The 72,089-nt window shown below is 47.6% G+C and overlaps 3 protein-coding genes and 1 long non-coding RNA gene across 4 annotated transcripts; 1 reads left to right on the forward strand and 3 right to left on the reverse strand.

Annotated features, from left to right (window-relative positions):
• Positions 1-11,854: 11,854 nt before the first annotated feature.
• Positions 11,855-13,299, forward strand: LOC123125921 (uncharacterized). The gene is made up of 3 exons (XM_044546359.1): positions 11,855-12,231; positions 12,335-12,827; positions 12,907-13,299. Exons 1-3 carry the CDS (start codon positions 11,981-11,983, stop codon positions 13,075-13,077), a joined length of 915 nt encoding a protein of 304 aa, XP_044402294.1. The 5' UTR covers positions 11,855-11,980; the 3' UTR covers positions 13,078-13,299.
• A 1,859-nt stretch (positions 13,300-15,158) lies between these two features.
• On the reverse strand, positions 15,159-15,953 carry LOC123125922 (dirigent protein 4). Its single transcript, XM_044546360.1, has one exon. It carries the CDS (start codon positions 15,908-15,910, stop codon positions 15,359-15,361), a length of 552 nt encoding a protein of 183 aa, XP_044402295.1. The 5' UTR covers positions 15,911-15,953; the 3' UTR covers positions 15,159-15,358.
• A 2,710-nt stretch (positions 15,954-18,663) lies between these two features.
• On the reverse strand, positions 18,664-20,294 carry LOC123125923 (alpha-amylase AMY3-like). The gene is made up of 3 exons (XM_044546362.1): positions 20,143-20,294; positions 19,167-20,057; positions 18,664-19,064 (listed from the first exon to the last, which is right to left on the reverse strand). Exons 1-3 carry the CDS (start codon positions 20,230-20,232, stop codon positions 18,804-18,806), a joined length of 1,242 nt encoding a protein of 413 aa, XP_044402297.1. The 5' UTR covers positions 20,233-20,294; the 3' UTR covers positions 18,664-18,803.
• A 7,647-nt stretch (positions 20,295-27,941) lies between these two features.
• LOC123125924 (uncharacterized) lies at positions 27,942-29,746 on the reverse strand. Its single transcript, XR_006461516.1, has 3 exons — positions 29,628-29,746; positions 28,965-29,015; positions 27,942-28,322 (listed from the first exon to the last, which is right to left on the reverse strand). It is a non-coding gene; the product is annotated as an uncharacterized lncRNA (long non-coding RNA).
• Positions 29,747-72,089: the final 42,343 nt, after the last annotated feature.

Genomic DNA, 72,089 nt, shown 5'->3' on the forward strand with positions numbered 1-72,089 from the left:
TCTAAAGATATACCTTCAAGCACTCACCTCCCCGGCAACGGCGCCAGAAAAGAGCTTGATGTCTACTACGCAACCTTCTTCTTGTAGACGTTGTTGGGCCTCCAAGTGCAGAGATTTGTAGGACAGTAGCCAATTTCCCTCAAGTGGATGACCTAAGGTTTATCAATCCGTGGGAGGCGTAGGATGAAGATGGTCTCTCTCAAGCAACCCTGCAACCAAATAACAAAGAGTCTCTTGTGTCCCCAACACACCCAATACAATGGTAAATTGAATAGGTGCCCTAGTTCGGCGAAGGGATGGTGATACAAGTGCAATATGGATGGTAGATATAGGTTTTTGTAAACTGAAAATATAAAAACAGCAAGGTAGCAAGTGATAAAAGTGAGCACAAACGGTATTGCAATGATAGGAAACAAGGCCTAGGGTTCATACTTTCACTAGTGCAAGTTCTCTCAACAATAATAACATAATTGGATCATATAACTATCCCTCAACATGCAACAAAGAGTCACTCCAAAGTCACTAATAGCGGAGAACAAACGAAGAGATTATGGTATGGTACGAAACCACCTCAAAGTTATTCTTTCCAATCAATCCGTTGGCTATTCCTATAAGTGTCACAAACAGCCCTAGAGTTCGTACTAAAATAACACCTTAAGACACAAATCAACCAAAACCCTAATGTCACCTAGATACTCCAATGTCACCTCAAATATCCGTGGGTAGGATTATACGATATGCATCACACAATCTCAGATTCATCTATTCAACCAACACATAGAACCTCAAAGAGTGCCCCAAAGTTTCTACCGGAGAATCAAGACGAAAACGTGTGCCAACCCCTATGCATAGGTTCATGGGCGGAACCCGCAAGTTGATCACCAAAACATATATACATCAAGTGAATCACGTGATATCCCATTGTCACCATAGATACACACGGCAAGACATACATCAAGTGTTCTCAAATCATTAAAGACTCAATCCGATAAGATTACTTCAAAGGGAAAACTCAATCCATTACAAGAGAGTAGATGGGGAGAAGCAACATAAGATCCAACTATAATAGCAAAGCTCGCGATACATCAAGATTGTATCACCTCAAGAACACGAGAGAGAGAGAGAGAGATCAAACACATAGCTACTGGTACATACCCTCAGCCTCGAGGGTGAACTACTCCCTCCTCGTCATGGAGAGCGCCGGATGATGAAGATGGCCACCGGTGAGGGATCCCCCCTCCGGCAGGGTGCCGGAACAGGGTCCCGATTGGTTTTTGGTGGCTACAGAGGCTTGCGGCGGCGGAACTCCTGATCTATTCTGGTCCCTGATCGTTTTAGGGTATATGGGTATATATAGGTGAAAGAAGCACATCTGGGGAGCCACGAGGGGCCCACGAGGGTGGAGGGCGCACCCAGGGGGTGGGCGCGCCCCCCTGCCTCGTGCCTTCCTCGTTGCTTTCTTGACGTGGACTCCAAGTCTCCCGGGTTGCTTTCCTTCCAAAAATAACTTCTCCAGAAGGTTTCATTCCATTTCGACTCCATTTGATATTCCTTTTCTTCGAAACACTGAAACAAGGGAAAAAACAGGAACTGGCACTGGGCTCTGGGTCAACAGGTTAGTCCCAAAAATAATATAAAAGTGCATAATAAAGCCCATAAACATCCAAAACAGATAATATAATAGCATGGAACAATCAAAAATTATAGATACGTTGGAGACGTATCACATAGCATACTTTATAGAACCTATGACTGAGGCATAGGGAATGACTTTCATTCTCTTTCTATTTTCTGCCGTGGTCGGGTTTTGAGTCTTACTCAACTTCACACCTTGCAATACAGGCAAGAACTCCTTCTTTGACTGTTCCATTTTGAACTACTTCAAAATCTTGTCAAGGTATGTACTCATTGAAAAATCTTATCAAGCGTCTTGATCTATCTTTATAGATCTTGATGCTCAATGTGTAAGCAGCTTCACCGAGGTCTTTCTTTGAAAAACTCCTTTCAAACACTCCTTTATGCTTTCCAGAAAATTCTACATTATTTCCGATCAACAATATGCCATTCACATATACTTATCAAAAAGGTTGTAGTGCTCCCACTCACTTTCTTGTAAATATAGGCTTCACCGCAAATCTGTATAAAACTATATGCTTTGATCAACTCATCAAAGCGTATATTCCAACTCCGAGATGCTTGCACCAGTCCATAGATGGATCCCTGGAGCTTGCTCACTTTGTAAGCACCTTTAGGATTGAGAAAACCTTTTGATTGCATCATATACAACTCTTCTTTTAATAAATCCATTAAGGAATGCAGTTTTGACATCCATTTGCCAGATTTCATAAAATGTGGCAGTTGCTAACATGATTCGGACAGACTTTAAGCATCGATACGAGTGAGAAAATCTCATCATAGTCAACACCTTGAACTTGTCGAAAACCTTTTGCGACAATTCGAGCTTTGTAGATAGTAACACTACTATCAGTGTCCGTCTTCCTCTTGAAGATCCATTTATTCTCAATGGCTTGCCGATCATCGAACAAGTCCACCAAAGTCCATACTTTGTTCTCATACATGGGTCCCATCTCAGATTTCATGGCTCCGAGCCATTTCGCAGAATCTGGGCTCATCATCGCTTCCTCATAGTTCGTAGGTTCGTCATGGTCTAGTAACATGACGTCCAGAACAGGATTACCGTACCACTCTGGTGCGGAACATACTCTTGTTGACCTACGAGGTTCGGTAGTAACTTGATCTGAAGTTTCATGATCATCATCATTAACTTCCTCACTAATTGGTGCAGGAATCACTGAAACTGATTTCTGTGATCAACTACTTTCCAATTCGGGAGAAGGTACAATTACCTCATCAAGTTCTACTTTCCTCCCACTCACTTCTTTCGAGAGAAACTCCTTCTCTAGAAAGGATCCATTCTTACCAACGAATATCTTGCCTTCGGAGCTGTGATAGAAGGTGTACCCAATAGTCTCCTTTTGGTATCCTATGAAGACGCATTTCTCCGATTTGCGTTCGAGCTTATCAGGTTGAAGCTTTTTCATATAAGCATCGCAGCCCCAAACTTTAAGAAACGACAGCTTAGGTTTCTTGCCAAACCACAGTTCATACGGTGTCGCCTCAAGGGATTTAGATGGTGCCCTATTTAACATGAATGCAGCTGTCTCTAATGCATAACCCCAAAAACGATAGTGGTAAATCGGTAAGAGACATCATATATCGCACCATATCTAATAAAGTACGGTTATGACGCTCGGACACACCATTACGCTGTGGTGTTCCAGGTGGCATGAGTTGTGAAACTATTTCACATTGTTTTAAATGAAGGCCAAACTCGTAACTCAAATATTCGTCTCCGCGATCAGATTGTAGAAACTTTATTTTCTTGTTACGATGATTCTCCACTTCACTCTGAAATTCTTCGAACTTTTCAAATGTTTCAAACTTGTGTTTCATTAAGTAGATATACCCATATCTGCTCAAATCATCTGTGAAGGTAAAAAAATAACGATACCCGCCACGAGCCTCAACACTCATCGGACCGCATACATCGGTATGTATTATTTCCAATATGTCAGTTGCTCGCTCCATTGTTCCGGAGAACGGAGTCTTAGTCATCTTACCCATGAGGCATGGTTCGCAAGAATCAAGTGATTCCAAAACCCCATCAGCATGGAGTTTCTTCATGCGCTTTACACCAATATGACCTAAACGGTAGTGCCACAAATAAGTTGCACTATCATTATTAACCTTGCATCTTTTGGCTTCAATATTATGAAAATGTGTATCATTACGATGGAGATTCAATAAACCATTTATATTAATTGTATGACCATAGAAGGTTTTATTCATGTAAACAGAACAACAATTATTCTTTGACTTAAATGAATAACCGTATTGCAATAAACATGATCCAATCATATTCATGCTCAACGCAAACACCAAATAACACTTATTTTAGGTTCAACACTAATCCCGAAGGTAAAAGGAGTGTGCGATGGTGAACTTATCAACCTTGGAATCATTCCCAATACACATCGTCACCTCATCCTTAACTAGTCTATGTTTATCTTGCAACTCCTGTTTTCGTGTTACTACTCTTAGCAACTGAACCAGTATCAAATACCGAGGGGTTTCTATAAACACTAGTAAAGTACACATCAATAACATGTATATCAAATATAGCTTTGTTTACTTTGCCATCCTACTTATCCACCAAGTATCTAGGGTAGTTCCACTTCCAGTGATCATTTCCTTTGCAGTAGAAGCACTCAGTTTCAAGCTTGGATCTAGCTTTGGGTTTCTTCATGGGAGTGGCAACTTGCTTGCCATTATTCTTGAAGTTCCCTTTTCTTTCCCTTGCCCTTTTACTTGAAACTAGTGATCTTGTCAACCATCAACACTTGATGCTCTTTCTTGATTTCTACCTTCGCCGATTTCAGCATCGCGAAGAGCTCGGGAATCATTTTTGTCATCCCCTTGCATATTATAGTTCATCACGAAGTTCTAGTAGCTTGGTGATAGTGACTAGAGAACACTATCAATCACTATATTATCTGGAATATTATATCCCACCTGATTCAAGCGATTGTAGTACCCAGAAAATCTGAGCACATGCTCACTGGTTGAGCTATTCTCCTCCATCTTGTAGGCAAAGTACTGTCAGAGGTCTCATACCTCTCGACACGGGCATGAGTCTGAAATGCTAATTTAAACTCTTGGAACATATCATATGCTCCATGGCGTTCGAAACATTTTTGAAGTCCCGGTTCTAAGTCGTAAAGCATGGTGCACTAAACTATCAAGTAGTCATCATACCGAGCTTGTCAAACGTTCATAACGTCTGCATCTACTCCTGCAATAGGTATGTCACCTAGCGGTGCATCAAGGACATAATTCTTCTGTGCAGAAATGAGGAAAATCCTCAGATCACGGACCAAGTCCGCATCATTGCTACTATCATCTTTCAACTTATATTTCTCTAGGAACATATAAAAATAAACGGGGAGCTACATTACGAGCTATTGATCTACAACACAGATATGCTAATACTACCAGGACTAAGTTCATAATAAATTAAAGTTCGATTAATCATATTACTTAAGAACTCCCATTTAGATACACATCCCTCTAGTCATCTAAATGATCACGTGATCCAAATTAACTAAACCATGTCCGATCATCACGTGAGATGTAGTAGTTTTCAATGGTGAACATCACTATGTTGATCATATCTACTATATGATTCACGCTCGACCTTTCGGTCTCAGTGTTCCGAGGCCATATCTGCATATGCTAGACTCGTCAAGTTTAACCCGAGTATTCTGCGTGTGCAAAACTGGCTTGCACCCGTTGTATGTGAACGTAGAGCTTATCACACCCGATCATCACGTGGTGTCTCGGCACGATGAACTGTAGCAACGGTGCATACTCAGGGAGAACACTTGTACCTTGAAATTTAGTGAGAGATCATCTTATAATGCTACCGCCGTACTAAGCAAAATAATATGCATAAAGGATAAATATCACATGCAATCAATATAAGTGATATGATATGGCCATGATCATCTTGTGCCTTTGATCTCCATCTCCAAAGCACCGTTATGATCACCATCCTCACCGGCTTGACACCTTGATCTCCATCGAAGCATCATTGTCGTCTCGCCAACTATTGCTTCTACGACTATCGCTACCGCTTAGTGATAAAGTAAAGTAATTACATGGCGATTGCATTTCATACAATAAAGCGACAACCGTAAGGCTCCTGCCAGTTGCCGATAACTTTTACAAAACATGATCATCTCATACAACAATTTATATATCATCACGTCTTGACCAAAAACAAGTTAGACGTCCTCTACTTTGTTGTTGCAAGTTATACGTGGCTGCTACGGGCTTAGAAAGAACCGTTCTTACCTACGCATCAAAAACCACAACGATTTTTTGTCAAGTGTGTTGTTTTAACCTTCAACAAGGACCGGGCGTAGTCATACTCGATTCAACTAAAGCCGGAGAAACAGACACCCACTACACCTGTGTGCGAAGCACGTCGGTAGAACCAGTCTCATGAACGCGGTCATGTAATGTCGGTCAGGGCCGCTTCATCCAACAATACCACCGAATCAAAGTATGACATGCTGGTAAGCAGTATGACTATTATCGCCACAACTCTTTGTGTTCTACTCGTGCATATAACATCTACACATAGACCTGGCTCAGATGCCACTGTTGGGGAACGTATTAATTTCAAAAAAAATCCTACGATCACGCAAGATCTATCTAGGAGAAGCATAGCAACGAGCGGGGAGAGTGTGTCCACGTACCCACGTAGACCGAAAGCGGAAGCGTTTTATCAACGCGGTTGATGTAGTCGTACGTCTTCACGATCCGACCGATCTCAGCACCGAACGTACGGCACCTCCGTGCTCAGCACACGTTCAGCTCGATGACGTCCCTCGTACTCTTGATCCAGTTGAGGCCTAGGGAGAGTTTTATCAGCACGACGGCGCAGCGACGGTGATGATGAAGTTACCGGCACAGGGCTTCGCCTAAGCACTACGACGATATGACCGAGGTGTAAAATTGTGGAGGGGGACACCGCACACGGCTAAAGATCAACTTGTTTTCTATGGGGACCCCCCCTCCCCCGTATATAAAGGAGGGGAGGAGGAGGCCGGCCACAAGGGGCGCGCCCAAGGGAGGGAATCCTACTCCAAGTAGGAATAGGTTCCCCCCTTTCCTAGTTCAACTAGGAAAAGAAGGAAGGAGAGGGAGAGGGAGAGGGAAAGAGGGGCCGCGCCCCCCTCCCCTTGTCCTATTCAGACTCCCCTTGGGGGGCACCTCTTGGCTATGGCCCTCTCTCTCCCATAAGGCCCACTAAGGCCCATAACTTCCCGGGGGTCCGGTAACCCTCCGGCACTCCGGTTTTATCCGAAACTATCCGGAACACTTCCGTGTCCGAATAGCATGGTCCAATATATCAATCTTTATGTCTCGACCATTTCAAGACTCCTCGTCATGTCCGTGATCTCATCCGGGACTCCGAACAACCTTCAGTACATCAAATCACATAAACTCATAATACCAGTCATCATCGAACGTTAAGCGTGCGGACCCTGCGGGTTCGAGAACTATGTAGACATAACCGAGGCATATCTCCGGTCAATAACCAATAGCGGAACCTGGATGCCCATATTGGCTCCTACATATTCTACGAAGATATTTATCGGTCAAACTGCATAACAACATGCGTTGTTCCCTTTGTCATCGGCATGTTACGTGCCCGAGATTCGATCGTCGGTATCACCATACCTAGTTCAATCTCGTTATCGGCAAGTCTCTTTACTCGTGCCATAATGCATCATCCCACAACTAACTTATTAGTCACATTGCTTGCAAGGCTTATAGTGATGTGCATTACCGAGAGGGCCCAGAGATACCTCTCCGAAACACGGAGTGACAAATCCTAATCTCGATATATGCCAACTCAACAATCACCGTCGGAGACAACTGTAGAGCATCTTTATAATCACCCAGTTACGTTGTGACATTTGATAGCACACTAAGTGTTCCTCCGGTATCCGGGAATTGCATAATCTCGTAGTCATAGGAACATGTATAAGTTATGAAGAAAGCAATAGCAATAAACTAAACGATCATTATGCTAAGTTAACGGATGGGTCTTGTCCATCACATCATTCTCCTAATGATGTGATCCCGTTCATCAAATGACAACACATGTCTATGGTCACGAAACTTAACCATCTTTGATTAACGAGCTAGTCTAGTAGAGGCATACTAGGGACACTTTGTTTTGTCTATGTATTCACACATGTATCAAGTTTCCGGTTAATACAATTCTAGCATGAATAATAAACATTTATCATGATATAAGGAACTAAATAATAAATTTATTATTGCCTCTAGGGCATATTTCCTTCAATAGCAAGGTTAAAACTGTGAAGGTCCCTAAACCCCATGTGACCTTTCTTCTTTCGAACACACATCTTCCACCATGCAAACCAATGCATTTTCTTTTTCTCCTCCTTATCACCCAACCAAAATCCCGCAATCTCATTAGTAACGGATTTGCAGATCCCTTTTGGAAGTTTAAAACTGACATAGCATGCAAAGGGATTGCATGTGCAACTGATTTCAAAAATATTTTCTAAAATGATTTGAAACTTTTATTGAAAAACTGTGCACAATTTGGAAATGCCGAATAATTTTTGCATTTATGAACCAAATTCGAGCAAATATTTTATGAAATTTGAAAAAAAAACGAAGCATGAACATTTTTCAAAACATGAGCAATTTATAAATTTTGGTTTTCTTTTTTGGGGGAATTTTTGTCCCGTTATTCTTTTGTTTTACCTTCTACTTTACATTTTTTAATATTCGCGAACTATTTATAAATCAGGAAACTTTTCTTAAATCCATGAAGTTTTCAAATTTGTGAATATTTTCTTAAATACATGAACTTTGTTTTCAAATCCGTGATTATTTTTTCAAATCCACAAACTTTTTCAACTATTATGAACTTTTTCTAAAGTCTGGGATTTTTTTCCCAATTAGTGAACATTTGTTTTCAAAATTGATGAACTTTTTTCAAATCTGCGAACGCTTTGGCTGGCCCAACCGGCACCGACGGGAGCGATGCCGTTGCCTAGTTGGGCCAAGGCCTAAGCGTATTTTTTTATTTTCTATGTTTTTTTGTTAGTTCATTTTTCATCTTTTTGAACTTTATTATTTTCTGAAACCTGTTAAAAAATTAAGATAGTTTTAGAATAATAAAAATGTTCTTGTTTTCAAATATTGTTTACAATTTTGAAAAATGTTTTGGAATTGCAAAAAATGCTCCTGTTTTCGAAAAAAATAATTTAAGAAATGTTTAAATTTGAAAAAAGTTGATAATTTTTAGAAAGGGTACGTGGTTTGCAATTTGTGTACAACATCAATTGTTTGGAATTTGTTCACAATTTTGGAAAAAAATTAAGTTTGTTAAATTTTCGTGCAAAATTTGAAATTCCAAATTTAAAAAAATCAAGAAAATGTTAGGATATAAGAAAATGTTGATGTCGATTGATAATGATTTAAATTGAACATAACAGAGGCATTCAAATTAGGAAAAACGTCATGCTCATGGATGCACCCGCCTGGCCTATTTTAGCTCACTTCTCTCAACCGGTGTTTTTTTCGGACTATGGATAAATGAACCCAACTTGCAGCAGCCTGACACAGACATATGAGACATCCATGTCAGGTTTGAAAGACTTCCAACATCGTTTGCACATTGCTACGTGTCCGGTCATCTGTCGACCCTTTTTCTCCGAGAAAACTTCAGAAAATGCAAAACTTGTAAAAAAATCCAAATAATTTGGCAAGATGCCTGGAATACATCATAGAATCTGGTGGAAAAAATTTGGGCTATTTGACAGATGTCAAAAAACAATGTGCTTTCTAATGGACCTTTCAAGCTTGACCCGAACACCCTTCATTGTACATGGTCTATTTTTGGACATCCTTCAAATGACCCCAATTTTAGCAGGTGGGCATGCCCATGATAAGCATCCATGTCTGGTTTGTCGTGAGAGTGTTGCACACGTGGTAACCTAAAATTGCTACATCCAAGGTATGCAAATTTTTCTAAAATGTAACAAGAATTTGCAGTCACTGTATGAAGTGAGGTTGGGATGAGATGACCGGATGTTAATCCAAGAGAAATTACCGACATATGTTGAGGTTCAGACTTCATCAGACAGTAAAGGAGCCATTGATGAAGCTGCCAACCATACAGTGTTTTAGCGAAATCACTTGAGGAGTACTCGTTGCAAAGATCATTCCAACTTCCCAGGTTGCGACAAGTGGCGCACATGCAGCACGCCACTTGTCGCAACCTGGGAATTTTCCCTTTTTTCGTAGTTTCGTTTATTCAAAACGGTTTATCTCTCAAACCGTGCGTCCAAATCTCGAACCGCTTTCACCGTTGAATTCCTCGCGTCGAGATCTTCAAAACTAGATCCCATGTTGATAGGTTTTGACGAACTTTTTTTCATGAAAAAAACCGGACGAAAAAACCGAACCAGGAGCACGGGTTTTTTCCCTTTACGAAAGAGGCATGCCCGTGCCTCTCACGAGAAATCACAACCGTGCTTCTCGCGGAAGAAAAACCGTGAGTCTCGCAGAAGAAATAAAAAAGAGAAAACGCGTTTTTTTCGTTTCCGAGGAGGCACGGTCGTGCCTCTCGCGAAAGAAAAAACAAACAGAAAACGCGTTTTTGTCGTTTTCGAGAGGCACGGCCGTGACTCTCGCGAAAGTACATCCGTGTGTCTCGCGGAAGCAAAACCATGACTCTAATCTAAATCTGCTATTGATGAACATAATTAAAAATTTGCGATTTAATGACTAACTATCCAATTGGATATTTTAAACGTATCGCTGGAAAAATTGCATACTGACCAATTACAAAATTAGTTTTTAGAAAGTGCACCTACTAGACTGCATAAATTTTACTATAAAGTAGCACAATCATAAAATGACTGGCTACCTTTCAAACAAAACAAATGAAAAGTCCCAAAAAAATTATATGTGTTTTTACAACATAGATGCATGCCACCTTTTTTTTCTCTCTAGAAACACAACACAAGGGCAAAACACTCACATACACGCGCATACACTCATTCCTATAGACGTACATTGTCAGAAAACTTAAAATAAATCCAAGAAACACCTGCGACAGATGTACAACTTAAAGGTTCCACTACAAAGAATCTAACCATCTGAACTACTTTCGGTTCGCTATGTACCACTCTTCTTTTTCACTGCATACCACTATTTTGATTGGCCACTGACCTAGGATGCGGCAGAATGTGGGATCTTAAAATTTTAGAAACTCACGGCCCACATGGCCTCAATGCAAGATCCAGTGGCATACAGATCGACAATGTTATGAATATTAAAACATTTTTGTTGATTCTCGATCGACTAAGGATTTCTTATTACACAATCGACCCTGAGAGCCATAGATCCAGAGGATACATATACACTCTTTTGTAGTAAACCAACAAATTACTACACGATAAATATCTTTTACGTGCCTATGACTAAATTTTGTAAAATCGGTTCTGACATGTTCATGTACGGCCAAAAAAACTGTAGTCAAAGTTTACAGAATTGTAGAAACTTACATGGATCATGAGTTCATGACGTCAAATCGAGGGTTCTCATGTGTCAACATTGACCGAGAAACAAGTAACCGTGAGGCGACTGAAAATTAGCAGACAAGTATAGCCGTGCAGCCTTTTGGTGGCTGAGATTCATGGAGCGTGTTTTTTGGGAAAAATAATCAAAAACAACATTTCAAAGTTTCGAAAAATTCTGAAAAAAATGCACATTGACATATGGATGCATACTACGTGTGTGAAAATTTTCATAAGAAAATACATTGACACGCGAGCTACACAACACATGACAAATTTGCGATTTTGAAAACATGAAAAGTGCATGTACTGCTGACTAAAAAAACCTAGTAGCGATTTTCACTTTTTGTGTAGCTGGCGTGTCAATCTATTTTCTCACGAAAAATTGCCCACGTGTAGTATACATTCATATGACAATATGAATTTTTTTTCACAATTTTCTGAACCTTTGAAATGCAATTGTTGAATTTTTTAAAACAAACGGGCCTCATGGAGCTCGAGCACCAGACGTGTTGTAGGTTGGAGATCAAAAAATACTTGCCTTGGCGTTGGCGCCCGAGGCCATCATCGTCGGGACCGCTTTATTCCCTCGCACCGCCGTTCCCATGGCATCGCCAGCCGAAACCCTTCCTGCGCATCCAATTCCCCTCTCTTCTTTTCTTTCCCATTAATTTTCCCTAGCTACAAACCCGTCTCATTCCCATCATGAAGCGATCCATTTGATTTGATTGAGACATATGTTCTGAGCTCGATCTGTCGGGCAAATGAGGATCATGGTGCGGACGCTGCGCGGGGACCGGGCGGCGCTGGACGTGGACGGCGCGGCCAAGACCGTGGCGCAGGCCAAGGGCGTGGTCATGGCCCGGGAGCGCGTCCCCGTGGCCATGCAGCGCCTCTTCTTCGCCGGCTGCCACCTCGACGACGACGACCGGACACTCGCCAGCTACGGCGTCCAGCACGACTCCGTCCTCTTCCTCGGCCTCCGCCTCCGCGCCGCCGACACCACCCCGTGCCAGTACGCGCGCGTTGCTCTGCTCTGTCATAAAGAACTTCCTTTCTTTTCCGGCGAGAGATGTTCATCTGACACGATCGATCGATGCGCTCGCGTCGCGCTTCAGGGACCAGATGCATAGGTTGCAGGTGCCGGCCGGATCGATGACCGCGAAGCAAGAAGTTCTGCATCAGCAGCAGGTGCATGTCCATGACCATGGCCCCGAGGGCGCGAACGGCGGCGTCGACGACGAGCCGGAGAAGGCCAAGTCCAGGAAGCTGCCGTCGCGGCGCGTGCTCCGCAAGATCCTCTCGAGGCTGCACGTGGACGCGTGGACGAGGCAGCACGACACCAAGCTGCTGGACCTGCTGCAGCGCCACACGGCGGGACGAGGCGGCGGCGTGGGCGACCTGACCGGCGAGGACTGGTCGGCCATCCGCGCCGAGCTGAACGCGGCCACCGGGTCCGGGTTCCCCGTGGAGGAGCTGCAGCGGCGGGTGGGCGAGTTCCGGCGCGAGGTCGAGGCCGTGGGCCGGATCAAGAGCCACCCGCGGTTCGCCTACGACCCGCGCCGCCGGGTCGTCGTCGCCGAGGAGGCCGACTGGAAGCGCTACACGCTGGTACGTGCCCTGGAATTCTGCATCTGTGGATCGATTGATCCACCGTGAAATGCCTCTTTCTTATCTCCATCTGTTTCAGGAGAACCCCGATGCGGCGGCGTACGAGGGGAGGAGCCCGCGTCTGGCTCTGACCCGAGCAGTTTTCGCCGGAGACGGGCATGGCGGCGCCGGCGCGAAAAGCCGGGAGTCGCGGCCGAGGAGGTACCTGAACAAGTTGCTGCGGAGTTTTGGGCTTCGATGTAAGCTGTAGACAGACCCACCGATCAGTCGATCACAGTTCACACTCTGTACAGCTGGATGAATTGGCTGCGGATTTGAACGATTTGTTTCCGTTGGACATATTTTACCGAAGATGAAAAAAAAATGAGAAAGGCCATTAGCCAGAGTGTTTTTTTTTTATATTGATGAGCGAAGATTGTAGCTCTGCCGATTTCATTAAGTTACTTTAAAAGGGAAACACGTTTAATATTCACAAACAACTTTACATAAGTGTGCAAATCAAATATCCAAGCTAGAGAAGCCAACATATGGTTGGATGGTTAATCGGGTGGATGAGCCCCCTAACCCATCATGTATTTGTAAATCTCATTAAAAGATAGGGGAGAGGCTAGATGTAAGTCGACAGAAACTAAATTTAGGGTCAGTGGATCGTTTCAACCTTCATATGCAGATCCAACGGTGGAGATGCCTTCTTCTGCCTGCGCTCCTCTCTCCACTATTCCTTTTCTACCTCCGGCCAGCCACACAACCCTGTCCATGACTAGTTCTGTGGTCCCTTCCTAAAGAAATATAAGAGCGTTTAGATCTAAACACTCTTATATTTCTTTAGGGAGGGAGTACTTCAGTCCTTCATCTCTCTCTTTACAGTCTCCTTTCATATGCACTGAAAGGAGACTGTCCATGACGTTTCTGGAGGCCTGCGCTAAATATGCCCAAGCAATCTCAGACGATGTTGGACAAGCTTTTATTCAATCGGTGCTACCCAACTCTATCCTATATATCATCATTTCAATTGTTGGGCTTTATAAGAAAGTAAAAAATTGTTTATTCCAAGCTTTGGAGAAGGAAAAAACTTCTATATATGCATGATGAAATTAATGTAACTAGTAAATATTTGGACAAGAATATTTGATCAGTGATATTTCAAAAGTTTTCGTTTCTAGACCAGTGGCGGTGAGTATTTGAAAACTTCAGCAAATGTTGTGGCAAACCATAGCTGCCTCAAATGTGATGGTTTTGTAACTTGATGATTACAACAAAACAAAAAAGCATACTCAAATATACCAAATGAATTAGAGATGATGTTGAACAGAATAACTATATTTTTTTTTGCGTGGAATAACTATAATTAACATGTTGTCAATATAAATCCTAGTAAGAGAGGGTAGACTTTTTTTAAATAATGGGTATAACATTGTTTCACAACTACTTATTTGGATACTATAAAATTAGATTGAAAGCTCTGATGGCTGAGGTCCAAAGTACCTCGTCTGAAGTTGTATATTCTTCCCTAGAGGGTATATGATTGCACATAAACGTGAGAATACCATTGCATGGTTAGAATCTTATTTAAAGTAATTGACAGTTACTATGAGAAAGGCAATTATGACAATAGGATTCCAAACATGCATGGTACTCCCTCTGTTTTTATTTACTCTGCATATTAGATTTGATCGAAATCAAACTTTGTAAATTTGACCAAGTTTATAAAAAACAATATAAATATTTACCATAACAAATCTATATGTTGTGAAAGTACCTTCGATAATGAATCTAATGTTATTGATTTGTTGTTGTATGTGTTAATATTTTTATTTAAAAACTTTGTCAAAGTATAGGAAGCATAGCTTTGACCAAAGCTAATACGCTGACTAAATAAAAACGGAGGGAGTAACTATTAAATGAGTACCACACACACACAATACAAAGAGCAAGTATAATAGGGTGACGTAAGCAGGCTATAAGGAATATGATAATATATATGTGCTTAGTTGGAGGAAAGAGAAGAGAAAAGAGAAGAGAAGCGGACTCTTGGTTAGTAGCCAGCCGGAACACAAGACCCAAGACATTTTGTGAGGATGTAAGGCGGACCAACTATTAATAAACCAGTACATATTTAAAATTTACTATTATACATGCCGGCTAAGGGGTTGGCTGTAAATCACATGGCAACTTCTTATAGCTGACCGTTGGCTGTATTGATAAATTAGTACATATTTAAAATTTACTATTGTACATGCCGGCTAATTGATTGTGAACATGACCATCGTCAAATGGCCATAGTGCCTGCAGTTGCAAGAAAAATTGGAGGAGGACAATGTTGCAGGGAAATACGCTGTATCAGGTTGTCTCGTCTTATTATGTTGCAGGAAAATTCGGACTAGGACAAGTGTGAAATTTAGAGTGCTATACGTACTGAAAGGAGAGTACGCCTGTGCAAACCAGCAGACACGGAGCAAGAAAAACCTCAATCACGCACGGCACGTTTTATGATTATAATCAACGGAGGAAACAAGCAAACAAAACTCTCATCAGTAGTGCATGAGGGTGACGTTGTACTCGATGATGGCGTCCCCGTTGCCGGTGTTGAGGTAGTGCGTGCGGAGCAGCGCGAAGCCGCGGGCCAGCCGGAAGGCGCCGCGGCCGCCGACGACGGCGAGCTCCCTGCCGTCCCCGTCCGCGACGGGGTTGCGCGAGAAGACCACGAAGGAGCTGCCGTTGTAGTCGTTGAAGGCGAAGTCGATGCCCAGGACGAGGCCCAGCCCGTGCCTGCCCGTGGACGCGTACAGCCCCTGCGCGCTGCCGACGACCCTGGACGTCCGCTCGGGCCCCTCCGTGAGCACGTCGTCGACGACGTAGACGGAGCTGAAGGGCGTGGGGTCGCCGGGCCTGGGCGTGGTGCTGGCGCCGTGCGCCACCGGGACGGCCGTCGGGTCGCTGCCGCTGAGGGTGTCGTGCAGGTAGAAGCGCAGGTTGGTGAGCTTCTCCTTGCCGAACCGGTGGCCGCCGTGGGCGTTGGCGGCGTTGCGCGGGTGGGAAGCGACGACAAGGAGGAGGACGGCGAGCAGGGACAGAGTCCTCATGGTGCTCTCTTCGTTTTCGACTACTGAATCTTGTTTTTCTTTTTTGGTGGAATGGATCCAGCAGGCCTGGTTTGCATGTTTTATAGGCGAAGATGGGCATATCTACAGGACTAAAGAAGGAAACTCTTAAGACTGAAATAATGGTGCACGTTTACACTCCGCTGGCAGCATGACAGCAGTACAAGACTACAAAGAGTCAAAGAGAAGGAAATTACACGACCATAATTTTCAGAATCAAGGCGCCTAAAATGGTGCCATATTGATGGCAATATCTATTGTCCCCAAATAATGACCGGGGATCACTGCAAACCTGTCTAGATTCACTGCTTCATCGGACAAGCCAAGACGAGCGACTCATGCGCAATAGAAATTCAGAACTGAAAACTACCGAATGGTAACAGCTACTACAAGTACAACGTATGGGACACTGAGGGCACAGCATGCAGCAGAGTGTAGAATTACACGTTTCTAAGAAGGAACCAACCATGGGTTACATCCAGAACGCTCGAACCGCAAAGAACTTGTCATATCTGGACACTTTGTAAGAGCAAGCACGTCGGTCCGTGACGCCAATGCCATTGTGCTCGACGCCGACGCGGAACGTGGTCACCACCAGCAGACACTCGTCGCCGTGGGGCAAGCACTCCGTCTGGTCAGTTCCCTCGCGTCGCAGCTGCTCCACGATGCAGTGCTCGCCGCTCTCGGCCATGTGCACGAGGCTGGCGTCAAGGTGCCTCCATCCCGGTTCGTCAAGGAGCATCTTCTCCCCGATGACCTGCGAGTCGGGAGGCCAGTCCTGTTGGCACGACGGGACGCGGCAGGCCACGAGGTGCCCCGTGACTTCGCCTTTCTCGTCCGCGTGGAACCCGATCCACGCGTCAAGCTCGGCGTCGTACACGGCGTGGCCTTTGAACGGCAACGCCGAGCTGCCCCAGTCCGTCCACCCGGCCGTCCTAGTGTCGTAGGATAATGTAGTGTTGACATCGTCGAAGATACACGGCCCCGGCACCGGCGCCATCGATGCCCCCGACAGGAAGACGGTGGTGGCTTCCCGTGGATGGACCGCGTGCGCCTTCACCAGGAGGGGGCCGATCGAGACCCTCTCGCACCACCACCGGCGGCAGGCTATGTGATAGTCGTGGTACGGGTTTTTCAGGACGTCACGGCCGTCGCCACTCGGGATGGACAGCGTCGCCGTCTTCATGTCGTAGACGAAGGTGGTGCCGTCGTGCTTGTCCATCCAGGGGAAGAAACACTTGGCGATTATGCAGCTGCCTTCCGCCGCTATCTCCACGCACTGTCCGGCGTCGATCTGCAGCCGGATGACCGCAGGTAGGGGAAGGCGCCGCGGGGCCGAGGCAGAGGGAGAGCCGACGCCGTCGTCCAGATCGGCGTCAACGTCCATCTTGTAGACGCCGTAGTTTTTCCTGGTGCGATCTTTCTTGTAGTCATCTAGCACCAAGTACAGATGCCGCCTCGTGGTCGCCGCCGCCGCCTGATGTGGATCCCCATTGGTGGCATCCGTGACAAGTCCCCGTGATGATACCAGGTCGCCGAGAACCGCTGTCTGTGTTGCGTCGTGGCGGCGGACAGGTCGGAGGCGGGAGATGAGTGGGTCGGGTCGACGGAGGAACGATCGCCATGCCCGCATCGCGTTGGAAGACCAGGGATATTCGAGTGTTGTGGTGATGCAGGCCACCTTAATAGAGACAAGTGTGTGGATTTGAGCAATGCTGCATGGGCAGAGTGGATTGCATTGTTCGGCTGCCACCACCCCCTTCTTGTTTCACGGGCCTGCTATTTGGGCCATACGTCTATTGGTCCCGTTATCTAGTCGTTATCTTTTTTGTTGGCATGATTTTGGTGGTTCACTTAGGTGGAAGTGGAAGACAGGTGGCATAGATGACACAGGTGCACACCTAGCGCACACACCCACGTCAAACTACCACTACCAGTTAGACACACGTCGCTATACGACCCACACAATCGGAAAGAAAAGCAAATAAACATAGCTGGCATGGCTGCGTGCACCCTATCATCTAATAGACTATCGATTTGTTGCAGTCCGGGACTGAATAGCATTTTATTCATTTATGCCATTGCATTTTTAGCATAAGTGATGTGAAACCATATAGCTAGTGTTGTTCACACATGCCATGGTCTCAAGCTTCATCGCGAGGTATCCATGGAGCAGCATGTCTTCAACTTGGGCTCCATCCAGAAGTACACCCGTGGTGTGAGCCCCTGCCACCATTAGCCATGGAGGAGGAATAACTTCCTGGAGGAAGGGCACTAGGGAGGTAAGCGCCATGGGAGGAGCGAGGAGACACATGAGGCACTGCGAAAGTGGAGGCGTCGAGCGGGAAGAATGTGATGCAAGAAATGGAGGAGGAGCACGCGCAAGGGAAGATCTGCACGGGCATAGGGGGGATTAGGAGAAGATGTTGGATGAGAGGTCACCGGAGAGGAGCGATAATAAGGATCAGAGGTGGAGGAACCGATCGATCTCATTCATCGGTTGATATTTTTGCCTGATAAAGGACACTTTATTTGACCCATAATGACAAATCATAATGAGTTCTAATCAAGCCTTCACATAGTTAGGATGCACACACCCGCTATCAATCTATGGTCCCACGCACACAAAGTGAAGACAAAATACATAGGATGCATGACAAATACAAAACAAACACATGAAAGTCGTCAAGGTTTGAAATATCAGTCAACCCACATTTCTTCAGGAACAACACAACGACACAACGCATAGTGCTCAATTATTTTCATAGGACCGTACATTTAAAACCAAATTCAAAAAAATAATAATTCATAAATCATGCCTAGTCCTAGATATCTAGTTTAAAAACTAGAACTAATTCCTTTCACCAGCATGAATTCAGAGGCCACTCTTCTCCCAAACACAGTAGTTGTTGCCTTTAGCTGCAATCTTGAAACCCGAGGGGATCACGTTTTTGCCAATATTGTATCTTGCCCCGATCTTGGTTATAACCTTGTCCCCAATCTTTGCAACATAGAGATCGCCTTCGGCTTTGAGGATATCCAGTTTGCTACCCGGATGGATCCCGTTCCTTGACCTGACTCTAGCCAGTGCGGTGATCTCCTGCTTCAGCTTCCAGTCGAACACATGGTCGTAGAACTGCGCACGCAAAACCAACTAGTTGTGAGTTCAGATCAAAAACATCATGGGGCACATTTGATGTGAAATGTTATGGTGAAAAAGCTGTGCAGTGGTACTTACGATGCATGGTATGCCCGGGTGTGTGAGGATGTACGCATAGCCCTGCATGACCTTATCCGAGGGGAATGGCCACAACCTCTGCGTCGACCCAGTGTCGTGGTTGTCGATGAACGTGACGGTCTTCTCCGGCATCCACCCAATCAGACCGGGCGCCTTGCCGTCGCTGCCACGCATCCTCCCCAGATCGCCCTGCACGGCCTCCTGGAGAACGCCCTTGGTGGGGAAGTCAAACGCCGTGGCCGGCCCGCCGACGCCCTGCACCCAGTTCGCGAGCAGCTGTCGGTCCCTGTCGTAGAGCTCGCCAACGACGAACGCCGGCTTGCTGTTGTCGACGTAGATCTTGGCCATGGCCGCGGAGTATCCCTTGGCGAAGTCGAGGCGCCATCCGTCGAAGCCGAGGTCGGTTTTGAGCCAGTTGAGCCAGGCGGAGAGCTCCCTCTGCACCCGCGGGTTGAGATGGTCGATGTCGGGCGCGGCGTCGAAGCCACCGCCGGTGTCCCTGTGGCCGCGGCCGTTGGAGTACTTGGTGTCGTCGCCGCAGATCTCGTCGGGGCCCCAGTCGAGGCGGTTGTCGGACGTCCCGCCCTCGAAGATGCAGTAGACGCCGCGGCCGTCCTTCTTGTCGGCGCACCGGTGGTTGATGACGATGTCGGCGACGCACGAGATGTTCTTGCTGCGGAACGCCTGGATCAGCGACTTGAGGTCGGCCCCGCTGCCGTACTTGGAGTTGAGGTTGTAGAGCTGCCCCGGCAGATAGCCCTCCGGCGACACAGACTGCGACGGCGGCGGGAGCCAGACGTGGGTGGCGCCGGTGCTGGCGATGTCCTCCACCTTCCCTTGCATGAACTTGTACCACCCGCCTTGTGTCTTCCACGATTCCCAATTAAACCCCTGGCCAATCAAACACCAAAGCACATTTCATCATATGAAGAATTCTGAGTGCAAATGAAACTTGAAGATGCATGCATTTTCTCACCTGGAAAAGAATTTGAGCCTGTGCTAAGCTGGAGGCGAGACAAAGCACAACAACCAGAAGGCCACAGAGAGTGGCAGAGTGCTTGGCCATAGCTTCAGTCTCTGCAGTGCAGCTCGCCTCTGCTTCCTATGAAATTGGGACTCCTGGACCGACGGCTGCTCCTTGGTTGGCAATGCCTGAGCTCGCTTGTATTTATAGGTACTTGGAGCTTGGAGATAACTAGGTACCTCAGTAAAAACTATCAATTCTCCTTAATTTTTCTCCAAAGATATCCGCATGGATAAGGACCGCTGGCTTCTGAGATAAAATGGATAAGGAACTAGAGTTTTGTATATTAATTACTCTCCATGTATATGTGCACTAGACAAGCACTCTGCTCATAGTTTTAAAAACCGCAACCGGCGATTCCTGCGTTTCTTTAAGCCTGGTGGACCGTTTGAGTAATTGAACCAGGAAAACCCGGTCGAATCAGACGGTTTTTGAAAAAACAGATGAACCAGGCGGTTCACATAATACCGGACGGTTTAATGTTGATCCTAGAAAAACCCCACGATTGACTTGTTTTTGTGCGTACATGGTGAGGGTAGAGTCGGTAAAGATAAAAGAAGAATCTTTTTATAGGGTGGCGCGGCGACCCGACCTCCCCCTCACCGCTCCGGCTCCGCGCGGCAGCAACAACACACTCTTTTTTTTAATCGTGTATATAAATATAATTAACATGTAGTTACTGGTTGTGATTACACATTTTTTCTTATTGATTGGTGTATTTGTTGATAATATATATATCCAGTGAAAATGTCTTTTCAATGAAAATCTGAAAATTCATACGTGAGCCATTAGATCTACTCCCTCCGTTCCTAAATATAGGTCTTTCTAGAGATTTGAACAAGTGACTACATACGGGGCAAAATGAGTGAATCTATACTCTAAAATATGTCTATATACGTCCGTATGTAATAGTCCATTTGAAATCTCTAGAAAGACTTATATTTAGGAACGGAGGGAGTATAATGGACGTCATGGATCAAAGGTGGGATCCCTGAGCATCCACTTAAATGCGATTAACAAATAACCCCCTATTCTCGTAATGATTAGCCAAAATCGTTGAGGATTGCCTTACCCAACTCCGACCTAACTCTCCTACGTCCACGGGATGCTACCGCTGGGAACGCACCACGTCAGAGCTCCGTCTCATCGTCGGTAGGACTCCCGAGGAGCCGAGGCGAGAACGCCGCTGCGGGGAAGACGAGGATATCCGCGGCGTCCGAACAGGCAGCTTCACCGACGACGCAGATTGTGTGCCAAGGGAGGGGAATTGCGTAGGTGACGCGTATGCCGGCCGCACCGGCCATGGGGATGAAGTAGAGCAGCGACGTGCTACCAGGGCCACCAAGCTGATGCGCCGGGTGACGGTGGGTGTGACCTGCAGGTAGCCGCGTCCATCACAGTGGCATCCGCATGCGTCGACCTCGAGCGGCAACACGGCGGACGCGGGCTGCCCCCATGCTTTTTAGTTCTCTGAAGAATTGTACCTCAGTGATCCAATTTCTCTGACGAAATATTAGTGCATCCTCTGTTCTCTGAAGAATTGTACCTCAGTGATCCAATTTCTCTCACGAAATGTTCAGCGCAGCCTCTGTTCCCTGAAGAATTGTACATGCAAATGCTGAAGCTTGTGCACTGATATTTGCTAATCTGTTAGTGCTGTGCAACTTCCCTGTAGTTTTTGAGGATTACTGATCGGTGGTGATGAAGAAATTGAAAAATCTGAATACACAACTTTGAATTCCATGCACAGTTTCAGCTTCATAAAATGTTGGCACAAAACCCATAAATTAACATCTTTGTAAAGTTTTGCAGAGCTTCAGCTTAATAAAATATTGGCACAATGCCCATTCAGAAATCATGTAACACACGAACTTGTAGTTCCAAATAAGCAACAAGCCATGTCAATTGATTACTGTGGTGGTCGTAAACTCTGGAGCTAGTGTTAGGTTAACCTCTACACTACACGGCCAGGGGACATAAGGTTCGCACGGACGAGAATGAGCGCTGACGTTGAGTAAAAGGAAATGTAGGGAGTGCACTTTAAAGTTTTTATTTATACAAAGTCCATATTTTTTTATTAACATGCAAATTATGAAGACCACAGTTGCACAATTATTATACGTGCAGCTATAATGTTTCATTCGCTCAGCACAAATCACTTGCTCCCTTTTTAACGGTCGACACAAATCATTTATTTACTGAAAAGAGTGATGCTTCCGTAGATGGAGAAAATGTTTCCATACTTCCATGACGAAAAGAATGCATCTTCACAAATGTCGCCAATCATTTGATAGACAGTGGTCGGAAATAAATCACAACGTACCAAAATTGTTGCTCCCTAAAATTGCGTGATTTTTTTTCTGCACAAGCAAATAGGTTGTGATCTTCTTCTTTCGTAAAGAAACAAAATGTGTTTCCGTGTTTAGTCAGATACGATCTAGAGATCGTTCGTTAGCCCAAATCCCACAACGCACGCCGCATTCAGCCCTTTAAAATGGCAGCGCACCCCCGATTCGATCACGAGCATGCGCCGTTGATTTCTCCATCGCCAAAGACAAGGATGATGCCTACCCACGCCGCCGCGCCGGTGAGGGCGTGGGAGATCCCCTCCCACGGCCGACCGGACTTCGCCGACGTGTTCAAGCCCGACGGTGTCCCAGCGGCGGCGACCGCGGTGCACGTGGCCCGCGTCCCGCCGTGAGTCCTGCACCATGTACGTCCCCGCTCCCGACCCGGAGATGTCGTACTTCGCGCGGCGCCACGCGTACGCCTACATCAGCCCGGACACGCCCCCGGCCCGCGGTAACCCGAAGGCGTTCCTCCGCGCCGTCTTCCGCACCCTGGCCCCGGACCTGTCGCAGGACATGGAGCTCCAAACGCCCAGCTGCTTCGGCGACGTGGTGGTGTGCTTCCGCACGCCGGAGGACCGGGAGGCGGCCATGCGCAGGCAGCCGTTCGAGGTGGCCGGCGGCGTGACGGTGAAGCTGGTGCGCGAGGGGGAGACGCCCAACGTCACCTTCACCCCGATGGAGTGCCTCGCCCACGTCGCCCTGCATCGCTACCCGGTCGAGGAGCGGACGGAGGAGGAGATCCGCGGCATCTGCTGCCACTTCGGGGGCGTGCTGGAGGTCGACCGTGCCTGCTTCACGACGCCTGACCTCGCCACCGTCTTCGTCGTCCTTAACATGGAGCACCCTCGAGAGATCCCCCGCGAGCTCCGCATCAGGTACAGCGACGGCTCGCGCTGCGTCGTCCCCGTCGAGATCCTCAGGGTTTGGGACAGGTCCGAGTCCCTTGACGCCAATAGAGAGCACGTGCCTCTCTTCCAGCGGCCTGCGGCGGCTTGATTCTAGATACCATCAGTTGGCTGCTATTGTTGCTGCTGCAAGTGGTGCTGGGATTGGCAGCAAGCTAGCAGTATTCACCGAGTCCTTAATAAGAGCAATAGTCGGCTTTAGTCTCGTTAATGTTTGTTAGTATGCATAGCTACTATGTCAGTGCGTGATTTCTGAGAACTGCATCACTGTATGATGATGCAGATGGTTACACCGCGAAGTTGATCTTACTTATTATTACTCCCTTCGTCCGAAAATAAATCTTGTTGGTTTAGTATAACTTTGTGACACTTATTTTGAAACTGTGGGAGTACTTCTTATTGTCGCTAGCTGCCTCCCGGGTCGCTCCCAAGTGACTCCGGAGGCACCGCCGCCGCCACCCAACAAGTCAATCCTAGCCACCAAATCCCCCTGCTGCTGGAGGAGGCAGACTCTCGGTGGACTGTGACGGCGGGGCCGTCCTTGCTACTTCCTCTCTCCTCGGATCCAGCCACTTCTCCAACCCCCACACCTCCTCCGCCCATCAACCGCCGGCAGGTCCCAGCGTTGGGATGCTCCAGCGACTCCGCACCGGTGTTTGGAGGCATTCCTCGACCGTGGCGTCAGAGCTGTCTGCTCTGCATACATGCCGGCCTACAACTTCTCCGCTTGTGCATCTTTAGATGCAGCGGTGGATGGTTGGGTGATGCGCGGGACCTCCCTGTGCGGGCCGGTCTCTAGCCAGATTTGGTCCGATTTGGGATCGGGACCTTGGTGCGCGCAGGGCTTCCCGTTGTATGTGGACCATGGCAGCGAGGTGTTGGCCTTCCGTGCAGGCGGTGGCCTGCTAGCCGCGCTATAGTCTTTGCCTTGCGGTGGTGATTCAGATCCGGTAAGCCGTATGGTGATGACTACAAAGTACTGCGGCGACTTCCTATGGCTCCACAACGATGATGGTCATCGAAAGGTTTGGAGGGGTTATCTCTCCTGACTCGGTGGTTGACTTCGATGGTGAGATTTAAATTATATATGACGGCTTGACGTGGAGGGATGGTTGTGCAGCGGCGACGGTCGCATCGCCTGGAATTGCAGAAAAATGGTGACGACAAGACATGAGTGACTTCGATAATGGTGCTACTCGAGCACCCGGTCTTGAGCTCCGCGGTGAAATCCTAGGTCATACCCGAGTGGGTATGCCTCGCAATGGCGACGTTTTTCTTACGTCGTTACCTTCTTGAAGGCATTGCTTCGATCGGCTCAGATTGATCTTCAGGGTGAAAATCTAGATTTCGGCCTTGTGGTTGGATCCGGTGAGGCGGCGCCCGAGTCTCGCTCCCTTCCGGAAGGCGATGCGTTGAAAAACCTCGTTGTTCATGTGGTGTCATGAGATGGTTGTTGCGGATTTGGTCATTATTGTAGTTTGTCGATCGCAAATCTGATCGCCTTGTTTTTTTTTTCCTTTTTCCTCACCTTCATATAGCTTTGGTTTTAAATGACTTTACATGTTGTTGGCATTTTTTCGCGCCTTTGTGAGTTGGTGTAGGCTGCTGTGTGCATCTTAATTATGCAGAGGCCGGTGTGTGTGCTAATTATGCTATGTATCTTTTTGATGCTTCTTTTTGAGCTAATAAAATCCATCCTTTGTCGAAAAAACTTGCTTAGTGTCACTTCTTTCGGGGCTTAGATTTGTGTTAGAGGCTAAATAAGATTACAATGCTAAAGCAGCATGTTATGTTATGTGATGGAGGCCGTGTGATGAAGTCATGAAACTGCTGCCTCGACTTGTCAAAATTTTGGCCTCGTTTGTAATGAAGCGAAAACTTTAGGGTGTTTTGTGTAAAATGTTAGGGTCTTGGCTGTGAGATTTTCTTATTTTGTGAGATGGAAAAATAAAAATTAATTAATTCGCTTTAAAGAAGAAAGAAAGTGAAAAAAACAACCTAAAACCTAAAAAGTGCTCGCGGGCTCTTTAGACAGATCGAGCACACACCCTTCCGAGCCGTCCGATGCGATCAATGGTGTGCGCACCAGCCCACGGGAACCATCTGGTCGGGACGCAGAGCAGCACGAGCGCTCGTCTGTCGCTTACAGTGGTGTGAGTTGCTCAAGGATTTTTGTAAAGTGCCTAACTATTGCGTTTGTAGTTGCCTCAAAATGATGCAAACTTGCCCTTTCATGCAAAGTTATTACATATAGTTGCTACACATGCTCTTTCGTGTGAGTTGCTGAAGGAATGTTTGTTAAATGCCTAACTATTGCGTTTGTAGTTGCCTCAAAATGATGCAAACTTGCCCTTTCCTGCAAAGTTATTACATATAGTTGCTACACATGCTCTTTCATGTGAGTTGCTGAAGGAATTTTTGTTAACTACCTAACTATTGTCTTTGTAGTTGCCTCAAAATGATGCAAACTCAATACAGACAATTGCTACACACGGTGCGAGTTGCCCAAGGAATTTTTGTAAACTGCCTAACCATAGCCTTGTATTTGCCTCAAAATGATGCAAACTTTGCATCTCTCTTCTCGCATAGTCTTTTTTCAAACTACCCAAAATGATCAAACAATTTCCCCCTTTTTTCCAAGCAAGTTATTGAATGAGTCAAGCAACTAACATAGGGAACACAGGCAACTGATATAACAACATCATAAGTTTTTTTACATTTTTACCCCCAATAGGTGGGTGAAAGCAAGTTAATTGAATGAATTAAGCAACTAACATAATGAACACAGGCAACTAATACATTTTTTTACTCTTTTTTTCTAGCAGGCCACTTTTATGTGTTGAAGGAACGATGGAAGAAGACATGCCTTTTGTTGGGACAGATGTGTTTTTCAAGTGTTTTGGGATGGAAAAATTCACCAAAATAAGACTTTTAAGATAACAATGTGTGTTCTATTCCAGAAACTAAAAGTAGTAGTATCAGCAAATTCATATAACTATTTTTGCTTTTTCTTTGGTCTTATTCTACCAGCAGTAACAAAACTACTACTGTGTGTTTTTATGATTATTTTTTACCTAGTCCTTACAATTTTTCCCTTACTATGTTTGTCTATGACTATTTTTTTGCTTCACCATGGTTTTTCCCTTACTATGTTTCTTTAGAGGAGAAAAGCTACGAAGAAACGTTAGTTTTTTTGTTTCATTCATTTTTTGCAGGACCCACATACAAAAATATCAAAGCCATGGAAGGCCTAGAGCAGCTACTCTCCAGGTAATCTCCATACCATGCACCAGTAGATTACTTGCTTTACTATCTAGAGAGGAACCAATCGTGTGTGATTTTACCGATTTTTTGCACATAGTTGATTAATGCCAGCATTGGACTTGCTTTGAAAACAGCCCACCTAGATGTTGGTGCTTTTAAAAAAGCTAAATTCTATCACCACAGCAATGTACAAACCAAATTAAAATCCATAGTTGCTTCTAGCCCTCTTTTTTCACCCTTAACACATGACCACACATGAATTTGTTTGCTCTTAACAATGTTTTTGCTCAAAACACCCCTAGAACTTGCTTCTGCTTTCTAGAGTTGCTAAATGATTGAACCGGACTTTGCTTAAAAATAGCAGTGCACAAAGCAAATTAAAATTCAGAGATGTGTTTACCCCATTTTTTTTCACCCTCAACACATGAGCACACATGAGAGTTGCTTGTTTTTTACCACTGTGTTTGCTTAAAACAACCATAAAAGTTGCCGCTCCTTTATGTTTTCCAACACACCTTTTTACTAGTCCAAAAGCAAGCCTAAACACACAACAACCAGTACTTGGAAACAAAAGAGAAACGTACGCAGGCATTCTGTTTTTTCATCCCTTGCCGAGAGTTGCTTGTTGTCAATACATGTTTTGCTTAAAATATGCATTGTAGTTACTCACTTCCTTTTTTGGGTTCTTTTCTTCTCTGCAACAGGTGTAGTGCAAAAAAAAGATACTAGTTGCCCAGGGACCAGGTGCTTTTTTCTCTTCGATGGGTGGTCACACAAGACGATGGGGTGGAAGAAGAAAGAAGAGGGAGAAGAAGAAGGGCGTGGGGACAGCTTGGGAGAGAAGAAGAAAGGAGAGAGGGGGCAATGCTTTTGGTGAAGCGCGTGAAGGGAGGGAGAGAAGCTGGGTGGACGGAGGGACGTGGGAGACGGTGAACCCTTTCCTTTCCAAATCTGGACTGAGGGGGGACCAAAACATACCTAATATGGGAGGCTGCCAGGGGGCACTAGCGGGCACACGTTTGCCCGCTAGACGCGTCCAAAAAACAATTAATTCACTTTGAAGAAAGAGAGATCAATCATGGGAAAAAGGGTTGGACAACAAGTGCATGCACGCTTGAGAATTCGTATATACTAGATCGGGTCCGCGCCTTGGCGCGAGGGTGCCGGTCCCAACGGATAATAATAAAGTGAAAAAGAAACATGATAGAAGGAAGACATAGTGATGCTCAATATCGGCAAAAGATTATAAGGTAACATCAAGTTCAGTGTGTTCACAAGACCATAAAAAATAGGCAACACACCTTGATGCAGGGTGCCCGAAGGACATTAGCTGCCATTAAGTTTAGTACAACAGTGCCGGGTGCCAAAGGACATTAGCTGACATTAAGTTTAGTACAACAGCAGGAGCATGAGAGCAAAAGCCTAAGACACAATTCTCAAGGAAGGATATGATTCAGTAAAATGTAAGAATGTCCAATATAGTGGTTCATATGCATAGAGTGGGTCATACGATCATGATGCATGATATAGCAAAAGATATCTTGCGTCAACACATCTTGCCCGCTTGTTCACAGTTTTGCCTCAGCCATGGCCTTCTTGATGTCGTCTTCTCCTGATAGCAGCAAGGCATTAGCAATTAGAAGCCAGGGAGTGAGCATGACTGGAAAAGCAATACATGCGATTCCAATTCCTTTTCAGGTAGGATATGGTGCAATATTTACATAGACCATATCCAGATCATAGTAGTGCATAGTTCCTTATAAGTTGTACAAAACAAACAGCAGCACACTACAGAAGATAGGAATGCGCAATGAGACCTTTAGCTAGGTCTGATAGCTTGGTTTTTAAGTTACTTTGAGGCAAAAGACATCTGGTTCTTCACCTCAAAATGATTTGCATGTAGGAATATCAGAATATGATTCTGAAACCATGGCACTTGGCTGGTTAGTATGGTTTGTCATCACATTCAGTTGCTTTCAGAATGGAAAAGGACAAGTAATAATTGGAAAGAACCATATATTCTGCCTATGCCATATCAGTGTTTAATTGGTCGGGCCATATATAAACCTTTTACCACGGGGTGTTCCTTTATTCTGCTTCAAGAATAGACAGGAATGACATAAATACGTGCATAGCACTGTTAACTAAGAAAGGGAAGATTAAATTTGGGAGTACACAGGCAAGCCAAGTCAGGTACGAAATATAGCAGATAGCAAAGCAATGTGAGAATAGCCGTCAGAGTATAGTGGCGTACCTTCCATTCTCAAAGAGTTGATTGGTTTATGACGATGGTTCCAGGAGAAAGCTGCAATAGAAAAAAAATAAGATATTCTTACAAAGAAGGTCCAATGGTTTAAGCAGGATATGGTAATAAATATACATGATATGTGAACTTTAAAACTATTGCAGAGAGGTAAATGCAGATTTCTAAGGAACATATTGTACTAATTGTTCAGGCAAAGCAAAAAAATAAATTAAATTGGGTCCATGATGTATAGGTGGGTCAATGCTTCAAGGATTATGGCTTGTGGTAGGGCTACCTTCATAAAAATGAGACAGAATGAACATCGTCAGTGGCGGCCATACGTGGAGTTGAGACAGAAATAAATCATTGAGAATAATTTATAGTTTCTTTAAATGGAACTTGTCCAAATCGCAATTGTGATGCAACTACAATGAGAAGTGGTCGCCGACCATATGACAATGCTAAGATTCTGTAAAGCATGCAATACCAAGCCCATAATTCTATAGAAGTTCATTTGCAGAAGATAAATATACTTGCATAGCTACTGCTGGAGAGCATCAACGGTGGCATCTTATTTGCCAACTATATTATTCCTATTTATACACAACATATTTTGACTACTGCACAAGTTTTCATACAAGAGTTCTGGATTAAATAAAATATGGATCTTACCCATTATATCCTATAATATTTCCATACAGAGCGAAGGCAGCAAACATGAATCCAACATACCAACTGCAACTCCACAAGGCCTATCACTGACAAACAAAATAGCACCTGCATCAAGAAGACGACACAGTCACACATCTCACCGGGGGAAAAGGTTTTTTATACTCGAGAGACCAAACTGATGGCAGCATCCAATATTAAAGACCACATATTCAAGAAGGAAACTAAACTTCTAGAAGCAAAGTTTTTTTCTTCAATCACATATAAAAAACAGAGTTTCCAACTGTGTATAACTACTTTTTATGCATGCACAAATTTAGAGATTGCCAATATCCTATGCCTGCTGGATATTAGAAATGCAGGAAGCAATCGTAGTTCTTTTGGAACCAAGTCAACAAAAGAACTCGGAGACGAAATATGATACTCAAACCTCACAGTTTAGGCTATCTAATGAGATTCTTCCAGTGAAAACTGCATAACTTTAAAGTAAATGCCAAGTATCACTAAATGTGTGCTTGAAAACTGACAAAGCTCACAGATTTAGTTTAGATTCACCTAAACTAAATGTGTGCTTGAAAACTGCATAACTTACAAGCAAATAGCAAATATCACTAATAATATCAAAACAAAAAAGGATGGACAAAATATAAGATTCATGTACCAATCAGAACTGAGATTCTCCGAGTCCCACGTCAAACATTCAGTCATAAAATATATTCTTTATCAGGTTTTCAATATCACAACAGGTTAACAATCACACTATCAATGTAAGGTATTATCAGCAATGAAGACTAAAAAACACATATTGAAACCATATACAGGGCGGAGCCGGCGAGGCTGCTGGGGCCACCCGACAACCTCAAGGCCATACTAATGAACAAACGCTTCCTAGTATACATCAGGGGTTCACATATGTTATAGTTTGCTATCTAGAACAGTCTGGACATGAACTTAATTCTATTGGATAATTCAAAATGTGGTGTTGCATATACAGTAGCTAGCAGATACTATACTTGAACTAAAAACTAAACCTATAGTTGTCTGCTCTCTGATTTCAAAGTAGCATGGTTCAATTCATGTAAGGCAAGAAACACATCGGTTTGAAACTATTAGGAACAGGGGCACAAGCGTAGCTTAGAAGTGGAATAAGTAATGTACTCCTCTCTCTCTCTCTCGCTCAAAATTACAGCACTGCACTTGTTCCTAACTCATGTTGTGATGACTAAGTTATATGAGTCTAAGTGCATGTGTTTTTGTGTGTCTGCATAAGTTGATCTAAGTTCACCATACGGTAACCGGCCACGTCCGAATAAATTCATTCATGATATTTCTTTGCTTGCTACTACACGCCAGGTCCAACTTCACACACCTTTTCTTCGTTGAAGTTATACTAACAGCAGCATGGAATATTTGGATTATGCGAAATGGCAGAACTTTCAGAGCTGAGAGAGCTACTTTCAGTGCTTGGAAGTGTAAATTCATCCATGATATTTCTTTGCTTGCTCACAGGGTGAAGGACTGTAACAAGCCAAAGCTTTTGGCTTGGATTGCTTCTTTGTTGTAAAGCAAGTACAGTTAGTTAGCAAATAGGTAGACTCTTTCCCCTTTTGTTTTTCTTCTTTGTATAGTTTGTTTTTACTTGTACAGTGGTACTTTTTCTAATAAAGGACTGTGGGGCTTTGCCTCACAGTAAATATTCAAAAAAAAACGTCCGAATAAATTCAAATGCCCAAACAAAATAATTCATATCCAAGTCCCAAATGGTTACTACAATGAAAATAAATTTGAGATCAGAGAGCAGTTAAAGGAAGACATACAACACAGTTTCGACATTCAGTCCAGGAGTGCATATACTTCTAAAGAACATGACTTAGTTTATTTATGTAGCATGGATCCTTTCATTTGAAGTAGGGAAGCACATGAATTTCGGCTACTGCACGTGAGAATAGGCGCTGGCTTGGGGCGCAAGGTAAGGATCGAAATACCTTGGGGTGGTGTGGAAATGGCGGGGTCACCAGCATCGATTCCGCACCGTGGAGAAATCTGTAGCAGTACAATAAGCCTCTGAAGCAAATAAGCTTATGGATAAAGTTACGTATCTGATCTGTCAAAAGGGGGAAAATAGATCAAAAAAATCTTACTATTTAAAAAGCTAGTGCATTTATATGCTTGTAAGCCTAACTGAATTAGCATATAGGCACACCAAATTTCAGGATATCCATGTAATTGGTATAGGAGCAGTAACCATGTGCATATCAATGAGCAGAAAAATAATATGAGCACATTTCTTTCTTCCGATATCAAACAAATATCACATATCACAGGGCAGTTATAAGAGCATGCATCAAGCTTAAACAGGAAATTTGAGATGACATCGCCGCCACACATTGTATATACACATACCTTCATCGTCAACTGATGTATATCAGATTGTTATTGCTTGGCCCTTTCACAGTGTGGCTAGCTCGAATGGTCGGCTTTTTGGCAGGGCGGTGTTCCCTTAAAATCTGATCATACAAAAAGTCACAAATTTCACACATCACATCACTGTCATAAGAACATGCACAGAGGTTAAATTAAGAAGTCCAAGACAAATTCAATGTAGTATCCATATTTTTAGAACGGCAAACAATTATTTGTAAGACAGTGCATGATATTTTGTACCATAAAGTAATCTTATAATGTTGCAGGCATGACCATGAGGTTATATTCAAGTTTTACCTTCATTGTCACGGATGCATATCAAATTGCTGCTCCTTGACCCTTTGATAATGTGGCTTTATGAGAATACAACGCTACTGAATTAAATGATGAAAGTTGAAACAACCAGCAAAGTGGAGCAATAATGGATGCAGAATCGATGGCTTAGCGTTGTAACATCAGAGACTTGGCTCCAGCATTTAGTATGGTTCTTCATCTTTTTTTGGTATAATCAACAGTAGCAACATTTTCACAGTTATACTAGAATGCTCATAAAGGAATCGTCTAATGAGAAATCACAACAACTAATCTATGTTGCATCTTATAAGGGAAGCTACAGACTGCAACATAATACATCAATTACAAAAATGCATCTAGATCCAATGTTTGACCGCATAATAAGCCACCAACAGCACAAGAAAAGCCTAAATGTCCCCTTCCTTGGAACCTAGCTAGACTAAAAGCAACAAAAACAAGCTCACCTCGACCGGCGCCACTGCTCCACCGCTCCCTCCTGCGCGCGTCCGCCACTCCCTCCTGCGCGCGTCCGGCACTCCCTCGCGAGGGCCGACTGCGAGCCGTGCTCTTCCTGATGAGCACCAAGGGGGCGTGGAGGAGGAAACGGCACGACAACGCAAGGGCGAGCAGAGGCGGAGGCGGCGGCGCAGCCACGTCTCCCGTGCTCCTCTTGCCGTGTGCACGCGAGGACAACGACGACGACGCCGTGGACGCGGACGGCGGGGACCGGCAGGCCGGGAGAAGGAGCCGGCGGCGGTGTGGGGTGCAGCTAGGGTTAGCGGGTTGAGGCTGAGCCCCCTGCCGCCCCGCAACGCCTGGAACTGCCGCTTGGTGGCGGGCGGGGCTTCTGGGCGCGGGCGGGGGTTGCTGTTTCTTCGAGAGGCGGGAGGCGGTGGGGAGGAAAGGAGGCGGGAGGCGGTGGGGAGGAGAGGAGAAGAGGGGAAGAGCGCGGGGAGGAGAGGAGGGGAAGAGAGGAGGCGGGCTCGAGGGGGAGGGGAACGACCAGCACGCTCTCAACCTCTCACGGTCTCAACCCTAGTTGGGCACTTTGCCAACAATGTGAAATTACGAAAATGCCCTTGGCGGGGCACGAGAATTACACACGGTGGCATGAGATTTTTACAGCGAGAGGTAACTATTCATTGCAACAGTGACACCTCTTCGATCCGACGGCCGAGGTCTTCCAAGGACTCGATCCGACGGCCGAGATCCGATCAAGCAACCAGATCCGACGGCCGAGAGTCGCTCAGCTCTGAGAGAGCCCATGTTCTCCCAAGTAACATATATCTGGATGTTTGTTGGCAAAAAACTTGGTTCGTTGATCTGAGCGCGTGAGCAAAGAAAACGACATCTTCTCGTAAACACAGAAACGAATTCCATCGTAAGTTGGCTCACGCGCGCTCGGCTCGGCTGAAAAATGGAGTAGAATAATTTTTTCGCCTTGACCCTGGAAATGGAGAAAATGGAGCGACAAATTTTCCATTGCGATTGCCGATTGGAACTGCACGTCCATTGAAAACATTAACGGAAATGCGCTTGTATGCATCCCCACTCACCCAAGTCAAGTCAAAGCACTACAAAAGTCAAGGTAGGGGCAGTGCGGCCATTACTCTAGCGGGACATAGACCTCCAGTCCAGGGTGCAGCGAGCGGCCCAACCTTGGCGCTTCCGTGCTGCAGAGTCATGGAACAGCCTTGCTCATGTCAAGGGCTAGTGAATAGTGATTCAGCTACTCCCGAGTAGACACACACTGGAACCGTAGTAGCAACCATAGAAAGCTGAAGTCAAATGCATGCGGCATGCCCTGCCCTCTCGCAGTCGCAGAACAGAGCTGCCATGCCATCAGCCCAAAGTCCAAACCACACAGAAGAGAGAGCTGCCTGCGCTGCAGTAACGGCGAGCGACCAAGCACCACTCCTCGGGTCATCCATGAAAACAGCACCACTCTTCGGCTCGGCTCTTCCTCCTCTCAACATCAGACTCCATTCCACATTGGAATTCCACTTCACTTCTCGCGCTGTCCAAATGCTGTCCGCCGACGCCCTGCTGCCGGAGGGCGCGACGCCGTTGGAGATTCCCTCCGACCGTCCGGCCAACTTGTGCCATTTCAAGGGCCCTAAGGTCCCTGCCGCCGCCACCGCGGTCCGCGGCCTCACCGACGTATCCTCCCGGACTCCATCATCAAGCTGTACTGTCGCGATGGTTCGAGGGCGCACCACCACCACGCGGGGCGCATCGCCTACGCCTGCATCACCCCTCCGTGCGGCACGGACCCGGAGCCCTTCATCCGCCGCGTCTTCCGCACCCTGGCGCTCGACCTGCAACAGAACTTCCAGTTCCTCCGTCCCGCCTTGCGCTCCGGTGACATTCTTATGTCATTCCGCAGGCCTTGTGACCGGGAGGCGGCCATGCGCAGGCAGCCGTTCCAGCTCGACGGCGTCGCGGTGAAGCTCGTGCCCGTTGAAATGGTCACCGATGTCTCCCGCGGCGGCGGCTACATGGTCCACGCAGCGCGGCACGACTACCCTGTCGAGCAGCGGACGGGGATACACACCGCGGACAACTGCCGCAGCTTTGGGCTCGTGCGCGAGATCGACCGCGCCTGCTTCGCAGCGCCCGACCTCTCCACCGTCCGCGTCATCCTTCAGGTCGAGCACCCTCGAGCAATCCCCCGCGAGCTCCGGATCTACTACGACGATTGCTCCGCCAGCGTCGTCCCCATCGAGATCGTCAGGGTTTGGGACTGGTCGCACTCCTACGACGCCAATGGGAAGTTCTTGCCTCTCTTCAAGCCCCCACCTGCAAGGCCAAATAACGAAGACTAGGAACTGGAGCCTCCTGGACGCTCCTGTATGTAGTCAAAATGCATGTGTCTTTTGTCCAATACTAGTAAAAATGGTCTGCCCTTGTGTCTTTTGTTCATATACTGTATCTCCTATCATATGCAGAATTGAAGTGTGAAAACAGTATGAAGCATGGTATTCATCAAGATAGAGATAACTGTACGGTCACACAATACTATCAGTCGTTCACCCCAGACCTGGCCACCTGGGCCGGCCCAGGGCTAAACATGCCTGGCACAGCACAGCCCACCACAACACGTTTACTAAACACACCTAAAAAAAACACGTTTACTAAACAGGTCATGCTGAGCCGTGCCGGCCCGCGTGCTGCGCCCCAGGCACATGCACGACCCCTATAGTAAACGGGCCGGAGCGCAGCATGTTCGGCCCATGTGGGCTGCATGCTTTTCGGCCTAATGAGCTACTTGGGCTGGTTTTGTGGGCCTATATATTTATAAACGATAAACAAGCCGTGTTGTACCAGCATGCGGGCCTTGCCTCGCAGCTCAGACACGGGCCAAGGCTTGCTGCATGCCAGGCCAGGCCTATGACGGGTCGAGCACGTGTGCGGTGGCCCACTTGGCCAAGTTTGGTTCACCCCTTTGATGAGCTCATTGGCTCTCTATAAAGTGCCGATCAAGGTCAAGATCTCCGAATGGCTTCTCTTCAGGGATCACCTCAACACCAACCACGACCTCCTCAAGTAAATTATTACTACTGATTGTATTCATCCATTGTACGGCTGCGATACAGGTTTGGAACGCACTATAGTTCGTCGCCCCGCACTCCCTTACTATGATTTTGGACATACCCGAGCAGGATGGCCTCGACAACAACATTTGGCCTTCGATGGCTCTCTCAATTCTGTGGAAAAATTGAGAATTCACGAACAACTGGTCTTTCGCGCGGAAGAGAATTCCCCTAGGGTTACTGTCATAAATATTACAAAAGATTTCTCCCTCTAGACTTTTAGATTCACTCATAAGAATGTGGTAGTCGTGTCTTGGCGCCAATAATTCTCTTTGTGCGTTAGCGCTGTCTTGTAACCTGCCTTTGGCGCTTTGAGTAATGCATTCATGCGTGTATCCTCTCCACTTCGGCAATTGTTCAAAAAATACTATCAGTTGTTCCGAAGAATGCACGAAGTACATTTTGATGCAATACATGGTTCATAGATAATAATAAAAAGAAGGGACCCTGATAACCACCGAAAGTTAGATTTTGACGTAACTTAGAACAAACAAAGACGTTTGGTACCTTTTTTTAGTGGAAGACGTTCGGTATGTGAGAACGCTGGACCAAACGTTTTTGTTTGATACGTTCGACCGGCAGCCCGAACTCCCTTCCCCACCGCTATACATGCCTTTTTACTGAGAAAAAGAAAAGAGAAAATAAATAAGTGTTGGGGAACGTAGTATTTCAAAAAATTTTCTACGATCACGCAAGATCTATCTATGAGAAGCATAACAACGAGCGGGGAGAGTGTGTCCACGTACACTCATAGACCGAAAGCGGAAGCGTTTATCAACGCGATTGATGTAGTCGTACGTCTTCACGATCCGACCGATCCTAGCACCGAACGTACGACACCTCCGTGTACAGCACATGTTAAGCTCGATGACGTCCCTCGTACTCTTGATTCAGTTGAGGCCGAGGGAGAGTTCCGTCAGCACGACGGCATGGCGACGGTGATGATGAAATTACCGGCGCAGGGCTTTGCCTAAGAACTACGACGATATGACCGAGGTGTGTAACTGTGAAGGAGGGCACTGCACACGGCTAAAAGATCAACTTGTGTGTTCTAGGGTGCCCCCGTGCCCCCGTATATAAAGGAGCGAGGGGGAGGCTGACCGGCCCTAGCTAGGTGCACCGGGAGAAGGGGAATCCTACTAGGACTCCTAGTCCTAATAGGTTTCCACCTAAAGGAGAAGGGGGAAGGAAGGGAGAGGGGGGCCGCGCCCCCAACCCCTTGTCCAATTCGGACTGGGCTTAGGGGGGGTGCCACCTCCTGGCTGCTGCCTCTCCTTCCCTCTAAGGCCCACTAAGGCCCATCAACTCCCCGCGGGGTTCTGGTAACTCCTCCGACACTCCGTTTTTACCCGAAACTATCCGGAACACTTCCGGTGTCCGAATAACATGATCCAGTATATCAATGTTTATGTCTCGACCATTTCGAGACTCCTCGTCACGTCCATGATCTCATCAAGGACTCCGAACAAACTTCGGTACATCAAATCACATAACTCATAATACAAATCGTCATCGAACGTTAAGCGTGCGGACCCTACGGGTTCGAGAACTATGTAGACATGACCGAGACACATCTCCGGTTAATAACCAATAGCGGAACCTGGATGCTCATATTGGCTCCTACATATTATACGAAGATCTTTATCGGTCAAACCGCATAACAACATACGTTGTTCCCTTTGTCATCGGTATGTTACTTGCCCGAGATTCGATCATCGGTATCATCATACCTAGTTCAATCTCGTTACCGGCAAGTCTCTTTACTCGTTCCGTAATACTTCATCCCGCAACTAACTCATTAGTCACATTGCTTGCAAGGCTTATAGTGATGAGCATTACCGAGAGGGCCCAGAGATACCTCTCCAAAACACGGAGTGACAAATCCTAATCTCGATCTATGCCAACCCAACAAATACCATCGGAGACACCTGTAGAGCATCTTTATAATCACCCAGTTACGTTGTGACGTTTGATAGCACACTAAGTGTTCCTCCGGTATTTGGGAGTTGCATAATCTCATAGTCATAGGAACATGTATAAGTCATGAAGAAAGCAATAGCAATAAACATGAACGATCATAGTGCTAAGCTAACGGATGGGTCTTGTCCATCACATCATTCTCTAATGATGTGATCCCGTTCATCAAATGACAACACATATCTATGGCTAGGAAAATTAACCATCTTTGATTAACGAGCTAGTCAAGTAGAGGCATACTAGGGACACTTTGTTTGTCTATGTATTCACACATGTACTAAGTTTTCGGTTAATACAGTTCTAGCATGAATAATAAACATTTACCATGATATAAGGAAATATAAATAACAACTTTATTATTGCCTCTAGGGCATATTTCCTTCGATAAGGACCGATTTTGTCTCTGACTAAAAAAAACCTCAGTTTTTGCTTGACCAATAAAAAGCCCATTTTTGTTGTTGTGACTAATAAAGCGGAATTTTTTGCAATGCTATGAAAAAATTGTCAATGCCCAAAAATAGAGGGAAATAAATTTGACATACAGCGATGAAAAACGATATATCATGGATTGTTTTAGTAAAAATTGCCATAGTTCAAAATACAAAAAAAAAATGCCAATAGACCATGAAAAAAAGATTGCCATCATCTTTTTTTTAGAAACGGAATTGCCATCATCTTTAAAAGCAGCATTTGCCATGGTCCAGTTTTTTTAATAGCGCAAGAAAATAAAAAGGCATGGCAGTTTGCATCTGTACATAGTGGAAAAAAATATTCATTAAAATTGTGACGTATTTTTACTATGTACAAGAAGACACAAACCAATGTTAGAACCCAAAAGGACGTACCATATATTGTTTAATAGTAATTGCCATGTTTCATAAAGTAAATTTACCATGGTCTCATAAAAAAAGCGGAAATTCCCATGAAAGATTAAACTAAATTTTTGCATGGATGTAAAAGTGAAATTAGTCATGATGTTAAAAATTAAACTCCCACTGGACTCCTTGAAGGTGTACCACCTTGGAGGCCGTTACCACCCGTCGGCGTAGGCTCAACGTCGTCAAACGGTCAGCGCTGACGGCAAGGGCTATGCCGACGGCCGCTCCTATGCCGACGGCCCCGTAGGCGTACCTCAAGCGGTCCCGACGGCCTCGTATATGCCGACATATATGTATTTATGCCGACGGCTTTTCTACGCCTACGGCCTGCCCTTGGCCGTCGGCATAGCTGCATTTATGCCGACGGGTGCCGTCGGCAAACCAAGTTTTTCTGGTAGTGCGATGATCCGGGGATGTCCACTTTGCGGCTAATCTCGTTCGCGCGCATCACCTGGTCCGAGGCCCCCAACCACGTCGAGTCGGGGGCCTTCATCCGTTGCGTCTTCCGCACCCTGGCGCTCGACCTGCCAAAGAACTTCCAGCTCTTGCCTCCTTTCCGGGCTGCTCAGCTCAGATATTCCTATGATATTCCGCACGCCCCGTGACCGGGAGAAGGCCGTGAGCAGGCAGCCGTTCCGGCTCGACGGCATCACAGTCAATCTCCTGCCCATCAGGTTGTGGACTTGTGGTTAACCTCTGCCGTAGCTACATGGTCCAGGTGGCGCTGCACGACTACCCCATGGAGCAGCGGAGGGCGATGCTCATCAGAGACAACTGCCGCAGATTCGGGTTTGTGCGCGACATTGACCTGACCTGCTTGGGGCACCCGACCTCTCCACGGTCCGCGTTGTCCTTGAGGTCGAGCAGCCCCGAGAGATACCCCGCGAGCTCCGGATCTACTATGGTGATCGCTCCACTACCGCCGTCCCTATCGAGATCGTCAGCGTTTGGGAGCGCTCACACTCGGACGACGCCAACGGACAGTTCGTGCCTCTTTTCAAGCTCTCAAAACCACTGCTACTGAAGGTGAGGCTCAGAGGGCTCCGGCCATCTGGCTGCAATCTGTGGAATCCGGGCAATGTTCATTCTAGGTCAGGGCCTTATTATGATGTGATAACCTGGGTGCTACGTATTTGTCAGCCAACTCAGTGTTTCACGCTTGAACAAAATACATCAAAGTTGATTTTCACTTTGTTTGAGAATGAGTGGCTCGGAAGGACCTTCAGATCCAGTTCGTGTCAACTCATGATCAGTTAGCACATGACGAAACCGATCGATGCACAATAACTCAGGCAGCTCTGCAACGATCTCAATCTTGCAGGATGAGATCGAACCGGAGTGTTAAGATTACCATGTTTTGCATATCCTCACGATGTACAATTAGTAGTTGCCGTATATAGAAGATCACTCACGGGCAGTCATATCAATCAGGAATTAATCTGACTGATACTGATTGATTGCAATACTAGATATACAAGCCTAGCTGCATATAAATAGAAGATAGGCCGATGGATGAAGACCACGGCAATCAATCCCAAATCCTAGCACCTTTCACAGCCACAATCTCGAAGATATGTAGGCGGAGAGAAATCTCCCGATCCCGAGTCTTCTTTCCAAAGCAACCGCAGCGCTGAAGTAAAATGCACGAGCGACCAACAGCCACGATACATCATGCCCATTAAAAGAACCACAACTCTTCGTCCTCCTCGCAACGCCAGTACCCTCCCTTCCACACTTCACTTCTTCTTGCACCGTCGATGGAGATGCTGCCCGGTGACTCCTTGCTGCCGGTGGGTGCGACGGGGTTGGAGATTCCCTCCGACCGCCCGGCCACGGCCTGCCATTTCAAGAACCCTAAGGAACCTGCCGTGACGACTGCGGTCCGTGGCCTCGCTCACGCGTTCCTCCCCACTAGTAAAAAAGGCCCATTTGTCCTGGTTCGGGAACCGGGACTAAAGGGTCGGTACTAAAACCCAATACCTTTAGTCCCGATTTTTATACAAACCGGGATAGATGGGGCTCCACGTGGCGGCTGCGGCTTGCCCAGGCTGGGGGTCCATTTGTCCCGGTTGGTAGCACAAACCGGGACTAAAATGCATCCACGCGTTAGCAGTTCAGGGGCTGGGGTTTTTTTTTGAAAGGGGTGGGGGTTTGGGAGTTTTGGGGGTTTTGTAGGGTTAATGTAGGGTTTCATATATTGTGTTAGCTAGCTAATAGAGAGAAGTGTCCTCTCTTATCTCTGTGGTTAGTCGACGCTACGTGCCACGCTAGCTAGTAAGCAAATGAAGGAAACCTTTAAGTACAGAAGATCGTCATGAACATATACAGAGAGAAGTGATCGACCTCTCCTTCTCCGAGAGATTGGTCGAATAACAACTTTTTGTATATCTATCCGACGCTACTGGCTACATATATACAATAAAATATCTCTTACAATATAATCCCCTAATTATATATGAACTCAAGTTCCACATGGTATTCTCCGTCTTTCTTGATGACGTGGTCAAGAAAGAATCCGTTCCTCTTGAATTGCTCGCATGCGATCTTGTGGTAGGAGTTCATCCCGCATCTGAAACATCTAATTTGAAAAAGGGGGTCAATACATATATATGAATGAATGAAACTCAACACAAATTATGGTAATAAAATAAAATTATGAATATTATTGCTTACGCACTTCATATTGTTTTTTAGAGTAGCCCCGCTCATAGGTCATGTGGCGGATGGACTCGCAAACGTAGTATCCACAGTAATCATTCCCTGCTTCCTGCCACAACCACTTTACAATAAATACATGTCAATCAAACTGATAAGCAAGCATGCTAAATGGTATTGATGAAACTAGGTGTAGGATCGAAAGTATGTCTAGAGGGGGGAGGGGGGGTGATTAGACTACTTGACCAAATAAAAATCTAGCCTTTTCCCAATTTTAGTTCTTGGCTGACTTTAACAACTTAGCACAAGTCAAGCAATCAACCTACACATGCAATTCTAAGAGTATAGCAGTGGAATGTAAAACAATTGCATATGAAGGTAAAGGGAGGAGTTTGAGGGAGCAAACGCAATGTTGACACGGAGATTTTTTATCCGTGGTTCCGATAGGTGGTGCTATCGTACATCCACGTTGATGGAGACTTCAACCCACGAAGGGTAACGGTGGCGCGAGTCCACGAAGGGCTCCAGCCACGAAGGGTCCACGAAGAAGCAACCTTGTCTATCCCACCATGGCCGTCGCCCACGAAGGACTTGCCTCACTAGGGTAGATCTTCACGAAGTAGGTGATCTCCTTGCCCTTACAAACTCCTTGGTTCAACTCCACAATCTTGTCGGAGGCTCCCAAGTGACACCTAGCCAATCTAGGAGACACCACTCTCCAAGAACTAACAAATGGTGTGTTGATGATGAACTCCTTGCTCTTGTGCTTCAAATGATAGTCTCCCCAACACTCAACTCTCTCTCATAGGATTGGATTTGGTAGAAAGAATATTTGAGTGGAAAGCAACTTGGGGAAGGCTAGAAATCAAGATTTATGTGGTTGGAATGGAATATCTTGACCTCAACACAAGTGTAGGTGGTTCTCTCTCAGAAAATATGTATTGGAAGTGTATGCATGTTCTGATGGCTCTCTCCACGAATGAAGAGGGGGTGGAGGGGTATATATAGCCTCCACACAAAATCTAACCGTTACACACAAATCTCCAAACTCGGTGGGACCGAATCAGAGAACTCGGTTAGACCGAATTGGTTCATAATGTGACCGTTAGGTGTTTCGGTGGGACCGACATGTCAACTCGGTGGGACCGATATCATTAGGGTTAGGGCATAACGTAATCTCGGCGAGACCGATTACACAAACTCGGTGGGACCGATTTTGGTAATAGTCAAACAGAGAGTTGGTCAGGCAAACTCGGTGGGACCGATTCGCTCATCTCGGTTGGACCGAAACGTTACGAAAGGGAAACAGAGTGTTTGCATTGCAATCTCGGTGGGACCGATCGCTCATCTCGGTTTGACCGAAACATTATGAAGGGAAACAGAGAGATTACAATCCCATCTCGGTGAGACCGAGATCCTATCGGTGAGACCGAAAAGACTAGGGTTTCTGGCAGTGGCTATGTCAACTGAACTCGGTGGCTCCGGATAGAAAGAATCGGTGGGGCCGAGTTGGATATTTGGTTTGGGACATATATGGATATGAGAAAGTAGTGGAGGGTTTTTGGAGCATATCACTAAGCATTTTGAGCAAGAGCCTCATTAAGCAACACCTCATCCCTTCTTAATAGTATTGGCTTTTCCTATAGACTCAATGTGATCTTGGATCACTAAAATAGAAAATGTAGAGTCTTCTGCTTTGAGTTTGAGCCAATCTTTTGTCCTTAGAATTTTGAAGGGTCCACTTTCTAATCCATGCCATGCCAACCATTGAGCTTTCGTGAAATATTCATCTTGGAATAGCATTAGCTCAATGAGCTATATGTTGTTAGGAATTACCAAAACCACCCAGGGATATTTGCACTTTCAATCTCCCCCTTTTTGGTAATTGATGACAACATATAGATCAAAGCTTCGAAAAATGATAAATAGTATTGAAAAACATCGTCGCTTTGGGAAGTATGTGATAAGCAAGTGCTCCCCCTAAATTTGTGCATTATTTAAAATTTGCTTTTGAATGCAAATGCACAATCGATTAGGATCATGGGTTACTCTTCCATGTCACATACATCTTGGTGGAGCGCTCAAAATGATAGAAGTTAAAGCATGCACTCATCACCAAAACAAGTGAATGATCATCTAGGATATAAGAGATAATATCATCCAATCAAGCATTAAGGGTAGCATATGATCAAACACAAGATCAAACAAGTATCTCACAAGTAGCTCACACAAGCACGCAATAAAGTTTCAAATCAAACCAAATAAGTGCAAAGAGAGATAAAAACCAACTCTCTCTCTCTCGAAGCCTATGATCTATACATTTTTCTCCCCCTTTGGAAACAAGTTACCAAAAAGTTTGAAAATGCATAGTGCTAAACGACTCTCATGCTTGATCTTCGGGAGGTGGTGTTGAGAGAACTCCAAGGACGAAGGCTTCTGATGAAGTAGCTGGAGCTGGTGGAGTAGCTGCTGGAGGTGGAACTGGAGCTGTAGCTGCTGGTGCTGATGCTGTGCCTCTAGTGTGTGTCACTCGCACTGCAACAGATCTCTGTCCTCTGGGCACTCTGACAAAAGCATCTGTGGTAGACTTGCCCTTCTTCTCCTCTGCTTCCTCCTGAAGTTGCTCAACTGCAGTTTGGATTTCTGTTACCTTGACATCAAGGTCATAGAATTTTGTCTCAATAATCCTTTCCAAGCTCTCTTGGTTCTTGGTTAGGGTGGCCAAGCCCTTCTCAATCCTCAGGGTGGATTGGATCAGATATCCAAGCTGGTCTTGCTTGCTCTTCAAGAATACCTGAGATGCCTCTTCCACAGTTGGCATCTTTGCAGCCTTCTCAGCCTTAGCCTTCTCTCTCTTTTCATGTGCTTGAGCTGAAGATGGTTCATTCTCATTCATCACAACAGTGTTATCTTCAAATTCAGGATAGATGGGCAGGTGCTCCTTATCCAAGATGTACTTGGCTTTGCCCATCTTTGAGTTGATTAGCTCCTGAATGTGTGGGGCATACCCACAACTTTTCTTCTGATCAGCTGCAGTCCTCTTGATTGTTTCCACAATCAGGCTCATAACTTTGAACTTCTGTGGGACATCAAATATGTGCAGCAAGTTGATAGCATGTCCTCTGATCATCTTGTGATCACCTGACTTGGGTAGCAGTGTGTGCCTTAAGATCCAGTTGGTTGTTGGCAAACCAGACAACAGGTAATGGACATATCCAAACTTATGTGTATCCAAAGCAGCATATGGGATCTCCTTGTACATGTTAGCCATAGTGTTGTGGTCTTTCTTCTTCTCTGCATAAATGTCCAAGTCATCCTCATGTTCCTCAGGAGCATTTATGAGCTTGGCCCACTCATCAACTGTAGATTGGTACCTAGTACCCTCAGACATCCATACAATCCTTCCATCTGGATAGAAGTGGGCAGTGGAGTAAAACTACATGATGAGCTCATCATTCCACTTGGTGAGCTTCTAGGCAACAAAAGTATCCACTCCACATGCCTTAAAGCTATCAAGCACTTCAGGGAAGTGATCCTCATTTTCCTTGATGAATTCCTAGTCAACCCATCTCATATCATAGACAACGGGCTTCTTGTCGAGCAAAACAGTCTCATAGAAGTCCTGCTGTTCCTTAGTGTGGAATCTGTAGTCTACAAAAGTCCTTCTCCTGATAGCATAGGGATCAGACTCTCTCCATAGTCTCAATCCTGCATCCTTCCTGATCTTCATATTCTCTGCAACTGGGTGTGCATTAGTGTGGTCAGGGATCTTGGGCTTTAGCTTCCTCAACACAATAGAATCATCATCTTCTTCTTCAGCAGCTTGAGGCACTGGGCCTTGTTCTTCTCTTCAGCAGGTATGTTCCTAGTGCTCCTTTTGGGTTTTGGCTTTGGAGCTGGAGCAACAGCCTTGGGAGCAGTTTTGGGCTTTGATGGAGCAGCCCCTGCTTTGATTGCATCTCCCATAAGCTTTTGAGCTTTGGGTGCTGGTGCAGCATCCTCTTCCTCTTCTTCTTCTTCTTCTTCTTCTTCTTCAGACTCTCTCATCATTGATGGCTTCCCAATAACTCTGGCAATGGTCTTCTTGACCCTTTCTTTTCTCTTCTTGCCATCTCCATTTTCCTTGGGTTCAAGAGTGAACTCCATTGTTTCTCCTGTGGCAACTTTTCTTGGCTTAGACATGGGTTGTCTTCTTGCTGGCATCTTTGTTTTCAGACCTGGCTTAGTTGCAGCAGCTGAGCCATACTCTTTCTTCAGCACTTTCTTCTTTGAAGTGGCTTCATCTTCAACAGCCACGTAATCTTCATCTTCAGAGTCAGAATTCCTCTTCTTCCTTGTCCTTGTGGCAACCTTTGGCAGATTGCTTGGTGTGCTCCTGCTGCCTTCATCATAACTGCTAGAGGGATCTGAACCCTCACTCAACTGCACATGTTGCTCAGACCATTTCTGACTATCACTCTGGTCAGACATCTCTGCAAATACTCTGACAGCAGACCCTGTGAATAGGTTATAGATGAGGTAGAGTAGATGAGCATCACAAAGTACAGGAGTTTTGCAAAATGGATGACTTAAAAACTTAGTTTTAGTTCTTCACAGAAAGCATTTCTGATCTACCGATTTGTAAACTCGGTGATACCAAAGCAGCTTTTGAAACCTAAACTAGTGAACTCGGTCGGACCGAGTCACAGTTCAGTGGTACCGAGACTGCTAGGGTTTCACAAAGAATCAAACTCGGTCACACCGATTTGCAATTTTCGGTCGGACCGAAAATGCGTGTGCTTTGGCCTATGCCAAAATCGGTGAGACCGATTTCTACAACTCGGTCGGTCCGAGATGAATTCGGCGGAAACCTAACCCTAAATTTTCAAATCAAAACTAATCTACAGGACGTTTTCGCTGGACAGGATGATTTCAATCGTGGCAAGAATCATGGCAAAGCAATGTGCTAAGAATCGGAGTTAGGGATTAGCACAATGATCAAGTTCGTACCCTAGTTCGGCGACGAACTTGATACGGCGGCAACGGCGGTGAAGATTTCCGTTGACGGCGGCGGAGACTAGCGGCGGGAGGTCGCTGGCGGCGGGAGGATGATCCGGAGACCCGAGGAGGCAGAGTAGGTTACGCGCGGGCGAGGAGGTTCGAAAAAATTTCCAACATTTTGCCCGTCGGTATATATAACCTGACCCGGTCGGTGTGACCGAGTGGAACGACTCGGTGGCACCGAGATGCAAAACTGCAAGCAGTTACTGCAACTCGGTGTGACCGAAAGGTTCTGTCGGTGTAATTGGACACGGGTATCCCGAAGACGGCAAGACAATATTTCAAGACATCGGGGCTAGCAAAGCCCCTCAGTCCGACTGCCCGGCTGCTCCTGCCGGCTCCCCGTCCGACTGCTCTGCCTGGCCGGCTGCCGGCTGCCGACTGCACCAACTAGCCGGCTGCCGGCTTCAGCCCGACTCGACACCGACGAGACGGTCGTACCCGAGCACTATTCACGTGTCACCCCAGCCATCATGTATAGTGTCACTTGTCCCCTGGCACTATTTATGAAGTGACCCAGGGGACAAGCATGACACCCCACCATGCCTTGCCCATGCCACCACTTAGCTTACTTCCTAAGCTAGCCATGCCTATATATATGGGCACACATCCATCCATCCAAGGAGGATGGACTCACGCACACACCCACAAGCAAGCTAGCTAGCAAGAGAGCTAGCTAGCCATCCATCCATTCCCACGGGCAAGCATGCCCAAGCACACACATACGGCCATGAGCACGGCCGGCCACTAAAGCATGCCTTGTGCATGCATATATGGAGCCAGATGCCCATGGCACTGCCCCCAGAGACAACTCTAGGAGCACTTTGTACTGCCCGATGTACACCCCAGATATATATACTCAGACATGCAGGAGTAGGGGTATTATCTCTCCGGAGAGCCCCGAACCTGGGTAAACTAGCGCGTGCTACTCGCATACCCGTTCCCGGTCCTATGAGCAGCAGTCTTACCCTCACACAAAGCCCTTGTGGCATCTGTCGCCTCACACCCCCCGTGAGAATACCACGACAGTTGGCGCCCACCGTGGTGTGGTACTACTACTATGCTACCACGCTGCTGCTGGTTTCGCAGTCCGGGCGGGACCATCTTCGCCATCACCGCCGCGGCATCGCGCCGTCTCTCCGGTAGCGCTCGGGGGCTCGACTTCGACCCGCCCCCGAAGCGGCCGCGCGGGACAGCGCGTCCTCGTCGTCGGCCTCGTCGCCTTCGTCACCTCCACCGTTGCGACGCCGGCCGTCCGCGCGCGCGCCGCGCGTGGGGCCTCGCTTCGGTCGGCCGTGTCCATCCACGCGCCGCTCGCGCCTGCTTCCCTCCGTGTTGCGCCTTGCTCCGGCCGAAACACCCATACACCATCTACGCAAGCTAGCTAGATGCAAGTGAGACAATGGTCAAACCATTGGCCATACACTAGCCAGATAATCCCTAGACACAAGCCAGACAATGGCCATCTCTTACGCAGATACTAGTAGTCAGATAATGGCTATACATTAGTCAGATGCTACTCGAATACATCCCATACTCTGGTTCGACCGCAATGCAGCGCTCTGCTCCGCTCGCGGCCGCGCGTCTGCTCCTCCACTGCGACAGACTGCTGCGGGAACCACCTGCGGGCGCTGCGCCGCGAACACCGCAGCTGCACTCGCCGCCTCTGCTGCCCCACCCGGCATCGCGTACGCCGCGCCGCTGGCCCAGGCCGGCTCCAGTTCGGCGCCCAGCAGGCTGCGCCTCTCCATCTCTGCTCCGGGCCCCCGCTGTTGACCCGCCTCCCACGTGGCTTGGCCGGCTCCCGCGGCGCCCCGTTCGTACTTGGCTGCGCCGGCCGCAGCTCTTACCCCGCTCCTCCTGATGGCCGCTCGCGCCGCGTCTCCGTCTAGCCGGCTGGCCGCCTCGGCCGCCCGCCAGCTCCGCCTGTGCTGCGCTGGTCCCGGGTCACCGCGCCCGCGTGCCGGGTTGGCCGGCCTCCGGCTGTTCCCGGCGGGAGCCCCGGCTGTCCACGCCCGCGCGCCCCTCCACGGCCGCGCGTCGCCCCCGTGCGCTCGGCCCCGCTCGTCGGCCGACTCCGTCTGCTCCGCCTGCCGGGTCGTCCCGCGCCCCTGCCGGCTCCAAGCACCCGCGGCGCCAATCCGGCCCGTCGCCCTCCGCCGACTCCGGATCAGGCTGCGCCGGCTGCCGCTGCTCCGGGCCGGCCTCCGCTCCTCTCCGCCTCGAGTCGCGGCCGGGTGCTCCGCGCCCTCAGCCGGCTCCCGCGCCCGTCGCCTGCGTCCGCGCCCACTCGGCTGCGCCGGGCCGACTTGGCCCGTGGCCGCCTGCTCGACGCTGCAGCCGGCCTCGGCTGCGCCCCTGAGCCCGCGCGCCTCCGCCCGCGCGCCTCCGCCCGTCGTCTCCTCCGCGCAACCACCGGCCCGGCCCCGCCGCTCCGCCGGCGTGCGCCCGCAACCCTGCCGCGTCACGGTGCCGCCCCGCATCGACGCCTCCAAGTCCTGCCTCGCCCGGGCCGGCTCCGCACCCCGCCTCCGCGCGATGGCCTTGGCCGGCCTGCCCCGGCGCGCCCGCCGACTTGCCGACTCCCCGTCGCCGCGCACCTGCACCACCGCGCCCCTGGCCGCCTGCAGCGCTTGCGCCGGGTCCGGCGCGCCGCGTCGTCCAGCCGGCTTCCCGCACCACCGCTAGCCGGCTCGTCGCCCGCGCTGTCAGACTCCTGCCCTGTGCACGACGGCCGGCTACCTCACCTCCGCGTTGTCCGACTCCTGCCCGCGCAGTCGGCCGCTGCGCCGCCGGCTCCGCTGCTGCGCCACAACCCGGCCTGCCGGCTTCCCTGCCACCCGGCAGGGCCGGCTCCGCCCGTTCCGGTCGCCTTTCGGCTTCGCCCGGGCCGACTGCTCATCCGCCCCGTGGTCCCGGCCTCCTCCCGCGGTGCCCCGCGGCCGCCTCCGCACGCCGCGCCCGCCAGCAGGCTTCCCGGCCCCGCCCCACGCCTAGCCGGCTCCGACCCCTCCGCCTCCCGGCGCCCGCCCCAGGCCGGCTGCTCGTACAGATGCAGAGGGACCGGCTGCCCCCACGGAGACAGAGAAAAAGAAAGAGAGAAGCGGGGGCCGGCTGCTCGCATAGAGCCGGCTGGAAAAATCAGTGGCCGAGTGCCAAGCAAAAAAAAAGAGAAAGAAGTCGGCTGGGACAAAGAGAAGAAAAGAAACACCCGTCCGGATGATTCGTCCGCCTGCTTCGCCACTCGGACGGTCAGTCGTGATCCACGGTGTCGGCAGTGCCAAGCCGGCTGGTCTGCCTCCTGCTCCGACGGCACACCCAGCGGGTGCGCTGACGCGCCCCCGCGAAGAAAGAGAAGACAAAGTAGTTGCCGGGAGACCCGGCCCGACTGCTCAGCAGTCGGCCCGAATCTCGGGGGCTACACCCAGCGGGTGCGCTGACGCGCCCCCGCGAGGAAGAAGACAAAGTAGTCGCCAGGAGATCCGGCCCGACTGCTCAGCAGTTGGCCCGAATCTCGGGGGCTACACCCAGCGGGTGCGCTGACGCGCCCCCGCGAGGAAAGAAGACAAAGTAGTCACCGGGAGATCCGGCCCGACTGCTCAGCAGTCGGGCCGAATCTCGGGGGCTACACCCAGCGGGTGCGCTGACGCGCCCCCGCGAGGAAAGAACACAAAGTAGTTGCCGGAAGATCCGGCCCGACTACTCAGCAGTCGGCCCGAATCTCGGGGGCTACACCCAGTGGGTGCGCTGGCGCGACCCCACGGAAGATCGCAGACAAGAGAAGAGTTTCGTCCGGCTGCTAGCAGCCGGCAGAAGAAGAAAAAGGGCGCTGCAAGACGCCTCGCCGCCTGGCCGGTCGAGCCTGACCGGCCGGGAACGCCCTTCGAGCACCCGGGGGCTCGAAGGCAACACCCAGCGGGTGCGCCGGTGCGCTCCGCGAGCGCCGAGCCGCGCCGGCTGTCTTCGGCAAACTCCGCCTCGGCTACATGAAAACCAATGTGAGCTCCTCACCCGCATATTTTTTCACCGCGAGAGCACGGATAACCACGAGCGACGCTCGGGGGCTATCTCCGCATTTCATTACAGTTACATCACTGTTCGCCTCGGCGCCAGCCAGAGTTGGCCCGGGGGCTGGCCGCTTGGCCTGAGACGTTTGTTCCCGCAGACGGCTTAGTAGCGTGCGTGGTACCAAAGGCCCACTCTTAGTCACAGACCGCAGAGCGGCTGTCCGGCTAGCAAGAGTGAACGCTGGAGGCCACCCACGCGAAAAACGTCCGGGAAGAAAAACGGTTCGGGCGACCCGGCCGTTTTCTTTATGAGTATCTGCTCGGTTAAATTCGCTCCCAGAGTCTGAGTATTGTACACTCCACTCCGCGGCCCACTCTCAGCCACAGACCGCAGAGCGGCTGTCCGGCAAGCGAGAGCAAGCCAAAGAGTGGAGGGAACATGAAAAAGATTGAAGGGGGCTCGGACGAAACCGAGTCGGCACCCTCCGCATAAAACTTGCAATGCTAAAAGCAAACATTTGATATATCTGCGTGGACTAACTTCGTCCTTTTTATGATCATTTCCTTGAACACTCGCGAAAAAAAACCTCCGCCCAACTTTGCCAAGTTGCCCGGAGGCTTGGGGGCTACTGTCGGAGTAATTGGACACGGGTATCCCGAAGACGGCAAGACAATATTTCAAGACATCGGGGCTAGCAAAGCCCCTCAGTCCGACTGCCCGGCTGCTCCTGCCGGCTCCCCGTCCGACTGCTCTGCCTGGCCAGCTGCTGGCTGCCGACTGCACCAACTAGCCGGCTGCCGGCTTCAGCCCGACTCGACACCGACAAGACACCGACGAGACGGTCGTACCCGAGCACTATTCACGTGTCACCCCAGCCATCATGTATAGTGTCACTTGTCCCCTGGCACTATTTATGAAGTGACCCAGGGGACAAGCATGACACCCCACCATGCCTTGCCCATGCCACCACTTAGCTTACTTCCTAAGCTAGCCATGCCTATATATATGGGCACACATCCATCCATCCAAGGAGGATGGACTCACGCACACACCCACAAGCAAGCTAGCTAGCAAGAGAGCTAGCTAGCCATCCATCCATCCATTCCCACGGGCAAGCATGCCCAAGCACACACATACGGCCATGAGCACGGCCGGCCACTAAAGCATGCCTTGTGCATGCATATATGGAGCCAGATGCCCATGGCACTGCCCCCAGAGACAACGCTAGGAGCACTTTGTACTGCCCGATGTACACCCCAGATATATATACTCAGACATGCAGGAGTAGGGGTATTATCTCTCCGGAGAGCCCAGAACCTGGGTAAACTAGCGCGTGCTACTCGCATACCCGCTCCCGGTCCTATCAGCAGCAGTCTTACCCTCACACAAAGCCCTTGTGGCATCTGTCGCCTCACACCCCCCCGTGAGAATACCACGACAGGTTCTAATCGGTTGCATCGAGATTGAAAACCCTAGATCAACTTAGTGACTCGGTAGGACCGAAAAGGATGAATCTGTCAGGCCGAGATGCACAAAGAGCTTTTGGAGGTTTAAGTCTATGACGAATTGGGAACTCCGAGTGCTCCTCACACAGAGTGGTTCAAATCCGACTTGGTCAAATTTTGTGATGTAGCATGAATAGAGTTTGAGACGAGGAAAGCATAGATAGCTAGAGAGAGTTCTTAGGCATTCTTGTCCATCCATTTGGCAAAAGAGAAAGAGCCAAACAATCAAAACAAGAAATGGATGTCCTCGAATGAGTAAAGTATGCAACCAACATGCTCACACAATAAAATGGCAAAAGAAATATGTGACAAAGCATGCACAAACACTCTATCATCTATCAAGCAGTTTGGCGATGACTAGGTTATATATATATATATGAGTATATTGACATAGGAGTCAAATGAGAACATTTGATCATAGGTCATACTCATCGTTTAAGCACAAGTGGGGTTACCACTTTTACATAAAACATTGTTGTGTTCACACCATTAGAGTTGCTTTAGCTCAATTGATTAGAGTAAAGCTCCCCCTAGATGTGATATCCCCCCTTAGAGGGATGAACTAACCTTGGGTTTTGTCGATGATGACTTCATGTAGGTGCTCAATGTTGATGTAGATCATTTGGAGCAATCCTTTGGAATAAGTTGCACTTTCAATACCTACACGGGTTAGTCCCACAAGGAACAAACAAGGATATCCATAGACATAGAGTGATGCATACACAAGATGATGTCCATGAAAGAATTGGGTTAACTTTTCCCTTGTCTTACCAACAAGAGGGTTTGTGACTCCTTTAACTAGTGCAAGATATGGAAGTTGTTTGCACTTGTTCTCGCCAAAATGATAAGAGTGAAGTGTGTTGGCGGGGTCACCCTCAAGAGCTCTCTAGTTCTTCTTCTTCTGGATCCACACCATCTTGATGGGAATCCTTGGAGTTGTAGTTGTACTTGATGAAGTAGTACTTGATGTAGTCTTGGGAACCCACTTGACCAAGGCCTTAGGTGCTTCTTCAAATGCATCAATTTCCTCTTGAAGCTTGTCCTTGCCTTTTTGCTTGTGGTCTTGTGGTGGAAGATCATCTTGAGCTTGTGTCCCTTTGAAAGAAGTAGGATCATAATTCTCTTGTTGAGGAACAAACTTCGTCTTGGGGTATTGATCTTCTTCCCACTCAACTCCATTGGCATTGAACTTTCGTTCAAAACCAACACCTTGATTCTTCCGGTGTCTTCCTTGCTTGCGTACAATTTCCTCAAATTGCTTACTTCCGGCAAGGCTCTTGTAAACACCTTTCTCTATAATTCCCTTCAATAAGCTATTTTCTTGCTCAAGTGTAACTTGGCTAAGAGAATCATTAGTGGAATCAAAAGAACTACTAGAAGCAACAACATTGGATTTTGCATGATTGTTGTTACTACTAGATGAAGCATCTTTCTTGTACTTGTTGCTAGATTTAACTTGTGGCATGTAAGTAGACAAGAGTAAACGCTTGGCAATGTAAGAAGAACTTTTTTTGCGAAGATCATCATTGATTGCCTTTAAAAACTCATGCTCTTGCTCAAGATTGAGCTTTTCAAAGCGTAGCTTATCATGAGTCTTTAAAAGTTCTCGATGATTTTCCAAGGTAGTTTCATGAGCTAACTTAAGAGTGTTTAGTTTTTTAGTTAGACTCTCAATCTCCTTCTTATCATCATCATTCGTTTTATCTTGATTAGCATGATTAATTGACGTTTCATCATCGTTTTCATCACTAGAGTTGTCAACAAGTAAATCATCATCACCTAGCAAATCATCTTCATCACTATTAAAATCAACATACTCGGGATGTGTTACCATTGGACCTTTGGCCATCAAGCATCTTCCAATTCCTTCATTTGGTTAGTCAAATATGTCGTAGGAGTTGGTTAACACAAGTGCTAGACCGGCAACACCTTCATCTTGAGTATATTCGGAGTCGGAGTGATAACTTCTTTGGAGTGATTGTCGGAGTCGGAGGCGGATACCCATTCACCAACATGATCTTGATGTCTTCTTTTTTGTAGCTCCTTGATGACATTTCCTTCCTTTCCGAGTCCTTGCTTCTCCGGGAGGGTCTACGTTCATAACCATCATCTCTACTCCTCCTTTCTCTTGGTGGTGATTCTTCTCTTCTACTTCTTCTTTTGGGAGAATCTTCTCTTCTTTTGTAGGGAGCCGTACACTCATTGGAGTAGTGTCCGGGTCATCCACAATTGTAGCAATTACGCTCACGACTAGAATATCTTTCGTCATTGTAGGACCTTGACTTGGAACTTCTTTCTTTGCTTCTACTCTTGTAGAACTTGTTGAAGTTCTTGACCATTAGGCTCAATTCTTCATTGAAGGTTTGTTTCTCACTTGATGAAGTGGGAGCATCACACGAGGCTTTGTAAGCACCACTAGACTTGTTGTGAAGCTCTTCCTTATCCTTGAGTGACATCTCATGAGCAACAATTCTTCCAATGACGTCCTTTGGCTTGAGATCTTTGTAATTGGGCATCATTTGGATCAATGTGCACATGGTATCATATTTTCCATCCAAGGCTCTTAGGATCTTCTTGATGATGAATTTGTAGGTCATCTCTTCACTTCCCAAGCCGGCAATCTCATTTGTGATGAGAGCAAGCCTAGAGTACATTCGGCGACACCTTCACCATCCTTCATTTTGAACTTGTCAAGTTGACTTTGAAGCACATCCAATTTGGATTCCTTGACGGAGTCGGTACGTTCGTGCATATCAATCAAAGTATCCCAAATTTCCTTTGCATTCTCAAGATGGCTGATTTTGTTGAATTCTTCGGGGCACAACCCATTGAAGAGAATATCACAAGCTTGAGCATTGTATTGTAGCATCTTCAACTCTTCTGTGGTAGCTTCACGGTTTGGTTCTCTCCCATCAAAGAATTCACCTTTCAAGCCAATACACACAATAGCCCAAACGGCGGGCTTATGTCCAAGAATATGCATTTTCATCTTATGCTTCCAACTAGCAAAATTTGTACCATCAAAGTAAGGACCTCTACGGTGGTAATTTCCCTCGCTAGACGCCATACTCTCCTAGGTTGTGAAACCAAGGCTATGACCACCAAAAGCTATGGAAATCAAAGCAAATGGAGACCAAAGCTCTGATACCACTTGTAGGATCGAAAGTATGTCTAGAGGGGGGGGGGGTGATTAGACTACTTGACCATAAAAATCTAGCCTTTTCCCAATTTTAGTTCTTGGCTGATTTTACCAACTTAGCACAAGTCAAGCAATCAACCTACACATGCAATTCTAAGAGTATAGCAGCGGAATGTAAAACAATTGCATACGAAGGTAAAGGGAGGAGTTTGAGGGAGCAAACGCAATGTTGACACGGAGATTTTTTATCCGTGGTTCCGATAGGTGGTGCTATCGTACATCCACGTTGATGGAGACTTCAACCCACGAAGGGTAACGGTTGCGCGAGTCCACGGAGGGCTCCACCCACGAAGGGTCCACGAAGAAGCAACCTTGTCTATCCCACCATGGTCGTCGCCCACGAAGGACTTGCCTCACTAGGGTAGATCTTCATGAAGTAGGCGATCTCCTTGCCCTTACAAACTCCTTGGTTCAACTCCACAATCTTGTCAAAGGCTCCCAAGTGACACCTAGCCAATCTAGGAGACACCACTCTCCAAGAAGTAACAAATGGTGTGTTGATGATGAACTCCTTGCTCTTGTGCTTCAAATGATAGTCTCCCCAACACTCAACTCTCTCTCATAGGATTGGATTTGGTAGAAAGAAGATTTGAGTGGAAAGCAACTTGGGGAAGGCTAGAGATCAAGATTTATGTGGTTGGAATGGAATATCTTGACCTCAACACAAGTGTAGGTGGTTCTCTCTAAGAAAATATGTATTGGAAGTGTAGGCATGTTCTGATGGCTCTCTCCACGAATGAAGAGGGGGGGTGGAGGGGTATATATAGCCTACACACAAAATCTAACCGTTACACACAAATCACCAAACTCGGTGGGACCGAATCATAGAACTCGGCCAGACCGAATTGGTTCATAATGTGACTGTTAGGTGTTTCGGTGGGACCAACATGTCAACTCGGTGGGACCGATATCATTAGGGTTAGGGCATAACGTAATCTCGGTGAGACCGATTACACAAACTCGGTGGGAACGATTTTGGTAATAGTCAAATAAAGAGTTGGTCAGGCAAACTCGGTGGGACCGATTTTCTCATCTCGGTTGGACCAAAACGTTACGAAAGGGAAATTGAGTGTTTGCATTGCAATCTCGGTGGGACCGATTGTCGGGACCCCGATTCCAAGTCACACCGATCTAGCCTGTAACACCTCATATCACTTTGCGGCCTCACGCACGGTAGACCCACGGGTGTCGCCTTACCATGGCCCGGGACCGTTTGCGCCTTTTGGCTCACGTATATGACGGTGTCGCTAGCATCCATATGACAGAGAACCCGGGCCGACATGGCTAGTCGTGAACCCAAAGCGGCACTAACGTATGGGGACAGGCATACATGAATCAACATCGAACGTGTCGGTCAGCAGCGTGCGAATCCGGGCTGTAGCACCGGGCTAACAGGACTCCGGGAACCCGGGCTGTAGCAGGCTAGGCAGGACTCCGGATGTCACCGCGTGACATTCCCCCGAAGGGACAGACACAGGAACGAAGTGAATCACATGCCGGCCAGTCAAGTGTTCCGGAGCAGTAGTGCTGGGCTAGCAGGACTCCGGTGAACCGGGCTGTAGCGGACTACTATGGCTCAAGGAGGCACTAGACTACATTTCCCCATAAGAGAGGCTGCTAAGGATGGACAACTAGATTGTCGGATCCCACACATACCAAGCATTTCAATCATACACACAATATGCTTGATATGTGCAAATACAACATGGCATCACAACAAGACTCTACGACTCAGAGTATTTATTCATTAGGCTCCGAAGAGCCAGATATTACAAACATGGGTCTCATGACCCAACATTCAGAGCATACAAGTCAAACACATGCGGAAGCTTAACATGTCTGAGTACATACATCTACAAATGAAAAAGGCTGAGAAGCCTGACTATTTACTAGATCCTGCCGAGGGCACAAGATCGTAGCTGAGGTATCAAGCTAAACGTCGAAGTCCACACGGAACTACTAGCGAGACTGGCGTCTCTCTGCAAAACATAAAATAGGCAAACGTGAGTACAAATGTACCCAGCAAGACTTACATCAGAACTAGCTAAATATGCATCGGTATCAACAAAGGGGGGTGGTGGAGTTTGACTGCAGCAAGCCAGCTTTGACTCGGTGGCTATCCTGAACTACGACTGCAAGTAACTCCTTTGAGGTGGCGCACACGAGTCCACAAATTCACCATACCAATACACCACTATGGATCCGCTCCCGTCTCCCTACGAGAACGCCATCCATAGCACTCACGCTTATCTTGCGCATTTTAGAGTATCCACTTTCACTTGTCTATGAACTGTTATAGGCAACCCAGAAGTCCATTTCCGCGGACACGGCTATTCGAATAGATCATATTAACCCTGCAGGGGTGTACTTCGTCACACATGCTCTCGCCACTTACCACCATGTACACGTCGTGTACCTCGGCAACCTTCAAGCGGAAGCCTGGCGAGGGAGTCGGCCACAACCTACCTAAACACTCAAGTCTCTAGTCCAGGTTTATCGCCTATTCAGGTTCCATCCGCAGGGAGTCCGGCCGAGGTTTCCACATACGGCCCAGAACGATGTGTGCAGGGTTCCCGAGACACCAAACGGGCGACTCGGTACACCGGGCCACGAGCCTACCGCATCACAGCCCACCCCTTGGTCAGCGCTGTCCACGGCCTCCAGCTTACTACAAACACCAGAAACTACTTGCAACTCCTGGACAGAGGACAAGGGTGATTAAGAAGTCGAGAGGGTCCATTGGTTTCGGGCCCAATGCGTGGTAGTAACTGTATCATGGATCACAAACACAGAACTCAGTTCCTGAGGACGGCTTCAATGAGACAACCCACCATGTACTCCTACATGGCCTCTCACCGCTACCTTTACCAAATCGTGTTCACACACTTAGCTCACACACAGTAGGACATGTTCATCACCATTCCAATTCATCCCCGACGAATCAGACCCGACTCAACTCTAAGCAGTAGCAGGCATGACAAACAAGCATGAATGAGTAGGAACATCAGGGCTCAAACAACTCCTACTCATGCTAGTGGGTTTCATCTATTTACTATGGCAATGACAGGTCATGCAGAGGATAAGGGGTTCAACTACCGCAACAAGTAACAGTTGAATCGTTGTTGTCCTAATGCAGTAAAGAGAGCAGGAGCGAGAGAGTGGGATGGTATCGGAATGAACAAGGGGGTTATGCTTGCCTGACACTTCCGAAGATAGTATAGCTCTTCATCGGTGTCATCGATCTCATCGTCGGAATCACGGCTATCGAGAGGGGACAATCACCGGCAAACAAGGAAGAACACAATCAATGCAATGCAACAATTATGATGCATGATTATGACATGGCAATATGACGTGATTTGGCCTAATGCAACTAGCAACAGAAAGGTTTGGGTTGATTTGAACTCAAGGTTCAAATTCAAATTCAAACTATGAATTCAAATAGTGCATTATCATGTTTTCACCTATACAGCAGGTATAACTTAGTTTGACATGCATGAAAATGATACAGATGGATAGATTGCATTTTTCTGATAATTTTTCATATATAAATTATTTGATTTGGAGCTACGGTTGAATTTCTATGAATTTTAGAAGTTTGCACTATTTTCTGGAATTCCTGAATTATCTTAATTCCAGATAATACTTTACTGCGTCAGCCTGACGTCATCACTGCGTCAGCGAGTCAACGGGCTGGCCAGGGTCAAACCTGACCCGTGGGACCTGCCTGTCAGTGACTAACCCACTAACCTAAGCTAATTAGTGTTAAACTAATACTAACTAAAGTGTCAGTGGGGGGTTGGCCCACGCGTCAGTGACAGAGGGGAGGTCAAACCCCCTGGTCGGCGGGGTCAAACCCACCGGAGACGTGACGCCGGCAAGGCCAGACGCGGCGGCGGGCTGCGGGATTCCTCCTCCGGCGACCAAATGGCCGGCGGAGGGCATCTGCGGGACGCTGGGGCTCGCCGCATCCAGAGCGGCATGCGGCAGCAGCGGGGACGGACGGAGCTCGCCCGAAACGAGCTCGGGGCGGCGCCGGCGTTTGGGTGTTTGTGGCTACGGGGCTGCAGTGGCCGTGGCAGCGCGTTCATGGCACCTACAGCAACTACGCGAGGCGGCGAGCATGTTGGACACGACGCCCGGGCTGTTTGGTTGCCGGGGCCGCGTCGGCGGCGGGCGCAAGCGGCGGCGGGTGTGGTCGAGCTTGGTGCGGTCGCTACGGCATGCGAGGAAGAGAACGGAGAGGGGGGAAACGGCCAGCAGCTCACCACGGTCACGACGAGCGGGTCGGCGAGGTCTGGGAGGAGCTGATGGAGACGGGAGGTCACCGCGATCTCGGCGGCCGAACGACGGAGACGAGGTCGGGGGCGACGCTTCGGGGCGTTTGGCGGGGCATTACTCGGTGGGGAGGAAGAGGGGGTCGAGGCGAAGCTTCGGAGCACATCTACAAGGCGAGGCAGTGGCTCTGGGCGCGGTGGTGCTCGTCGGTGGCGACGGCGCGCTCGGGCGGGAAGAACAGAGGAGGGGGAGAGCGTTTGGGGGAGAGAGAGGGAGAGCCGGACGGCTCTGGGGGTCGCGTGGCATCGTCCAGACGCGTCGAGGCGGAGCCAGGCAGGCAGGGAGGGAGGAGGTGGCCGCGGCGTGTAGCTGCGCGCGTCGGGCACGCGCCCTCGCCTACTGGCGCGAGGAGGAAGGCGACAGGAGAGCGCCTGGTGGGCTGGGCCTAGCCACTTGGGCTGCAGGTAAGGCCCAGGTAAGGTTCTCTCTCTCTTCTGTTTTCTAATTTGTTTTTGTTTTCTAATTATTTGCCTCTGTTTTGAGCTTAGGAAAAATACCAAGGCATTTTCCTAAAATCCTGAAAATATTTATGGACACTTGCTGAATTATTTCAGTGGCCCAAAAATAGTTCCAACATTATTTGAACATTTAAATTATTTATAGCATTTAAATGCCCAAAAGTCAAATACAATAAGATTTAATTCAAAATCCAGGATGGCCTAGAAATAGGTGCATCATTTTTGGCAGAGGTTTTCACCTTTAACAAAAATCATGAACTTTTCTAAAGGGCATTTGGGTTCATTGAAAATATTGTTTATTTGAACCTAGTTGAATGCATTTGGTGCTAGGGTTTCAACATCCCCATTTCAAGTTTCTTTGAAAATTAAACATGATGACATGAGGAACAAGCAAAGTCAAACAAGGGCTGATCTGGGGCTGTGACATCGATCGCTCATATCGGTTTGATCGAAATGTTACGAAGGGAAACAGAGAGATTACAATCCCATCTCGGTGAGACCGAGATCCCTATCGGTGAGACCGAAAAGACTAGGGTTTCTGGCAGTGGCTATGTCAACTGAACTCGGTGGCTCCGGATAGAAAGAATCGGTGGGGCCGAGTTGGATATTTGGTTTGGGACATATGTGGATATGAGAAAGTAGTGGAGGGTTTTTGGAGCATATCACTAAGCATTTTGAGCAAGAGCCTCATTAAGCAACACCTCATCCCTTCTTAATAGTATTGGCTTTTCCTATAGACTCAATGTGATCTTGGATCACTAAAATAGAAAATGTAGAGTCTTCTGCTTTGAGTTTGAGCCAATCTTTTGTCCTTAGCATTTTGAAGGGTCCACTTTCTAATCCATGCCATGCCAACCATTGATCTTTCCTGAAATATTCATCTTGGAATAGCATTAGCTCTATGAGCTATATGTTGTTAGGAATTACCAAAACCACCCAGGGATAGTTGCACTTTCACTAGCGCTAGAATCACTGGGAGATGGGCGGAACTCGCTAGCTAGTAGTACTTACTTTCAGGTGTTTAAATCGCAGCTCCCCCGGCAGTCCCGGAGCTTGTGCGTTGAACTTTTTGCAAACCCTGCCAGACAAAGAAAACAATTACTTGATATCAGGAAATGAACAAAGTTGCCGATATGGTGCGATAATGATCGATTGAAATTACTTCTGGAGCATTTCAGTCATGTTCGCATAGTCCTGGGGATCTTTTCGTCTCGAGTCTAAGACGGTTACTACTCCCTGCTCAAGCTCATTCTCTAGGAGAATATAGTGGAAGCTGCTCATGCATGCATAACTCATCAATTACATTACTATAACCTCGAGTAATAAGGGAAACAAAATATGCATAAGATAGTAACACTCACTTGAAGTTGTAAGGAAATGGTATTTTTTGTTTGTTTTGATTTATTACCAACGATCGTAGCAAGTTGGCCTCGGTTTCTTTGGCATGAAATTTAACCGTAAATTCATCTATGAGATTTGTGTTAATGAACCCAATATAACTGATTTGTCTTTTCTTGCATTCGGCGATCTTCAATTTGCATAATATAGTGAGGATAATTATATATACATGCAATGAAATTATATATACATGCAATGAAAGAGCTGAGCTATATATAGAGACTTAATGACATAAGTAGTACTTACAGACAGTAGCAAGTGACCGTTAATTTATCGAGGGCCTTTTGATTGAAAAACTGGAAGAACTCCTCAAATGGAACAGACAACAGATCAATTCCAACGAGGTCGTGCTCCTCTTTAAATTTCAGCGTCAAAGTATCCTTCCCAGACTCTCTGCAGGTTTTCATGTACCAATCATGGAATCTTCGCATCATCGTTGTTAGAGGAGGATGACCAAGTTTGACGAGAGGCTTCCCGTACTGGTATCTGAATTCGTCCACCTCCATTATATCAAAATGTGCATCGTCGTTGTGCATGCAATCTGCAGGATTGGTACCGGGCAAGATCCCCGGTTGATTAGCGATGATATCGTTAGACACCTTAAGCGGGGGGAACGATTGGTTCGCTTGTTCGCCGAGCTGGGTAATTTGTTGCCCACTTCTTCGTTCTGCTAACCTTCGATCACTGCAAGTACTTCCCCACCGGGACGCTTCCTTATCTGTCCTTTCAATAATGCGCTCATAGTTGGTTTGCGGCGGAGACGGCAGTGGTCGCTTCAGGGCATCCAAAGTGCGCTTCGCTTTCACCGGATCTATCTTCTGCTCCGGAGGTGGATGTTTCTTAGCTCTTTGTGTTTCAAAGAAGTCCTTCACTTGGGCTTGACAGATCTCCATGTTTTCCTATTCGGTCATCTCATATGGTAACTTCTCTAGAGGCTTGAGAGATGGACCGAATCTGTATTGCCTCCCGCCTATTGTTGTACTGCTAGACGCCGGAGTAGGCCGAGCGGTAGCGGCTGTCTTCTTTCATTGCTTATGAGGTGGAGAAGGAGGCGGGGTGCTACGACGTGCTGGAGCAGCCGAAGCGGTGGCGGCTCTATTCCGCTCTTGCTGACGAGGCGGAGGAGGAGGCGGGCTGCTCGGACGCACCGGCGCAGGCGGAGAAGGAGGCGGAGTGACGCCACACGCCTGAGCAGCCGGAGAAGGAGGCAGAGTGCCCTGATCACTCGCCGGAGGAGGAGGCGGAGGAGGAGGCGGAGTGCCCTGACTCGCCGGAGGAGGAGGAGGCGGAGGCGTCCAGTTTGGAAGGTTGATGAGGTCCTTCCGCCATAGGCATGGAGTCTTCAGAGCAGAACCCAGCCGAGTCTCCCCTTCACCATTAGGGTGGTCAAGCTCGAGCTCCTCAAATCCCTCCGTTATTTGTTCCACCATCACCCTAGCATATCCTTCTGGAATCGGACGGTAGTGAAAAGTTACGCCGGGTTCAGGAGGTGCAACAGAGCCGATAGCCGCATTGACTTTGAAGTTCTGCCATTGCGTCATAAGGTGGCAATGTTGAGAGTCCATGATAGCATCCACGGGGTAGCTAGCAGGAGCCGTGAAGACAGGCTCCAGAAGCAGCTCGGTGGAAGCCACGCTACTTCTCCGCTGAGATGGCGGGGTAGCTTCAGGAGTAGCTTCAGCAGGTCGCTTGCTGTGAACTGCTTCTCGGTCCTCTAGCGCTTGTACCCTTGCGTGCAACGCCTGCAGTTGGGTCTGCTCCACTTTCTTCTTCCTCTCCCGGCGTTTGTAACTGCCTGCGTCGGGAAACTCAGCCTTCCACGAAACGGAGCCTGGCGTGCCTCGTGTCCGTCCAGGGTGCTCAGGATTCCCGAGGGCCATTGTGAGCTCGTCGTTCTCTTTGTCGGGAACGAACGTCCCTTCCTGCGTTGCGGCGATATACTCCTGATGCTTCGTGACGGGTATTCGCAGTTGCTCGTTCGTCCAAACGCACTTCCCTGTTTCAGGGTCCAAGGTTCCCCCAACCCCGAAGAACCAAGTCCTTGAGCGGTCTGGCCAATTCAATGTCTCTGGTTCGACCCCTTTATCAAGCAGGTCATTCTCAGCCTTCTCCCACAACGGCCGGGCTTTTAGGTAGCCACCCGACCCCGTGCGATGGTGATGCTCCTTCTTCGCAGAATTTTTCTTGTGTGTCGCTGACATCTTCTGCCTCTTGTCTGATGTCTTGTGGGCCACAAATGCGTCCCAGTGATCTCTGATCTTCTCAAACCGGCTGGTGAATTCTGGAGTCTTTTCTTTGTCAACAAACATTGTTTTCAGCTCATTCTTCCACCTCCTGAATAGATCTGCCATCTTCTTAAGAGCATGAGCCTTGACCAATGGCTCTATAATAGCTGGCTTCTCCGGATCCTCCTCTGGCGGTAGGGTGAAATTTGCCTTCAACGCGGTCCAAAGATCATCTTTCTGCCTATCGTTGACATAAGACACCGCAGGGTCTTTGTTCTTAGGCTTATACCATTGGTGGATGCTGATCGGGATCATGGACCTAACAAGAACCCCGCACTGAGCAGAGAATGCTTCCTTGGTCCGGATGGGTTCAATCGGTTGGCCATCTCGCGCGATTGCTGTGATCGTGAACCTTTCATCCTGGTGCAACTTTTTCTTCGGGCCTCGTCTCGTTACCGAAGTTTTGCTCGATCCAGAGGGCTAGAAAAGAAGAAAGAAGAGAGTTAATATGTGTACATACCAAAACAATTAATGCATCAATTAGCTATAGCCAGCACATGCTTAATTAATATATATACCTGGCCGGACTCCGTTCGGTCACCGGAGCTGTCATCACGGTGTCCTTCTTCCACCGGCATTCGGTCACCGGAGCCATCATAATCATGTCCTTCCTCCTCCATTGTTTGATCACCGTAGCCTGCTTCAACCTCTCCTTCCAGACCATTGGTGTCGTTGAGATACGACATGACATCACCTCCGCCGAGGATTATGTCCCCCAACACCTGTTCTGCTTCCAAGTCTCGGTGCTCCATAGTTTCTGCAAATACAACATGGCAATTATTACACAAAACATGACAGATGGATATATTAGTGGCAAATGTAGACCTAGCTAGCTAATGACAACAAGGAATCATATTAGTGGCCTCGACGCTTCTCTAGGGTTTGGGGTGGCCTCGGCAACGCTTCTAGGGTTCGGGGTGGCCTCGACGACAATGCTCTTTTAACTTGGTAAATTTGGGTGGCCTCGGCAGCGCTTCTAGGGTTTGGGCCGGACCGCTCGGCGATCCACGACCCTCTACCCTAGTTCCCGACCCTCGACCACCTCATGTCACGTTTGTCTAGTGTCAAAGGATTCAACAAACCATGTCTTCATCATTAGGCGAACGTAACAGGCGCATGATGGTACGAAGCTCTTCAAAGTTGATCTGGAACGGAGTCCCAGATAGGATAATTCGCTTTTTGGTACAAAGTTCATCAAGAGCCTTCCGAATATGGCTATTTGGAAGGCCTTTACTGAAATTCAGACCAAAAGGCGGATAATCCTATCCGGGACTCCATACCAGAACAACTTTGTAGAACTTCGTACCAACATGCCCCGGTTACTTCCGGCAAATGATGAAGGCATGGAGTTCTTCAATACTTTGACACTAGGCAACCTCTCGACCCCTCGGCAATCCTCGACCCTTGACCCCTCCACGACCCTCGACCCCTCGGTGACCCTCGACCCTCTACCCTAGCTAGTTCCTGACCCTCGCCCCTCGACGACCCTCGACCCAATATGAAAACATCAAAAAAAACATCATATGAAAAAAGGGAAAAAGTTACACAATAAGGGTTCGGGGTGGCCTCGACGACAACGCTCTTTTAACTTGGTAAATTTGGGTGGCCTCGGCGGCGCTTCTAGGGTTTGGGTCGGACCACTCGGTGATCCACGACCCTCTACCCTAGTTCCCGACCCTCGACCCCCTCATGTCACGTTTGTCTAGTGTCAAAGGATTCAACAAAACCATGTCTTCATCATTAGGCGAAAGTAATAGGCGCATGATGGTACGAAGCTCTCCAAAGTTATTTTGGAACGGAATCCCATATAGGATAATTCGCTTTTTGGTACAAAGTACAACAAGAGCCTTCCGAATATCGCTATTTGGACGGCCTTTGCTGAAATTCGTACCAAAAGGCGGATTATCCTATCCGGGACTCCTTTCCAAAATAACTTTGGAGAACTTCGTACCATCATGCCCCGGTTACTTTCGGCTAACGATGAAGCCATGGATTTCTTCAATACTTTGACACTAGGCAACCTCTCAACCCCTCGGCGATCCTCGACCCTTGACCCCTCGATGACCCTCGACCCTCGAACCCTCGGCCCCTCGACGACCCTCGAACCCTCGACCCTCGGCCCCTCGAACCCTCGACCCCTCGGTGACCCTCGACCCTCTACCCTAGCTAGTTCTCGGCCCTCGCCCCTCGAACCCTCGGCGACCCCCTCCCCCCCTCATGTCGAAGTTATCGGGGAGGGGGTATATCGACCCCCCCCCCCTCATGTCGAAGTTATCGGGGAGGTGGTATATCGACAACGACATACCCGATAAAAAATAAGAAGAGGAAGAAGAAAAAAACAAGAGAAGAAGAAAGGAATAGAGGAGAAGATCGAAGAAAAAAAAGAAGAAAAAAAGAGGAGAAGAAGAAAGGAATAGAGGATAAGAAGAAAAATAGAAAATATTCTATTTTTTCTTCTTCTCCTTTTTTCTTTTTCTTTTTTCCTCTTCTTATTTATTTCTCCTCTTCTTCCTCTCCTCCACTTCTCCTTTTTCTTTTCCTTCTTCCTAAACTAAACATAAACTAAAATAATCCTAAAACTAAACGAAACTTCTCCTCCTCCCTTTTTTTCTTCTTCTTCTTTTTTTTTCATCCTAAAACTTTATGAACAAAATTACAACAGAAAAAAAACCATAAAAATTCTATGAACAAAATAAAAATTCTATGAACAAAATTACAACAGAAAAAAATCATAAAAATTCTATGAAAAATGACATCTTCTTTGCATATGAACATACAAACATTTGCATATTCTACAATAATATCACCAAAAAAAATCTATGAACAGAAAAAAATTCTAACTTTTGCATATTCTTTCCATATGAACATACATACAACATCATCATCATCATCTACTACTACAATATGAACAGAAAAAAAATCTATATATGTGAACAGGGCCGTCGTCGTCGGCGTCGGGGCGGGCGGCGGCGTTGGGGCGGGCGAGCGGCGGCGTTGGGGCGGGGGGGGGGGGAAGCGGGAGAGGAGGGGAAACGGTGCGGTGAGGCTGACAGTGCAGGGGAGCGGCGGCGAGGTCGGGGCAGGGCTCGGTGCATGACGACGAGGTCGGGGCACGGCGCGGCGAGGTCGGGGCAGGGCTCGGCGACGACGAGGTCGGGGCAGGGCGCGTCGAGGTCGGGGCAGGGTGCGGCGAGGCCGGTGCAGGGGCGGCGGCGACGACGGAGACGACGGCGATGACGGAGACGGCGGACGGGGGCAGGGTAGCCTGGCGGCGTCGATGACCTCGGTGTTATCGGGCGGCAACTGGCGTTGAAATCTGAAAAAAATGCTAAGTGCTGGCTTATATAGCAAAGGCGTTAGTCCCGGTTCGTGGCACCAACCGGGACCAATGCCACCCTTTAGTCCCGGTTGGTGCCACCAACCGGGACCAAAGGTATCTTTTCAGCAGCCCAAAGGGCGGGAAGCAGAGGCCTTTGGTCCCGGTTGATGGCACCAACCGGGACTAAAAGGGGGGCATTGGTCCCGGTTGGTGCCACAAACCGGTACCAATGCACCCCTTTAGTCCCGGTTGGTGCCACTAACCGGGACCAAAGGCCTTGTGCTGCCCACGTCGCGGCCAAAAGTTTAGTCCCACCTCGCTAGTTGAGAGAGCTCGAGAGTGGTTTATAAGCGCTGCTGCGCCCACCCTCTCGAGCTCCTCTCAACTGCAGGATTTCGGGCCTAATCTGTCACTATGTGCCTATGGGCCTACTGGGCCTGCTGCAGGCCTTAATCCTAGCCCATGGTTGGGTTTCTAGTCGTATTCAGGCCATGGTGGCCCAGTAGGTGGCACTTTTTTTGTTTTCTTTGTTGCTTTATTTATTTTATTTTGTTTCTACTTACAACAAAATACTTACTGTTGCTATTTTTATTTATTTTATTAAAGTTTATTTATTTTACTTTATTAAAGTTTATTTTGTTTCTACTTATTTATTTTATTAAATTTTATTAAATTTTATTTTTTCCTACTTATTTATTAAAGTTTATTTTGTTTCTACTTATTTATTAAAGTTTATTTTGTTTCCACTTATTTATTTTATTTTCTTTTTTGCTTTTTTATTTATTTTATGAAAATTCTTTTTGCTTTTTATTTTTTGAACAGAAAATACTTTGATAATTTTAGTTGCATAAATTTTATATAATATTAGTTTCAATAATACTAGATGTTTATAAAAGCTTTTTAGTTGATTCCTTTAGTACCGGTTCTAAGGCTGTTACAAAGGCATTTCATTTGGTACCGGTTCTAAGGCTCCCCACGAGCACCTTTAGTCCCGGTTCGTGGCATGAACCTGTAATAGAGTTTTTTAGTTGATTCTTTCTGCATCTATTTTTTAGTCCCACCTCGCCAAGCGAGAGGCACTCGCAGCGGTTTATAAGCCCTGAGTGCAGAGACGATGAAGGAGAGGCGCAATGCTCACCTGCATGTTTCTTAGCTTCAGGCCTTGAGGAAGTGGTGTAGACTGCACGGAGCTATCAGTGTTTCGGACGAAAACTACACATAGCTCCGTGCAGTCTACACTATTTCCTTAAGGCCTGAAGCTAAGCAACGTGCATGTGAGCATTGCGCCTCTCTTTTATTTTTAATAACTTATTACAACTCCGGACTTCTTGTGTGTTCAAAATGCACCATTCAAAGCTACATCATCAATTTTCAACTCTTTCTGACTTCATTTGTTATTTTTCATGCATTTACTGATTTTTCTGAGCTATAAGACTCTGAAATTGAAAAGCCTTTCAAATGAACTATGAAAAGGTTGAAATTTGGCATGGTATCATCATTTCACCCACATAGCATGTGCAAAAAAGTTGAGAGGGTTACGACAAAAACTGGATGCACTTTGTGTACAAAACGGACAATCTCTTTCGAAGTATCAGGGTTTTAGACGAAAACTCATCTGTTACAAAGGGATTTCATTTTTTAACTTATATGAACTCCAAACTTCTTGTGTGTTCAAAATGCACCATTCAAAGCCACATCATTAATTTTCAACCCTTTCTGACTTCATTTGTTGTTTTTCATGCATTTATTGATTTTTTTGAGCTATAAGACCATGAAATTGAAAAGCACTGGAAAATGAAATCTGGAAAGGTTGAAACTTGGCTTGGTATCATCATTTCACCCACATAGCATGTGCAAAAAAGTAGAGAGGGTTACGGCAAAAACTGGATGCACTTTATGTACAAAATGGACAATCTCTTTCGAAGTATCAGGGTTTCATACGGAAACTCGTCTGTTACAATAGGCATTTCATTTCTTCACATGTAACTACAGTGATATTGTAGATCAAAGGCATCATCATAATAGTTGTGGGGAGAAAGTCTTCACTTTTTGTTTGCTTGTGTCCTTTGCTTATTGCGCCGTAACCAGGGATAATCTTCATCGTTTATCAGGGTGTTTGGGTCAACCTTGTCTTTGAAGGGAGGAATTTCATGAAACTTTTCATAATCTTCGGACATGTCTGTCTTGCCCTCCACTCCCACGATGTCTCTTTTTTCTGAAAGAACTATGTGGCGCTTTGGCTCATCGTATGATGTGTTTGCTTCCTTATCTTATCTTTTTCTCGGTTTGGTAGACATGTCCTTCACATAGAAAACCTGCGCCACATCATTGGCTAGGACGAACGGTTCGTCTGTGTACCCAAGATTTTTCAGATCCACTGTTGTCATTCCGTACTGTGGGTCTACCTGTACCCCACCTTCTGACAGATTGACCCATTTGCACTTAAACAAAGGGACCTTAAAATCATGTCCGTAGTCAAGTTCCCATATGTCCACTATGTAACCATAATATGTGTCCTTTCCCCTCTTGGTTGCTGCATCAAAGCGGACACCGCTGTTTTGGTTGGTGCTCTTTTGATCTTGGGCGATCGTGTAAAATGTATTCCCATTTATCCCGTATCCTTTGTAAGTCAATACAGTTGAAGATGGTCCCCTGGACAACGAGTACAGCTCATCACAAACAGTGTTGTCACCTCTGAGACGTGTTTCCAACCAACTACCGAAAGTCCTGATGTGTTCACATGTAATCCAGTCGTCACACTGCTTCGGGTGTTTGGAGCGCAGACTGTTCTTGTGTTCATCGACATACGGGGTCACCAAGGTAGAGTTCTATAGAACTGTGTACTATGCTTGAGACCAATAATGCCCGTCCCTGCATATTATTGAGTCCCCTCCAAGCGTGCCTTTTCCAGTAAGTCTCCCCTCATATCGCGATTTAGGGACACCAATCTTCTTAAGGCCAGGAATGAAGTCAACACAAAACCCAATGACATCCTCTATTTGATGGCCCATGGAGATGCTTCCTTCTGGCCTAGCGCGGTTACAGACATATTTCTTTAGGACTCGCATGAACCTCTCAAAGGGGAACATATTGTGTAGAAATACGGGGCCCAGAATGACAATCTCGTCGACTAGATGAACTAGGACGTGCGTCATGATATTGAAGAAGGATGGTGGGAACACCAGCTCGAAATTGACAAGACATTGCGCCACATCACTCCTTAGCCTTGGTATGATTTCTGGATCGATCACCTTCTGAGATATTGCATTGATGAATGCACATAGCTTCACAATGGCTAATCGGACGTTTTCTGGTAGAAGCCCCCTCAATGCAACCGGAAGCAGTTGTGTCATAATCACGTGGCAGTCATGAGACTTTAGGTTCTGGAAATTTTTCTCTGGCATATTTATTGTTCCCTTTATATTCGATGAGAAGCCAGACGGGACCTTCATACTGAGCAGGCATGCAAAGAAGATTTCCTTCTCTTCTTTGGTAAGAGCGTAGCTGGAAGGACCTTCATACTGCTTTGGAGGCATGCCGTCTTTTTGTGCAAACGTTGCAGGTCCTCTCGTGCCTCCGGTGTATCTTTTGTCTTCCCATACACGCCCAAGAAGCCTAGCAGGTTCACGCAGAGCACTACAAAAAAAGACACATCCGTGACATTTTGGGCCGAACGAATTTTTTTTCTGTCATACTTATGACACTTCTATGATGATAATTGTGACAAAACCCGGTATCAGCATAGATGTGGTGGTGTCCTACTTCTATGACAAAAATCATGACAGAAAATGGGTTTTTCGTCCTGGGCGGGCCGGAGACGCAGCTGCATGACATTCTTTGGGCCGTCCATGATGGATAAAACCATGGTAGAAGCGAGGGTGAGGAAAATATCGGGGTGTTCCCGGTTATGGTGGATGCTCGGGGCCGAGCGATGCGCGTTTCTCTCGTACACGCACGCGTGTGGGCCCGAGGCGTTGGGCTCTAACTGAACCTGAGAGAGGCGTTGGGCTCTAACTAAACCCGAGCGATTGCACTGCAGGCTACGTGTTACTGAACCCGAGCGATCGATTGATGGCTGTTAACTGAACCCAATCGAGTGATTCCTTCGCTAGTGCTGCTAACTGAAGCCGATCGATTTTGCCTTTGGATGAACAGTGAGTGTTGCTAGGGGGGGGGGTGGTTTGGATGAATAGTTCCCGGTGGGGGGTGGATGAACAGGACCCCGTGGTGTTGCCTCTGGATGAACAGGACCCCGATCGATCGAGCCGGTTGGGGCTGGATGAACAGGACCCCGTGGAGGGCAGGATGAACAGGACCACCCCGTGGAGGGCAGGATGAACAGTAGACGGTGGAGGGCTGGATGAATAGTAGCCCGTGGAGAGGTGGTTGAACAGGAGCCGGTGGAGTAGCGCGCGGTGGAGGTTGGATCAACAGGAGCCCGTGGATGAACAGTCGTAGGTGGAGGCTGGAGGAGGTCGACGGTGGATGAACAGTAGTCCGTGGAGGCTGGAGGGGGTCAACGGTGGAGATGAACAGTATCCCGTGGAGTCCCGTTTTGCGGTACGCCACACCCCTCCCGATGAACAGGACCCCCGTTTCGACCGTAGCGCTCCAACACAAGTCCGTTTCCTCCATTTTGCGGTACGCCACACCCCTCCCGATCAACAAGACCCCCGTTTCGACCGTAGGAGGTCCGTTTCCTCCGTTTTGCGGTATGCCAGACCCCTCCCGATGAACAGGATCCCGTTTCGAACATGGCCGGTCGAACACAAGGCCGTTTCCTTCGTTCTGCGGTACGCTAGGCCTCGTTTCCATCGGTTGTTCCGTCGAAGCCCTCCCGATGAACACGACGACGCAGTCCGTTCCGACCCAGCCGGTTGGCTCCCCATGAACACGACGACGACGTTGATTCTTTGTTCCGACCCAGCCATGTACACGAGCCCTGGCCGTACGTATGCGCGAGTAGGCGTTCGAGACCCTGCCCGTATGTACGTACGTGGCCGTATTTTCTTTCTTGCACACTGGCCGCTATACATACGTGTACATGCTACGTGCGCGCCTCTACTACGACACGTGCGCGCCTCTACATCGACC

Source organism: Triticum aestivum, chromosome 5D, assembly GCF_018294505.1.
Source record: "Triticum aestivum cultivar Chinese Spring chromosome 5D, IWGSC CS RefSeq v2.1, whole genome shotgun sequence".
NCBI lineage: Eukaryota > Viridiplantae > Streptophyta > Magnoliopsida > Poales > Poaceae > Triticum > Triticum aestivum.

Bases quoted from the DNA above. Each gene is read 5' to 3' on its own strand.
- LOC123125921 (XM_044546359.1), top strand. From the start codon at position 11,981: ATGAGGATCATGGTGCGGACGCTGCGCGGGGACCGGGCGGCGCTGGAC. The intron at 12,232-12,334 runs GTACGCGCGCGT...GTCGCGCTTCAG, and splicing joins GCCGACACCACCCCGTGCCA to GGACCAGATGCATAGGTTGC. The intron at 12,828-12,906 runs GTACGTGCCCTG...CATCTGTTTCAG, and splicing joins ACTGGAAGCGCTACACGCTG to GAGAACCCCGATGCGGCGGC.
- LOC123125922 (XM_044546360.1), bottom strand. From the start codon at position 15,910: ATGAGGACTCTGTCCCTGCTCGCCGTCCTCCTCCTTGTCGTCGCTTCC.
- LOC123125923 (XM_044546362.1), bottom strand. From the start codon at position 20,232: ATGGCCAAGCACTCTGCCACTCTCTGTGGCCTTCTGGTTGTTGTGCTT. The intron at 20,058-20,142 runs GTGAGAAAATGC...TTGATTGGCCAG, and splicing joins AGGCTCAAATTCTTTTCCAG to GGGTTTAATTGGGAATCGTG. The intron at 19,065-19,166 runs GTAAGTACCACT...TTGCGTGCGCAG, and splicing joins ACCCGGGCATACCATGCATC to TTCTACGACCATGTGTTCGA.